This window comes from Brassica napus, unplaced genomic scaffold (assembly GCF_020379485.1).
Source record: "Brassica napus cultivar Da-Ae unplaced genomic scaffold, Da-Ae ScsIHWf_1061;HRSCAF=1500, whole genome shotgun sequence".
NCBI classification, from domain to species: Eukaryota; Viridiplantae; Streptophyta; class Magnoliopsida; order Brassicales; family Brassicaceae; genus Brassica; species Brassica napus.
The window spans coordinates 585-72,673 of NW_026014489.1; the positions used below are offsets into that span (position 1 = coordinate 585).

General features: G+C 44.7%; 4 protein-coding genes across 4 annotated transcripts in view; all 4 read left to right on the forward strand.

Moving 5' to 3' along the window:
* Positions 1-2,990: 2,990 nt before the first annotated feature.
* On the forward strand, positions 2,991-6,199 carry LOC125595427. Its single transcript, XM_048771218.1, has 6 exons — positions 2,991-3,008; positions 3,089-3,139; positions 3,385-4,336; positions 4,457-4,582; positions 4,849-5,180; positions 5,237-6,199. The coding sequence occupies exons 1-6, from the start codon at positions 2,991-2,993 to the stop codon at positions 6,197-6,199; spliced, it is 2,442 nt and encodes an 813-aa protein (XP_048627175.1).
* Positions 6,200-24,027: 17,828 nt separating this feature from the next.
* Positions 24,028-24,768, forward strand: LOC125595428. The gene has a single exon (XM_048771219.1). The coding sequence runs from the start codon at positions 24,028-24,030 to the stop codon at positions 24,766-24,768; it is 741 nt and encodes a 246-aa protein (XP_048627176.1).
* Positions 24,769-37,436: 12,668 nt separating this feature from the next.
* Positions 37,437-39,614, forward strand: LOC111203848. Its single transcript, XM_048771220.1, has 3 exons — positions 37,437-37,935; positions 38,038-38,829; positions 39,022-39,614. The coding sequence occupies exons 1-3, from the start codon at positions 37,437-37,439 to the stop codon at positions 39,612-39,614; spliced, it is 1,884 nt and encodes a 627-aa protein (XP_048627177.1).
* Positions 39,615-71,361: 31,747 nt separating this feature from the next.
* Positions 71,362-72,089, forward strand: part of LOC125595429 — an 807-nt gene continuing 79 nt past the window's right edge. Inside the window, exon 1 of the mRNA XM_048771222.1 lies at positions 71,362-72,089. This exon is cut by the window's right edge and continues 79 nt beyond it. Coding sequence (XP_048627179.1) covers positions 71,362-72,089 — 728 coding nt within the window.

Consider the following 72,089-nt stretch of genomic DNA (forward strand, 5'->3'; position numbering starts at 1 on the left):
GAATGGTGGTGGGGGCGAGCAGCTCCCATAGTGTCTAGAAGAACTTGGTGGAAAAGAATTTGTGTTCCAAATACGTGTTACCCCGTTCAATTTCACCCAAACCACCGCAATTTCACTGTTTGTGGAATAAGTGACCACATTGAACCTGAGGTATTATATATATTATTCCATTAAATTTTACATTAACCGACGCATTATAATACATGTTAATTCGTTAACCGGACTTTCAACACCAACGAAGCTTTAATTGTTGGTGGCGAGAGTGGCGAAACATCTGCGTCCGCCGGTACCTTGGTTGAAGGTGAAGCGTATGATCCAAATCCAACCGGTGGTCAGGTGAAGGATGGTAGCCGCAAACGTCCCCGTGAGTGAAGCTACTAAGCTGTGATCCGTCAACCCAACTCTGCTCCCGTTTTTTAATTATCAGTACCTTTAATTACTATGCATTTCTTTTTTTTTTTTGGACTTTCCAGTATTTTCCAGTTTCGGAATATGTTTCCGTCTGTGTACCTCTTATGAGGAAAGACTTTTTAATTTAATATCTACGATGGGTTGACGTTATATTAAGTTTGATTGTAAGAAAATGCAGAAAATGTTGTTTTGCATACATACCGATATGGAATTATAAATGGAATCTAGGTGACAATATAAAATTAAACAGGTCTTATTTGGGAGAAGACATCATATAAGAGTTAGTTAATTAAATTCTATAAATTAGATCTAACAATTAGACGTTTCAAGCAATGCATAGTAAATACAATTGAAGCAGTGAAGACGTTTAAAAATACGATTCGATCTATACAAGCCTGTTTAAATTTGTATCAGACTAATGGCTATTATATATATGATTTAGCATTTTTAACTATAAAACGGAATGTGTGCCTCAAGTTATTAAAATCCAAGCAATCAACACTTTTAAAAAGTTAAACTTTCATACAAATGTAGTTTACGGATCACAAATTAAATATCATCTACGTTTCATATAAAATAGTTGACAAGTAAAGTTAGTGATTAAAAAAAAACATTCAACTTATATAAGCCATTTTAAAATAATATACACCAAAAAGCATACGAAAATAAATTTTGCGGTTATTAATCTCCATGCAATCAGATTTTTAAAAATACGTAAGTCATTATTTTACTGCTGGGAAATAAATTTATCAGTAACAAATGCATAATATTATGACGGAATAGTCAATCGTTACATGTTACCATAGACGTTGTGACTATTACTAAGTACACGTAGCACATAAGGCAAAAGTGTCTAATTATGAGTTTGGAAATACGTTACTTTGCATTAACAGGAGACAGAAGCCAAACGATCTCCACTCTTCTTCTCTTCCATATAAATAATCATCGAATCGAGAACACCATTATCCTCTCCAGCCGAAAAATAATCTGATATTCAACTTCAACTCACTTACATGAATCCCAAAAAAGCTGATATGATAACCCTTGAGACCATGCCTAATGACATGATCATGGTTATTGTTTCCAAGGTGGGGCCACCTCCTCTCTTGACTACTTCAACACTATCACCTCTTGCAAGTCACTAAATTTTGGTTTTAACAACCACTTTGTCGCCAAAGATCTGAATCTGGCACACTTGATTAAGAGACCCCTGCTGGCTTATGAATACCCGGATCTTATGGAGAGCTGCTTAAAATCCAACAACGTGGATGCAAACTACATCAGGGCCTGCTGGAGTTCTTCCATCGTGAGAATGAAAGCTTGGGTCTCCACCACCTACGCCTATCTTCTAAAGGTGGTCACAAAGAAGCAACATTCATCTACGGTGTTGTCCTCATGGCCTTAGGCATGACTGAAAAAGGTATGAATATCATTAACAAGCTCAATGATAAGGAAGGTCCTATTATTTTGGACAGTTTGTGGACTAACATTCAGAACTCACTGGAGCATATCAATGTCACAATGAAAACGGCGTACGTGACCTCGCTTAAGATGATGAAACCTGTTCTCCCATGCCATCCTCATGACATGAACACGTTTTGCCCCACGTGCTTTTACTTCTTCTTCATGTGCGAGTTCTTTGAGTTCGTCTTGGGTCTCAACTCTATCTAGAACGAAGTTGATGTGAAGCGTTCATTACGTTATGGAGTGGATGTTTTACTTTTTGCTATTACTTCTCTTTTTCGCTTTAAATTTAATAAGTGTGGCATCCTTTGCTTATGTGAAGGGATCAATGTCCCAATTAACTGTTTCCTTTTATGTGTCTGAGTTTATAACTCTCATCTTTGTTTCCTGTTTTCCCTTTCTCAAAATATATATAAAAAAAACATAAAGAGGCAATTTAAATTGCCCAAAAAATAAGTTAATCTTGCTCTGTTTTGAATACAACAAATATTCAATGTACGGATTTCATACAACCGTTCACGTACTCTCCACGGATAACACAATTCTACATTGTAATCTAAAAATCATGAAAAGAAAAATGATTTCAATAAAGCTGGTGGAGGAGGTAAGGATATGATCAGATGTTAAATCGGTCCCATATATAAGTCACCAACCACTGTTACATTGACAATAAGAGCAAATATTATATTATTATTTATGTAAGAACCATCTATCAGACGTCTAATATTATTACTTACGAATAACGCTAATCATATACACATCTGTAACATAATCCACTAACCACTAACCTTAAATCCATTGTGGAGAGAAGTAACAGAACAGACGAAATGGATGATGCTAGAACTTGAACTCTCTAATCCTTTAACGTGCCAATTAAACTTCCTTTACAGCTATTAAACAGTTTTACGTCCGTTTAACAATGTCACGTAAATACGTAACAGCCTCCAAGCCTAGGCCCTCAATCGATGAAAGTTTTTATCTGTATAGATATCAAACATAACTCTGGGTAAAAAACAGATCGGTTTCAAACAGATACACTACTAAGTGAATGAAGGGGAAAATGATCGATCCACATGAAGCTGCCGTGAGTAAACGATTTCCAGGACAAAGTGAACATGACATGCATAACACGGGTTTGTGATCGCATTCGTCTCACTTACAGCAGAATTATGAATTATTTTCCATATAATTAAAACATGATTTCAATTTACAGGGCATCAACCATTCCGGCAAAGTTTTGCATGTTCTGTATGCAAACGTACAGGTATGCTTTTCCTATTACACGCTTAACATTATCTACGTAACATGAACACTATAAAAAAACAACGCTCAACAGGAGAACAGCGGAAAGCTAGACAAATGAGGAAGGCCATTATTATCGCCAGAAGACAAGCGTTCAAGCTAAAGAGTATTCCTCTTCACTTCACAACAATTCCTATGTCTTAGCTTCGCTACCCTATATCAGTAAAACTTCTACTCACTGTATTTTGTTGTATCAATTAAATGCAGATAGAACTGAAGGTCTGCAGGCATCGAGACACAAGAAAAAAAGAAGTAAAGTTAATGACCTTCAAGAATGCCCCTATTGTCGTGCTTTGGTATGGGAACAAGAGAAAAAAAGGCAGTAGAGGCAGCAACAGAACTCCCCTTTTCAGTATATGTTGTCAGCAAGGTCGTGTGAAGCTACCACCCGAACCACATCCTCCTCATTCATTACCATCACTACTCTCCAGTTCTGCCCACTTCCAGCACAACATCCGCACGTACAACTCGATCCTTGCATTCACGTCTATGGGAGCCAAATTAGATTCAAAAGTGATGCACAAGGCTGGACCGTTCACTTTAAGGATACACGGTCAGAATGCCCACAAGATAGGATCATTGGTACCAGAAGCTGGAAAACCACCAAAGTTCAGCCAACTCTACATCTCTGATACAACAAATGAGGTTAAGAATAGGATAGCTACAGTAAAAAAAACAACAAAAGCAGGAGAACTTGATCCTGATATTGTTAAACAGCTGATTGAAACAATGGATGCCAACAATTGTTTGGCCAAAATTTTCAGAAAGGCTAGAGATGCTCACGAACACAGCAACTGCCCAGAGTTCAGAATAAGATTGATAGGTCAACCAAAACGAGGCCGTCAATATGATATGCCTACAACTGATGAGATAGCTGGTTTAATTGTTGGAGACTTTTCAGAGCATATGGGAGATAGGGATATCATTGTTCACCATAAATCAGCTGGACTGCAACATATAAGTGATATGCATCCACTCTACATGACACTGCAGTACCCTCTTTTGTTTCCTTATGGCCAATCAGGGTTTCACGAGAACATCCAAGTTGTCAACATTGATGGATCCACTCGGCAAAGGTCTTACATCACGAAGAGAGAGTACTTCGCTTACCAGCTTCAAACTCGCTTGGAAGAGGGCATGACAATTGTCACCTCAAAGCGTATACTCCATCTATATATATAGTTGACGCCTACACCTCCATTGAGCAAGAAAGGTTGCGCTGGTTCAGACTAAATAAAAAAAATAAGAGCGGACCTTTACAACAATGTCAAGGATGCAGTCATTAAAGGAGACACAGATGCCAAGTCTATAGGGAAAAGAGTTATATTACCTGCTTCTTACACAGGAAGTCCGCGTTACATGGCTGAGAAATACCATGATGCAATGGCTATATGCCGGTGGTATGGTAATCCTCATTTATTTATTACAATGACCACCAATCCAAAGTGGGTTGAAATCTCCAACCATCTACAAATGTATGGGACTGACGAACCAAATGATCGTCCAGACCTTGAATGTAGAGTGTTTAAAATGAAGCTGGACGAGCTGATGTCTGATTTCAAGAAAGGGTTATTTTTTCCTCGCCCAAAAGCAGGTTCTAAATTTTTAAAAATTCTACCTACGTTTCCTCTTAACATAGATATTATTAATAACATAGATCATTCAATGCAGAGGTCTACACCATCGAATTTCAAAAGCGAGGCTTGCCACATGCTCATATACTACTCTGGCTAGAAGGTGATTTTAAGAATCCCACCAGTGCTGATATAGATAACATAATCTCGGCGGAATTGCCAGATAAAGAAACAGATCCGGAAGCTTACTGTTTGGTGGAGCAACACATGATGCATGGTCCATGTGGGAAAGATAGACCAAGTTCTCCTTGCATGGACAATGGTGTGTGTACCAAGAAATTTCCTCGGAGCTACGTTCCTCACACTCAAATCAATGACTCTGGTTACGTTCTGTACCGGTGGAGGCAAACTGATCAAGTGGTCAAAAAGGTAACGTAACCCTCGACAATTCTTATGTTGTTCCCCACAATCTCCAAATCCTGAAGAAATACAAGGCGCATGTTAATGTCGAATGGTGCAATAAGTCAACCGCGATTAAATACCTATTCAAGTACATTACTAAAGGCATGGATAGAGCAACGTTTGTGTTTCAAAAAGATGGAGATCAGATTCCTAGCGACCAAGCAAGCACCTCACAAAAACCAATAAACGAAATAGACAATTACTTGGAAGGTCGGTACTTGTCTGCTTGTGAATCTATGTGGAGAACTTTTAAGTTTGATATTCATCATAACAGCCCAGCAGTTCAGAAGTTTCCTGTCCATTTACCTGATGAACAAACAGCAGTTTACGACGAGGATGAGGACCTAGAAGACGTGGAACGCCGATATACACATGGGAGAACAATGCTTACTGAATGGTTTGAGATGAACAGACTGTACGAAGAGGCCAGACAGTTGAACTACATCCAAATGCTTACCATGTTTGTCTGGGATAACTCAAACAAGCTTTACTCTAAACGGAAGAAAAAAGGAACAATTGGCAGACTTGTGAATATCCATCCCAATGCTGGTGATCGATATTACCTTAGGATCTTGGTGAGCATCGTAAAAGGACCTACAGGCTATGATGATTTATACACTGTTGGTGACACAAAACATGAATCATTCCAAGCTGCCTGCTTAGCCAGGGGATCGCTCGATGTAGACAAAGAATGGCAGGATGCAATGACTGAAGCAAATCAATGGTCTTCACCTAGCTGTCTTTGCCGGCTCTTTGTATTGATTCTGGTTTTCTGTTGCATCTCAGACCCACAAAAGCTTTGGATCAACACATGGCAGTATATGTCCGAAGATGTTTTAAGCCACCAGCGAAGGATCCTCCGATTCCCACAGCTTGAACTCGGTCCACATGAACTCCAGCAGTATACTCTGATCGAAATAGAGTCTCTCCTACAAAACCATGACACATCACTTACTGAGTTCAAGGGAATGCCTCTTCCGAGCTAAACAATACTGGACGATATGAAGAAAAAAAAGATGGCTCAAGAATACCAGTTTGACATAGCAGAAGAAACTAGGATCCATCAACTTATGTTCTTAAAACTCAACGAAGAACAGAGGATTATATATGATGAGGTTATGACATCAGTTTTGGAGAAGCAAGGGAAATTATTTTTCATTTACGGAGCAGGAGGTACAGGGAAAATGTTCCTATACAAAACCATCAACTCTGCTTTGCGATCAAGAAGTAAAAAAGTTATACCTGTTGCTTAATCTGCTATAGCTGCTCTCCTCCTACCTGTAGGTTGCACTGCCCATTCAAGGTTTAAGATTCCTTTGAAGCTATATGAAGATTCTTTCTACGAAGTTATAACCGGCACAATCCTCGCCAACTTCTTAAGCCAGGCGGATCTCATTGTTTGGGATGAGGCTCCAATGGCACATCGCCATGCTATTGAAGCCGTTGATCGCACGCTACGAGATATCTTATCTCTCTCCGATAAAGAGGCTCCACAGAAGCCCTTAGGAGGAATAACTGTCTTGCTAGGCGGTCATTTCAGACAAATTCTTCCAGTCATCCCACAGGGAACACACCAAGAAACAGTCAACGCAGCGGTAAACCGTCCTCACCTCTGGCACCACTGTCATATTCATGTCCTATCCAGAAATATGTGTTTTGAATCAGAGGAAAAAGATTTCGCTCAATGGATTTTACAAGTTGGCAACGGAAATGCACCTCTGATGGCTCATGAAAATATAAACCAAGATGCTGTGGAAGATCAGATTGTCATCAACGAGACACTCCTCCTCGCCGTTACTTCGAACCCTCTTGATATCTTATGTCAATCTGTTTTCACAGATTTCATAAATGACTACAAGAACTTGGATAAAATCAGGGATACCGCTATACTAACTCCAAAGAATGATACAGTCGATGAGATCAACACTTACTTGCTATCAAAAATTCCAGGGAGAGAGAAAGAGTACTTAAGCAGTGACAGTTTTGCTGAGGACGAAAAACACTCGGGCGAGTTTGATTTATCCTATCCATTGGAATATCTCAACTCATTAGAGTTCCCGGGACTGCCAGCACACAGAATATGCCTCAAAGTTGGTGTTCCGATCATGCTCCTGCGCAATATAAACCAAGAAGAGGGGTTGTGCAACGGCACAAGACTTATAGTGACGAACCTGGGAGAAAGAGTTATAAAAGCAGAAGTGCTAACCTCTTCATCGTCGAAGCAAACAGAAGTACTGATTCCTAGGATCATACTATCACCAACAGAGTCCAACCATCCTTTCACCCTCAAAAGACGCCAGTTTACGGTTTGAGTATCGTACGGAATGACGATAAGCAAGAGTCAAGGGCAAACACTGGCGAATGTTGCTCTGTACTTGCCAAAACCAGTTTTCAGCCACGGTCAACTATATGTTGCGCTATCAAGGGTGACCACACCGAAAGGACTAAGATCTTGAACATTACCAGCCCCGGGAGCTTGCGGAACACGATCACAAATATCGTATATAGAGAAGCATTCAATGGTTTGCCAGACACATCAGGTATGTCACACGAACTTCTCTGTTATGTTCAATTAAACAATTATCCAACATGTATACTCACCCAAAAGTGACTTAAAACTCCAGGATATGAGAAAGACAAAGAGATGCAGGGAGAATTCCTTACCCCTCTCATTATGAGCCAGCAAGGTTAGCACTCGATTTCAAAAACATTCCATTCCCTGTAACCAAACACATTAACCATGCAACAGGAGGGGTGCCTTGATTAGAAGCCCGTAGACGGAAAACTCAATGTCGGAAGAGCAGAAAGCTTTAACTATTTTCCTGTCCAAAGAGAAGAAATGTCAATGTCGGAAGAGAAGAACGATACCTGACCCAATTTTCTCAAAACTAAGAATTCAATTTATTTTTACGAGCTTTTTCATATACAATTTATCCCTTATAGGGCCCAACACAATGTCGAATCAGTATTTAGTCTTTTGAACCATAAAACCCATTACGGCCCAAATTAACATCCACTTACGTCTGCGGAATTAGACCTCAAAAAACTGCCGTTTTATACTTTACACAATTAGGAATCTTAGTTCTTCTTCTTCGTCTCCGACTGAGCAAAATCAAATTCAGTTAACAACACCAATGTTCTCTTCTACTACACAAATAAAGACTTTTCGTATCCATCTCTTCGGTTACTTCCGTTTATATTAATCATAAATCCAACCATTACAACTTATTCAATTCGACCATTTCCGTCCACAACAATCCCTCTCACTTCCCACGCGATGAAACCGTTAAGTGAACTCATTTTATATAATTTAGCCAAATCTCAGAGAGGGATGAATCTTCACAGCCTCATGCTATTATTCTCTTTCCTAAAACCTACTCAACTGCTATCGAAATCTCTTCCGAAGTTCCCGTCGGTTCTCACCCACCTCAGCATCACAGAGCCTTCGACTCTCTTCGTTTGGGTAGATCTCCCCAAACAATCCATGCTCAACTACTCCGGTTTTGGGACACCCCAAACATGATTAACTCCAATGAAATCAGGGGAATCACTATGGTTCTCCTTGATGATGAGAAGGTATACTCATTTTTCCCTATACATATTCATAAATAAAGCTCTACTGTATTTACCTAGAAAAATCGCTGTATGTAATCATCAAACAATTTAACTCAGGATTCATTGATCAACGCTTTCATTCCTTCTGAGTGGGAAAAACACTACGAAGTTGCTCACTTTGAAGTTGACAGTTGCCCATATATGTACAAGACAACAGAGCACACTTTTGTGATCCGTTTCATTGCCCAAACAGCTCTTCATCAGGTGATCAATGATGGTCCTGTCATCAACCTCCAATACTTTCTCCACATCCTTGCCAACACAAATCTAGAACTCCCCGGTTCGTTTCCATAATTACAAATAATCTGATTCAGTATTTATTCTCTTTTTGCTTTTAAAATAAGTAACTTTTCATAAACTGGCAGATGTTGTAGGTGTAATAAAATCTGTGAAAGGTTTTGGCCTACTGAGCACAAATATATTTTCACCAATTCTCATCCGGTTCCTCAGTGCTCCTTAAGTACTAAAATTAGACACATTAGCTTAAAAATTTCATCTGCTTACTGTATCCCCTTCACAATAATCTACAGAAACGTCGAAGTGTACTTGTCCTTACTGGACGAAGCTGCTGCTAGGTTTAAGGGTCTTCTAAATTCAGGGGAGAGCACAAACTCTGTCATGGTGGTCACAAGTCTAAACCCACAAAAAAAGGAGGTAACTTAATAACATACTTTTGTAACTTAGATTCCACTAGTGACGACACTATAATTATCCTCTCATCAGATCACATGTACCTACACTCCACCGCTGCCACCAAGTTTTATTTCGGAAACAATCTCGCTGCAATCACAGAGTTCACGACGAGGTACAAGTATTTTAATATAACCAAATTATACAACATTACGCTGTCTGCCGAATAAACTAATCACAGCATTGACTCCAGTCTTAGCGATGCAGTAGGCAAGGACTTACCAAGTCTCAACGCAGAAACAGACTTACCAAGTCTCAACGCAGAAACAGTGATCACTACCAAAGAACTTAGCTCAACGGGAGATCTCAGCAAGTTCCTCTCCAACTCTTCTAGGCAGGTTTGTAATACACTGTCACCAACGTCTTAAATCTCTGAACCTTTTCATATTTTAATAAATGGAGCTTCATATTCACAGTCTCTTATTACACAGGAAGCTTATTTTACTTGCATAGCTCAGATTGTTGAGGTTGTCGCACAAAAGGGCTGGTACTATGTCTCTTGCACTCACTGCGTGAAAGAAGTTGGAAACTCAGCCACATCTCACCCCTGAGACCAGTGTCATGATATCAATGCCACGACTGTTGTGAGGCTAGAAACTAACAATGCCTTTCCATAAAACAGACAGTCTTTTCTAGATTCTGATCATACATATGATCGTCTAATACATGTACAAGGATGAATTGTTGGTCGATGGTGGTGAAAATTATGCCACTTTCTTGGTGCTCGACAACGAGATGATGAAGCTCACTAAACAAGATGCAGCAACCCTGTTGGGGAAAAATACCCCGGTATCATTTCCTACAGCCTCCAGGCAGCACCCAGACCCTCGGGTCCCCGATAAGGGAACGCTCCAGGTCCCCGCTAGAAGGAACCCCGAGCTTGGTCCCTGGAACCGAGCTCCTTTCCAATAAATGGAAAACTTCCGACAAGGAGAACCTTCCATATTTCCGAATATGGAAGAGTTTAACCTAACGAAACCGACTCCTAGACAACTATATAAGAGCTACTAAAACCCTAAAGCAGGGGATCGACTTCTCCAAGGCTTAGAGACTAGAACTAGACGGCTAGAATTAGGGTTCTTACTCAATACCTTGTAATCTTGCTTGTTCTATCTAATAAAAGTCTCCTCAAGCCTATCTCTTTATTATTCCCTCTAAATTCTCACGAAATCCTCACAAAAGATATACAAATCTGCTCGGTTTACCAGCTTGTCCATCGTTATGTGGTACTCTAAAAGAGCATACACAAAAATCCCCTAACAAACTCTACTTGATCATGAGGTTTGCATTTCTTACAATCCACCTTTTCTGCAAACTCTAATACTCGCTAAAACCTATACCGTACTTCAGGTGAATCGTCGTCTACGCAATAGACTCCCAAAATGTATTGCAGAACTTGAAGGCCAAAAATTTATTTATCATGTAAATGTGTAACAGACAACGCCCCTACCTTCACCATCTCTGGAATGAGCGCCGTTCCTAACAAGGAGGTATTATAGTATTAACTAATCTAAACGTTTACATATGTCTCATATTTTTTACACAAACTTATACACCACTCTACAGATTTTAACCATCAATGCAAAAAAAAAAGAAGGAAAAATGGAATATGGGGAATCATCAACTTCCGCTGCTGCCACCTATACGTCAACCAATGAAGCGGACAAAGATGGTCCCAAATACTCAACTGAGTAATGTTTCCAAATGAAAACAATGTGAACCGAACTCTACTTCCGTTTCTTTATATTTCTCAGTTGCTATGCATTGCTTCTTCAAGACATTTCAAGATTTTCTCTATTTCATGTTTTTTTAAAACCGCATTACTCCAATGTACTCCATCTGTTTATAACTGTTTCTCATGTTTAATAGTTACAAAAGGGTTCACCTAATGTCAATGCTACGTTTTCTTCTAAATCAATAAATTTCCCCCATCGAATATTACTCACTTTCCACAATGCACTAAGCATAATAATAGAAAATAAACCAATCCTCTTCTCTTAAAACAACTCCTAACACTTCTACAACCTTTACATCTATGCTCAAACTCTACAAACCATCACCATCAACACTTTGTAATTCCATAATCTCGGTTATGCTAACGTCCCACGCTTGTGCGGGGCTCCGTGTAGCATCCCCGTCCCGCAGTCTGAACTGGATCAGTCCAAGATCGGACTGATCAGACGGGACAGACATGTTGGACATGTCATCTGTGTAGTACTGGTCAGATTAAGATGATACTGTCTGTCCGAACATAGCAGTTGAGCTTGTTGGACTAGACTGATCTGATTCAGACAAGGCAGTTGGACTTGCCATCCGATATCAGTTAGTCTAAGTACGGACTGACTGGTATATGTTCTGACGGGAACGGATACTGAGCTGAACGTTTACTGGAAAGCTAAGGAAACTGATGGGAACGGTTATCCGAGGCGGTTACTAAGCAGTTCCAGAACAGTTACTAGGGTGGTTACCGAGCAGTTGCTGGACGGTTCCTAAGTGATTACTGGATGGTGTAACCGATTGAGACGGTTTATGGACTTGGAACTGTCAAGCAGTTATAGGGCGGTTCTGAGTGGTTGCCGGACCACTTAACTGACTGGGACGGTTTATGGGTTCAGGAACTGCTAAGGGAGTTACGGAGACACCGTCAAGGCAGTTGGCCGAGAGAGAAACCGTCTAGGACGGTTACGGACTGAAAGGGACGCGCGGGGTGGTTATGGAACTGACGGTTGGGGAGGAAACCGCCCAAAACAATCCTTTTATTGGGATTTTCGGGGAACAAAGACGGGACACTTTTTCCCTCACGGGTTCTAGACAGAAAGGAGAAAAGAGCCGAGAGAGAGGGAAACAGATCGGAAACAGATGGCCGGAAGGCTGACCAGAGTCTAAGATATGGCCGCGGGTCTGTCTGTCATACGACTCCGCCTGATCTGAACTTTGATCAGATCGTACTGATGATACCGGAGAGAGACAAAGGGAAACTGACAGGAGAGACGCTGAGTTTTTCGGAGCAGGGCTGGTCTGGTCCTAATCCGATCGTCTGAGATTCGAGTAGTGGTGTGTGCGGCTTAGTTGAATCGTGTAAGGTGGGCTGCGTACTGAACGATGGTTCGCGGTGTGCTTACGATGGTATACGACGCGTGCAGTCTGTCGGACCATGCGCATGCCACGGTAAAGAGACTGTCGGCCTAGTTTGTACTGATGGGAGTTGTGTACTGATGGAGCGCGACGATTGTGGAACGCTCGGCGGTTACGTTCGAGAGGTAATGGTCGCGGGTTCTTGGGACAGCGTATGGAAAGGTTCCTTGTACTGATCGGATCAATTCTGTCTGGATGCGGGGTGCTGGTTCAAGTGGTTTGATGGGTATGATCAGGACTGGCGACGTACTGAAAGGGATAGACTGATGAGGCTTGGTCGGCTGTTTCCGTAGACGGCTTGATGGTTTCTGATGGAAGGCGTCTGTACTGATGATGCGGATCAGACGGCAAGAGTTATCTGGGGTGGTTAACGGATGTATAGTGCTGGAACGTGATACTGGCGGTTAGGACTCGGATCGAGTCTCAGCTTTCTGTACCGGCTATGGTATAGAGTCGAGTGTTGATGGATTGTCATGACTGGACAGAGACTTGTCTTGGATGGAGGCATGGTGTTACTGACTGGTTATGGGGCTGTGGAGCCGACTGTGTACTGACTGATCCGGGTGTGATCAGGGACTGGTTCTGGGGCGCTAAGCATGGCTAGCGTACTATCTTTTCTGGATGGCTGGTTGGAGACCAAGCCGTCTCTCTTTGTTTACTTGGGTCATGTGGGGATGGTTGGCTGAGTGACTAAGTAACAAGGGGATTCGGTTAAGTATCTGAATGAGCTGGCTGGATTAGACGGATGAGAAGCACGGAGACATCAAGGACGGAACGTGGAGGGACCATGAGTCAAACAAGAACCAAGGCAGTAAGGTACATGTTTATTATACTATCAGTCTTAGTGAACTGCTAGGATGCTGGTTAGGCTTAGTGAACACTGAGAACTGATCTGAACCTCTTAGAGGAAAACTGTAATAAAAATCCCAAGTTAGGGAAAAATCGGGTATAGATCACGTTAGATCGAGGGAAGTGAACTGGGGTCGTACTTGCGGTAAGGAAACCGGGTCGGGCCCTACACTCCACCCCTTGTGTATTCAAGGTTACAGCGAGGAAAAAAATAGAAACGGCCCATTTTCTTCTCGGTCGTTATGGTTAGTAAGTCAATTACAAACTCTCTTTTTAATTTTATTTTACACACTCATTTTCGTTATGGATACGGTAAACTTTTCAAGGTTTACACAGATTTCTTAATTGCTTCAGTACGGGTTTGGCTTCTTCTCAAATAACAATTATATTTCATACAATTATTTAAATATATCGAATGTAATCGATTTTTTGGGATATGTGTAACAGATAATTACCATCTTCTTAATACGATAATAGATAATACATATATGTTGGAGGACCATTCGCGAGTTGAGCAGAACAGAAGAAGCCCCGAAAACGCCCATCACGAGAGCGGTAACTGCGACGACGCGTAAGGAACAGGAGCCTACGATACATAGGCTGCACCGACCGCCGATCGTAGACAAAAAGCCTACACAAGTAATAGGGTGATAATGAGCGCCGCACCAACTCCCTGACATACAACAACTGCGAGACGGAAAAGGCTCATACGAATCAATATAAATAGAGGAGAGCATTCAATGAAGAAAAACATCGACGAATAGAGAGAGAGAGCAGAGCTAGAAAGACAGAGAGAGAAAAAGTTATAATCTGAGTTCGTCTTTACGACAACGAGTTTTTCTGTGTACTTTCCTTTTCGGCTTTTGCTAAACACTTTAATAAACGAAACCTTTGGTTCTTTCTTAATCTCTCTTAAACTTTGTTTAGTCTTTAATCCTTGTTATCGGATTTAGGATTCAACAAATGGCGCCCACCGTGGGGCTGAAAGGTTTCTAACGCACGAAGTCAGCAAAACTCCCGAACGTTAAAGCTATGTCATCTACGTCAGGACCCCCGCCCTCGAAATCCGGCGAGAGACAGCCCTCAAGCACAGCAACCGGCGGATCAGCGGAGGTCGGGAAAAGTAGCCAAACGAACCCCGGAAACACGCGCCCACCAACCAACGCCACTATCGACGCCATGCTTTCAGTCGCAAAGAACGCATCCGTGACGACACCTTGTACCACACGAACGAGTCATCCCGCTGAGCAGGCGCAAGACTCAGCGCCCCATACCCAAACGACCGACCGTCCAATGAAAACCCCGACTCTCCACCCGGAAGAAAGAAACATACCTGATACCGATCTGGCGACAATACTCCGGTCTCTAGTCGAGAAAGTAGACGACTGTTGGGGAAAAATATTCGATGAAGAGATTACTCCAGCTTCCGTCTTCCAGGTCCCTGCTCCCAGGGTCCGGGTTCCTGCCTCTGGGTCTCGGGTCCCTGTCCCCGAGTTTGGGACCTTCCTCCGTCTTCCAGGCCAAGTGATTTCTCTTGCCTTAAGATAAATGGAAATCTTCCTCTTATCAGGTAACCAGCTTGGGCAAGAAGGATTCTCCCTAAAACTAAGAGAAAGAGGAAGTATTCCAATACATACGACCTCCCTTAAGAAAATGGAAATATTCTATTATCAAAGGATATAATGAATATTTCCAAATCCTAAGAAGGGAGGCACGACCTCTTCTATAAATATAGGATTCTAAACCTAAAGAAGGAGGGGGAGAGACGTCCATAACCAGAGCTCACGAATTCTAGAGCCGCCAAGCAAGATTTTACACATAGAAGACCTTCTTCTCGGACAAGCCTAGGAGAGGCTGATCCCGGCGGTTACTATCGACCAGGGGGAGATATATGCTCCCTGCAGCACGTCTACAACTCTACTGACTGGCTGAGGTCACGATATCCAGCTCATCAGCCGGGTCCATCCATGTTCACCGAAGCACATCGACGCTCCATGCTCACTGCAGCATATCGACAGGTTTACCATCTGTTCGGGCTATGTGCCCCCTAGAACAGATGACTCCTCAAACTTACAGAGCTACGTGCTCCTAAGGCTACGTGCCCATTAGGCCATGTGCCTGCTAGAGCCCCGTGCTCCCTAGGCCACGTGCCTCCATTAGGCTACGCGCCTCCATCTAGGCTCCGTGCCTCCACATGCATGAACTACGAACGGCTTGATCCCTCACTGAAGGGTACGTAGGCAATCCCCCCTGAAGGATGCAGCTATAAATCCCAAACGTCTTCCTCGGTTCCTCAAGGACCAACCTTGGTAACCGGAACCCTCAACTACAAATCAGGAGCCACCCAGGGACCGACCCTGGAGTCGCGACCATCAATTGCAGACCTAGAAGACCCTACGATCTTCACTACAGACAGGCGGTTCCTGCCTAACAACCGACATTTCTTACTGCTACTAAGGAACTAATGACATATACCAGCCCATACCCGTATGGCACTACCCTCAGAGCAGGATCTCCTGGCTTATCCACGACCGAAGCAGGAGAAAGTACCACGACGAACAGTCTCCCTCTTCCTATCATTCGTTAGTGCTGAGCACGAATCACTTGTACACAAAAATCCCCTAACAGTATGGTGCTAGAAGGAGGGGCAGTCATATACTACTTGATGATGGTGATAGGCGGAAGAGACATCACATCCATTCCTTCAGAATATTTCAACCCAGCCATCTAGGGGCAAGAAACGACGTATTCTCACCAGATCTAAACCTCACACAGCTGGAAACACCTCTTCAAGGGAGGATAACACAACGCTAAACAGAATAACAAGATCCAACACAGGAATTACCAACTGGTTCTGGGTCCTATCCTCAGATCAGACTTCCTGCAGTCCCTGGTTCCTGCTGGTTCCGGGTCCTATCCTCAGATCAGACTTCCTGCAGTCCCTGGTTCCTGCTAGTTCCGGGTCCTATCCTCAGATCAGATTTTCTGCAGTCCCTGGTTCCTGCTGGTTTCGGGTCCTATCCTCAGATCAGACTTTCTGCAGTCCCTGGTTTCTGCTGGTTCCGGGTCCTATCCTCAGATCAGATCCCCGCAGTCTTCGGATCTGCCGGTTCCGGGTCCCAACCCAAAGCCGATGTCTACAATTATTGACTCCTGCTGGTCTTGGATCTTCACTACAAGTCTCAACAACCTTCGGACCAATGGGGGCAGCCATCACCAAGCAAGCCCTAGATGACATCCATACTTCCAGACTCCCAACTCCGCCTCATATGAGAAAGATGCAAGGTTCTCAAGCGGGACACAACATTTTCCGCCCGGGTTTACAACTTGGACGAATTCTAAAGACAGGAGGAGTCAGAAGAAGAGCTCCTGGAAATACCACAGGCGTACCAGGCAACCACAAAGAGGTAACCGGAGAACCACCTTTCTCTTTAGGCTTTAGAATCTAAGTGGTAGTGGAATCCTAGATAAGCCTAATAGCTGGGTGGATAGAACGCCTTTTAGTACTCATCAACTTCCATTGGAGTTGTTCCCCGAAAGGATCCCTGCCCAAGCACCGGGAACACTGCTTCTCTGTGTTCTGCAAAGGAGCCGAAGAAAAACGCGAACTCTACATCAAGACATGCTGGCCTTCTGATTCCTGGGTCCAATTAGAGCAAAGGAGAGTAAAAGAAGCCCAAGAACACACATTCCAGCTACTATTCATCTCTGGGTTCCGGGTTCCAGCTTCCAGGTCCCAGATCCCAGGTCCCGGATCCCAGGTCCTGGATCCAGGTCCCAGGTCTCGGGCTACCCACCTTACATGGAGGTGAAATCCAATGGCTCCACGAAAAAGTAAGCTCCGACCACCTTACTACCGCTTTTTCCCGGCAACGAACCCTGATATACCTCTAAAGGAAATAAAGGCCTTTTACCCCCTACAAACTCCCGGGGAAACTCAGGATCCGTGCCTCTCCAAGTCTCCAAGACTGCACCCCTCGACAAGTTGTAAGAAACGGAAATTCCCAGTGAAGGAGTCAAGAATACGCCAGTCTACAAGGAAGTAGGTCCAAGGCACGTACCTTCCTGAACTTCTACGAAAGAGATAATTGAGAGAAAAGAGGGGGCAAACGAGTTAACACTCAACCCAAGGGGCACACATGCGTCAACAAATCTTGTTGGCTTGCCAACTAAAGGGAGAATTCAAGACAAAGCGACGGGTCATTTAGTGACATCCAAGAAACGCTGAGAGTGGCTCACCTAAGCGGGAACAGAGAGCAGCCAGAAGAAGTTACTAAACGACATCGACAAAAAGAGAATATCTACAGATCCTCATATGCCAGAGCACTAGTTCCAAGGAGCCTCCAGGTTCTCAAGGATAAATCTACTAGTCCTCCAAGAGAAGTAGCCTCCACGCCTCAACAAAGATCTGCATTCCTCCAAGGTCCTGTTACAGGTCTAAGGACCCTGTATCCAGCTGACGAATGTCAAAGCTCACTGAAGCATCAGCAAGTCCATCTCCGTCGAACCCTACATCACTGGGAGAAACCTACATGGGTTACAAGACCAGAAAGCAAATCTTGTCGTCCACTGAAATACAAGATCAAGGTCCCGAATCCTACAAGATCACCTTCGAACAGGTCCGAAACATGGAAGTACTCATCAAGACCCCGGTCTACCATCTGGAAAAATGACTCTCCTCCAGGTTCTAACACGGTCCATGCCTAAGAAGTAATCAGAAAAAGGGAAGCAGCGCTCTGTCCACTATAAGCATGTTGAAATGGAACTACTCCGGTTGGCCAAATTACACATGTTATCTCCCGACTTCACCCATGAAATCGAAAGATAAGGGGCAAACTATTGGGAGTAAATAATTTTGGAATATACTACTCTTGTTTCCGGGCAGGACCCTGGTCTCCATACACCGGCATGAAGAAGTTCCGACTTCGACTACGAAGCTCCGACTCCGACCTCTGCTTCTATCCTTAACACCAGGTAAAAATGAAAGGTAAAAACTTTCCAAAATCTTACGCAAACGCAATGTACTGTATTCAAACTCAGAGTTTGTATAGGGAGCGACAATAACAATGGGTATGAGAGTTAAGGCAGGAATAGGTCTGATCAACCTGAGTATGCTTGTCAAAACTACCTATAACCCCGATTTATGCCTAGAGCCATATCAGGGCCCCATAAGCAAGAGTACTGTGACACCTCCGGGTTAATTCAGGGAGTTTGCATATTGCATAAGTACTGCCACGTGCAGGGAGCAATACATAAATTCCTGCTTCTCCTGACGTGGAAAGCAGAAAAAGCCTGGCACTTGGGTTTCCGAATCTATAACCAGCACCCCTAAGTCTGATAGTGGCTTTCTGCATAGAGCAGCATGCAGCACGGGAACTCGATAGTGACCAGCTTCCGAGCGGTAGAATGCGAAATCCCAACAGGTACCGGTAGTGGCCTCACCTAGGATGGCAGAATACAGTCCCTTAAAATACAAATCAAATACCCCGGGTTATTAAGAACTTTCGGGTCCCCATGCAGTCACCGGGTCCTGAAAAAATTCCTTCAGGACCTGGAAAAGGTAAACCTCCAGGTTCTTTATAACCCCCGGGCCCAACAACGACCTCAGGGTCTGAAGGAACCTCCGGGTTCCCAAACGACCTTCGAGTCAAGAAGCAACCTCCAGGTTCAAAACGACCTCATGGTCCTAAATATGACCTCAGGGTCTAGAGGAACCTCCGGGTTCCCAATCGACCTCCGGGTCCCTAAACAACCTCAGGGTCCTAAATACGACCTCAGGATCTAGAGGAACCTCCGGGTTCCCAATCGACCTCCGGGTCCCTAAACGACCTCCAGGTTCCCAATCGACCTACGGGTTCCCTAAACGACCCAAGGGTCCTAAATACGACCTCATGGTCTAGAGGAACCTCCAGTTCCCCATCGACTTCTGGGTCCTCACTCAACCTTCGGGTTCTAAAGGCGATCTCCGGGTCTAGGGCAGCCTCTGGGCTCCAGAAACGACCTTCAGGTCCCAACAACATCTCCGGATTCTGAAGTAGTACAACGGTTCCGTAGGATCCCAGGATCCTGCCATTAAATACCCGGGTCCCTAAGAGAGACCAGCTATCTATTCGGAAAAATTCACGAGTAACCTATCTACTGAAGGTGGAATGTGAAGCATCCCTATACTCCAGGTTCACGAGTCTAACACATCTTGTTCCGTCTTTAAGACTTCCCAAAGGATAGCTGGGCGGCGCAAAAAATGACACTGCTCCAAAAAAGCCTACCTAGCAATCAACGAGAGTCTACCCGACGAAGACGACTTCAAGTTGAAAAGATATACGGGAAGGTCCCCTTGAAGGTCCACACAACCATCAGGTTCCCGGAAAAAAATCCTTATAACCTAAGGGTTCCTGGACTAAGGTCCATGCAAGCAATGGGTTCCCTGACTAAAGTCCATCCAGCCTCCGGGTTCCTGGATGAAAGTCTATACAACCTCCGAACACATCCTCGAACCTATGGGTTTCAGAAAGATATATCTCTAAACCTCCAGATTTTGGGAGAGCATGCCTAGGATCCTCTGGGTTCCATGAAAGCACGATGCAAGGTCATCCCAACATTGATGGTGGCTTACCTCCGAGGGGCAGATTGCAATACTACATAGTTGAGAGTGGCCAAGGGTCAATGGGAGAGTTCAACCAATGTTTCCACCTTCTTTATTTGGCAAGGAAACTACTGCTCGCGCAAACAACCTGTCCAGGAGATCTACTCCGGTACCAAGAATCAACTAGGTTATCTCCAGGCACCAAGATGAACATGCTGAATGTCCCCTCGGCCAAAAGTCAAGGTACAATCCAGAGACGAGGCAAGAACCTACAGCTACAACATCAACACCAAAGGAGCATCAAGTATGCTAAACGCAGCAAGGAAACCGGCACGAAGACCCTCCTGAAAGTCCATTACAGCCTTTACAAGCTCGAGAGGCACAAGCAAGGCCAGTATAATCAAGCGTGAGGATCCACAGTTTCGGCCTTCGGGTCTTATTCAATCTCTTCGTCCTCCTGATCCTTAGCCTCGCCAAGATTCTCCCTCTCAGAATTCCTGGGTACTGACCCATACACTCCTCCACACGATTCGTGGAACCAGATAGCCCTGCCTGAGCTGAGGCCGAGTATAGCTACAGAAGCCGCACAAGCACCTGGGGTATGATCAGAAGCATCACCCTTTATGCCGATGTTCAGGCTTCTCCATCAAACTTTCGGCCAACTCCGGCATATCCCCACCATGGGGGCAATGTCTCATCTTCATAAAGCAGAAGAAGAAAATCTTACAAGTCATTCGAATCAAAGGTCATACATCTCCAACCAAGCTGCAAATCCTTTTACACCGAGCGCAAGTGCATCTGAGAACGACCGACAAGGCAGCGTGATACTACGGTGAAACTTATAAAGTCCTATGAAGAAAGTCATGTTATTTCCTGCCTTCAAACATGAAGCCAGAAAATAAGGGACAAATTGTTGGGGAAAAATATTCCATGAAGAGATTACTCTAGCTTCCGTCTTCCAGGTTCCTGCCTCTGGGTCCCGGGTCCTTGTCTCCGAGTCTGGGACCTTCCTCCGTCTTCCAGGCCAAGTGATTTCTCCTGCCTTAAGATAAATGGAAATCTTCCATTTATCAGGTAACCAGCTTGGGCAAGAAGGATTCTCCCTAAATCTAAGAGAAAGAGGAAGTATTCCAATACATACGACCTCCCTTAAGAAAATGGAAATATTCGATTATCTAAGGATATAATAAATATTTCCAAATCCTAAGAAGGGAGGCACGACCTCTTTTATAAATATAGGATTCTAAAACTAAAGAAGGAGGGGGAGAGACGTCCATAACCAGACCTCACGAATTCTACAGCCGCCAAGGCAAGATTCTACACATAGAAGACCTTCTTCTCGGACAAGCCTAGGAGAGGCTGATCCTGCCGGTTACTATCGACCAGGGGGAGATATATGCTCCCTGCAGCACGTTTACAACTCTACTGACTGGCTGATGTCACGATATCCAGCTCATCAGCAGGGTCTATCCATGTTCACTGAAGCACATCGACGCTCCATGCTCACTGCAGCATATCGACAGGTTTACCATCTGTTCGGGCTATGTGCTCCCTAGAACAGATGACTCCTCCAACCTACAGATCTACGTGCTCCTAAGGCTACGTGCCCATTAGGCCATGTGCCCGCTAGAGCCCCGTGCTCCCTAGGCCACGTGCCTCCATTAGGCTACGCGCCTCCATCTAGGCTCTGTGCCTCCACATGCATGAACTACGAACGGCTTGATCCCTCACTGAAGGGTACGTAGGCAATCCCCCCTGAAGGATGAAGCTATAAATCTCAAACGTCTTCCTCGGTTCCTCAAGGACCAACCTTAGTAACCGGAACCCTCAACTACAGATCAGGAGGCACCCATGGACCGACCCTGGAGTCGGGACCATCAATTGCAGACCCAGAAGACCCTGCGATCTTCACTACAGACAGGCGGTTCCTGCCTAACAACCGACCTTTCTTACTGCTACTAAGGCACTGACGAGTATACCAGCCCATACCCGTATGGCACTACCCTCAGAGCAGGATCTCCTGGCTTATCCACGACCGAAGCAGGAGAAAGTACCACGACGACCAGTCTCCTTCTTCCTATCATTCCGTAGTGCTGAGCACGAATCATTTGTACACAAAAATCCCCTAACAACGACCTCACCCGCGCAAGAGCAAGAACCAACGACCATGACTCAGACATCGCTCAAGAACAAGAAGAAGAGCAAACAAACCAGCGACACACCAGGCGCATACCCGCGAAACTCGCGGCCCAGATTCAAAAAAACCTCTTCAGAGACTCAGAAACACCAGCACAGAAATAGACGGTGCCGCCCCCTGATCAAGACCAAAATAATCCGAAGGATGCAGACCGAGACAAAGCGATAAAGGAATTACAAGCGACCCTGGAGGACATAAACTCCTGCGTACATCAGGACGCAAGCGCGGCCCCAGAAATAGACCGCATGCTGAAAGAAACTCAATACTCCCCGTTCACCGCCATAATCTACAATTAACCGATAAAGCACGTAGGAAAAATAAAATTCCTGTTGGGGTCAAAATCGGTCACGACGGAATCAATGTCTGAAAGTCCGTTGTTGGGGTCGAAAACGGTTACGACCAAGTTAACGTCCAAATCCCTGCAGAATACAAGTATGTCTTTCCGCAACAAATCATGCTCGGTCAAGAAAACGTTGCAACGTATGTTCCCGAGATAAAGCTTCGTTGGAATTCAATTTAGATCAAACATAACGCAGACCAGCTACGGATAGGTCCGAGTATGACGATCAGAACACGGACGAACCAAGCTCGGTCATTACGCAACTACCACACATGCACGCTGTCCGGTTGTTACGTAGCGACCGAGCGTCCGTTCCGCTCGGTCGTTACGTAGCGACCGAGCTCAAGCCAAGCTCGGTCGCTACGTAGCGACCGTGCGTCTGTCCCGCTCGGTCGCTACGTAGCGACCGTGCGTCTGTCCCGCTCGGTCGCTACGTAGCGACCGAGCTCGAGCCAAGCTCGGTCGCTACTTAGGGACCGAGCGTTCGTCCCGCTTGGTCGCTACGTAGTGACCGATCGTCCGTTCCGCTCGGTCACTACGTAGCGATCGAGCTCTTCCGAAACGTCGATAGACATTAGTCCATGCCTTCTCGTCTACCCTTCGATGCTTTCTCCCGAAAACCGTAGCGAACTCATTTCATGTTTCCCGCCATTCTAAGTCATTGATCAAACTTTACAGTAAAAACCGCGGAAAGTTCGTTCTTTATCGAAAGAAGCCGTAATAAACGCTTCGAGTCAGAAGACGACCCAAAGGGACCTAAGACATGACTCGAGGCCCAACTTACGATTTCTTAACCAACAGCCCGTAAGCCGCATGACGGTTTACGCTTGGTTCGCAAGGAAAGATAAATGTCAAGTTTCCGCGGATAAATACCAAATTTTGAAGATAATTACGAAGATCGGGAAAAATGGAATATCTCCATTTTTATGCTATGACGGCTTAAGGGCAGAAGAGGAAAAGCGTAAACCGACCTAGGAGCCAGTATATAAGTAGTCCTAGGCGAGAGGCATGGGAAGAAACTTTTTCGGAGCAAACTTAGCACTTAGAGCGATTTAGGCATATTTCCGTTTTTGTTATTTCGAGCTGCGACTCAATTAGGTTAAGCCGTCTTAGGGTTGCTAGAACTAGGAATCTCGCCGACAGCTCTCGGTCCCAGGCTTATACCTTATTGTAACGCTCAAACACGGATTCGGAATAAGATCTTTTTTGCTCTCTTTTTACGATTTTTGTACTTTGTCGTTGATTTCTCGTGTTCTGATTGCTTAGCGTGTGGTATTAACAGATCTCCGGGACCTCTGGGAAATTAGGGGTTTCCTAGTTTCCTAATTTAAACGGAAATCGACAGTGCAAATTTCGGTTCCCACAATTCCCGATCTACGACGGAAACTCAGATCCCCGCCAATACATGATCGCGTTCACCATAGTTATGGGACGAACCAACTTCGCCCCGGATGAAAAAGACGCCGGATATTGCCAGCTCTTCGTAGAGAACCTCAGCGGACATGCCCTCAGCTGGTTTTCAAGACTTGAATCGGGCTTAATCGACAGCTACCAGGAACTATCTACGGCCTTCCTCAAAGACTACTCGATAGACATCGAGAACGGGGTGTCGGAAGCAGATCTCTATACCCTCTCCCAAGAACGAACCGAATCCCTCAGGAGCTTCATTGGAAGATTTAAAACGATAGTATCCCGCGTGAAAGTACCAGATAAAATAGCTATCACGGCGCTGATCAACGCTTTATGGTATGAATCAAAGTTGCGCGAAGACGTCAAGACAAACAAAACTCAGACGCTTGAAGACGCACTGCACCGATCCAACCTGTTCATCGAGCTTGAGAAAAATAAGGAGGCCATGGCAAAAAAACACGCAGCCACCAAAACAACCGTAATAAAAGACAAGGCGAAAGAAGAATGCCGCGAGTCGCAACATCGATCGGAAAGCGAACGAAAGAGGGAAGAAGGGAACCGAAAGGCACATAATTTCCATGTCAGCGACGCACAACGACCACCTCTTCCAAGGCAACCTTGGAACAAGTGGTCCCGAGAAGACGACCCAACGAGGTATTGCGAGTTCCACAAAAGAAACAGACACTCAACAATGGAGTGCAGACATTTGCAGGAATACTTACTCAGGAAATACTAGAGGGGTGAAATCAAACCATCAGACAACAACGGAACCAAAACCGAAGGGATAATTACCGAAGGACGTCACCAAAGAGAGAACCACCCCATACGGAGCGTGAAATAAAAAATGAGCGCACGGAGATAAAATCTCTGAAAAGGGAGCGACCAGAGGAATGAAGAGAAGACAACCTCCCCCCTCCGCCAAGAAAACGAGTCAACATAATAATGAGAGGGACCCCTCAACCACCGAGAGTAGCCGCAATTGCCGAAGGACCAGTAGCAGCTAAGAACAATACCACCAACAGCCGAAGCAAGCATCTCCTGGTCATCTTCAATAACCAGGATACCACGGGATTAGACGCCTCGCACAACGACCCACTGGTAATCACACTAACCATCACCGACTGCGAAGTATCTCGAATTCTAGTAGACACCGGAAGCTCCGTCGACGTAATCTTCAGGAAAACACTGATAAAGATGGAAATAGATGAAAGCAGCATAAAACCCGAAAGAAACCCCCTGATCAGCTTCGCAGGAGACACCACTGTATCAGAAGGAATCGTCAAGCTTTCGGTGTATGTGGGGAACACGGGCAAAATGGTGAAATTCACGATAATCGATACACCAACCATTTACAACGCGATCTTCGGAATCCCCTGGATCCACTCCACGAAGGCAATACCATCAACTTACCACCAGTGCGTCAAGATCCCGCTGAAAGATGGAATATGCACATTTAAAGGGAGCCAAAGCGCATCTATTGCCTGCTTCGTAACGAAACGGAAGACCAGGGAACCAAGAGGATGACCAGATGATCATGACAAGAACGTAAAGAAGAAACTCCGACGACGCAAGAAAGCATCCGAAAAAGGAGCCGAAATCAAACACGTCACAATCGGAAAATGAGTCGGCGACCCCCAAAGCGAAATAAAAACCCCAACAGAGAAAGAAGAAAACACCTATCAGACGCCAAGAACCGAAGGACCATCACCACCGCCCAAGAAAGACTCGATGAAAGAAACTCCGAACACCGCCAGCTAAAAATACGCGAAAATAAGCTCGACCCGAGCTCGCGGAATAAGCATCACAAACGAAAACGCTTATCCCCCGAGCTCAAAAAAAAAAATCCGCATGAACTTCGTACGGCTTTATCCCCCGGGGTACGTAAACCCACGAAAAGGGTGCAGCCACAATACCACCTAAAGAAGAAATGCTCTTGGCGAAGGGCCTAAAAACCCCGACCTGACAGCGAACCCGAGGCCAGACTCGCACAGGTACGCGATCGGATAAACCGTGTCGAGCTTGCTCACGCACTTATCTCGGTCCTACCTTATAGGGGGTAAGCCGGGCCAAGTCCCGCCATCCGTCTAAAGAAGAAACGCTATCGGCGAATTGTCTAAAAACCCCGACCCGACAGCAAAGTCGAGGCCAGACTTGCACAAGTCAGCAATCGGATAAGCCTCGTCTAGCTTGCTCACACATTTATCTCGGTCCTACCTTATAGGTGGTAAGCCGGGCCAAGTCCCGCCTTCTGCCTAAAGAAGAAACTTTCTTTGCTAAAGGCCTAAAAACCCCAACCCGACGGCGAAGCCGAGACCAGACTCGCACAGGTCGGCGATCGGATAAGCCGCGTCGAGCTTGCTCACGCACTTATCTCGGTCCTACCTTATAGCGGGTAAGCCAGGCTAAACCCCGCCCTCCGCCTAAAGAAGAAACGCTCTCGGCGAAGGACCTCAAAACCCCGACCCGACAGCGGAGCCGAGGCCAGACTCGCACAGGTTGGCGATCGGATAAGGCGCGTCAAGCTTACTCACGCACTTATCTCGGTCCTACCTTATAGGGGGTAAGCCGGGCCAAGTCCCGCCCTCCGTCTAAAGAAGAAACGCTCTCGGCGAAGGGCCTAAAAACCCTGTCCCGACAGCGAAGCCGAGGCCAAACTCGCAAAGGTCGGCGATCGGATAAGCTGCGTCGAGCTTGCTCACGCACTTATCTCGGTCCTACCTTATAGGGGGTAAGTCGGGAAAAGTCTCACCCTCTTTCTAGAAAGAAGAAAAGCCGAGAACAGACTCGCACGGACCAACTATCGAAAAGGAAGAAAACCATACATCACTCGCAAAATAGAAACAAAACCACATCATGCGAAGAAGGCCGCAGGAACACGTCCCCAAAGAAGAAAAGGATGCGGCCAATAGCAAAGATAAGAAACTTCTTACTCCTTGAACTCTGAACATTTAACATGCGTTAATAAAAGACAAAGAATCAGCAATGGTCAAGAAGAAACGACGACCCAACATAATCACAAGTATGACGACTCAAGGCATAGAATAATCATGCGTTCCTTCAATCAAGTCATACAACCAAAGACACGGAAAATCCAAACAATCCGAAAGCAATCAAAGACAAGAAACTCCTATAGAATTTTCTTTTTAAGTCTTACATATGCTAATTTTCAGGAGAAAAAGGCAACAAAGTTCAATCGATAGTCAAGTCCCCATCAAAAGTAAAAGACGGAAGATCGCTCAGCTCCAAGTCATGCACATCCATCTGATCCAAGGCAGCCGACTGCACCAATAAGGCCTCCTCATTCTCAGACAGCTTCTCCGCGGGAATAGGAATTCCCTCTGCAATGAACAACTTAAGAGAGCTGACAATGCTCGAGAGCTGAGTCTCGGCCAAAACCTGACGGCGAACGACATCTCGATCGGACAAGTACTTCCTCACCTTCTCCACAAAATCACCGAAGCGAGCAGCCATGACCGACTCAACGCGACGCCTTTCCGACTCTATCGACTTCGTACGGGATTTGTTCAGACGCGTTGTGGGAACCGAAATTCGCACTGTCAATTTCCGTTTAAATAGGAAAGTTAGGAAAACCCTAATTTCCCAGAGGTCCCGGATATCTGTTAAACCACACGCCAAGCAATCAGAACACGCAAGTAAAGACGAAAAGAAATAAAAAATCGTAAAAGAGAGCAAAAGGAGTTTTATTCCGAATTCGCGTATGAGCGTTACAACAAGGTAGAAGCCTCGGCTATGAGAGCTGTCGGCGAGATTCCTAGTTCTAACAACCTAAGGCTGCAAAGCCTAGTTGAGTCGCAGCTCGAAATAACAAAAACAAAAAGTTGCCTAATTGCTCTAAGTGTTAAGTTTTTTGTGAAAAAGTCCTCCCCTCATGCCTCTGGCCTAGGACTCTTATATACTGGCTCCAAGGTCGGTTTACGCTTTTCCCCTTCTGCCCTTAAGCCGCCATAGCATAAAAATGGAGATATTCCATTTTTTCCGATCTTCGTAATTATCTTCAAAATCTCGTATTTATCCGCTACGGTCTTCGGGAGATAGCATCGAAGGGTAGACGAGAATGCATGGACTAATGTCGTATCGATGTTTCGGAAGAGCTCGGTCGCTACGTAGCGAGCTCCTGCTCGAGCTCGGTTGCTACGTAGCGACCAAGCGGAACATGTGTTCGGTTGCTGCGTAGCGACCCTCCTCGAGCTCTTGTCCGATGACTCGCGTTTCTTCCGCAAAGCTTTTCATAAAGAAGAATCTATTTCAAAAAAGTGTTTGTCGAAGAAGTTTTCTACGTTTTTCTTCTTCGGGGATTTAGACGTTAACTTCGTCGTAACCGTTTTCGACCCCAGAACGAAATTTACTTCAAGTTCAAACGTAGCGACCGAGCCGTGTGCGTGCTCGGTCGCTACGTTGGTGAGAGCTCAGTCACTACGCGGCAACCTTGTTCGCGTCTTTCTCCGATTTTTCGTGAATGTGTTTTCTCCGTAAGATTCTTCGTAAAAATAAATCTTTTTCTAAGATTTATTTTTCTTAAAAACGTTCATGCCGATTTTTATGGACTTTCAGACATTGATTCCGTCGTGGCCGATTTTGACCCCAACAGTTAGCCCCCCAGCTCGTTAGAACCATGAGCTTCTAGCGTGAGGTTTTAGCGAGTGGCTTTGCAAGTTAGGTGAGTTAGGCGGAATTAATGGTCGAAAAGGTCCGTGGTAAGTGGTCTTCTAGCCCTTCTAAAAGTAGAACGTGATAGGATGGGAGCTGCGCCTTATGACGGCTGCCTACGTACCCTTGTTGAAAAGATCAAGCCTTTCGTAGTTCGTCTTGGAGTTAAGGTTCGTATGACTTGTTTTCCAGCGAGACCTTTACGGTCTGGTTTTTATGTAGAGGTAATCAGGCGTGTTGTTGCTGATGGCATTTTATATGGGTGTAGAAGGAAGACTACAAGTTGTCATCTCGTAATCTAACTCTGTGTGAACTACTATATCCGTGATCTGTTTCGAAAGTTTTCCGCAGTGTGTAAACATGCGGGATTTCTGAAGACGCTCGAATATTGGCAAAGAGACAAATTTTGGGATCTCGTATCAAGGTTTTTGATACTATACCTAGAGATGTTAGAGACCAGTGCGCTGGGTTTAGGGCAAGACCTAGGTTTACTCATGGTTTTAGAGGGTGCGATGATTAATTCGACTTACGTATCCCGTTTCAGTTTCATCTTGATTTCATACCGATTTAAAGTCCGCGATAGGTTCTCGGCTTATATGACTTGTATGGTTGGAACCGAGCATCTCTCCAAGGACAATTTGTAAGCCTCCTGGAAGTGCTGACCAAAAATTTTGGGTTTCTTTTATAGCGCTATTATCCTTGTGTTGGATGTACGAGAGTCATCTCCATGAGATTGCTAAGTCTGTTTAGGACGTTAAGAGTTCGTTGTGATCAGCAACAAACTTAATGGTAAAAAATACCGTTTCAAGTCTTTGCGAAGGATATGTTTTGAGAAGATGTTAGTGCGTATGACTGTCTGGTCTTCCAAGAAAGTGTTTTTATCGAGGAAGGAAATTTCGTCGAAGAACAAATCTTCAGGCGTCTGCGACGTCTCGCGAGGCTGAAGATTTGTTATTCTTTCGTATGCCGCGTTTCGTGCTTAAAATGTTCGCGGGCTTGAAGATGTTTTGCGATGTTGCAAGGGTTTAGTCTTAGCCCTGCGTTTGAGAAACATTCTTTTTTTACTACGGATGCTATCAGCCAAAATTGTTGTTCCTGTTTGGATGCTAATAATTTGATTTGTGATCGAGGAATTAGGACTGAGGTGTCGCGTAAATTTTTCCATGGGAAGAAGCGTTTTCCTTCATAGTGCTTTGTGAAGTGTTGGCTTTCAAAGATCTATTTCGTGCATTTTTGAGGATGTTTCGTATAGCTCTAGAAGCTTTGTTACGAATTTTTCCTTACATGCCGCTTATTATGGGTAAAACGTTGCGGGCTTAAAGTGAATTGTGGAGCGTATTGAACTCGGTCAATTTTCGAAAACTTTAGATCTTCCTTTAACCATTTGGTTGTTAGAACTGAGTTTCGTTACAAAGAATTTATCATATGACTTTCGACTCTAGGCTATACGATAATTATTCTCTTAATAGGTACACGACGTTTTTAGACAAATCGTAGATTGTCGTTTAGCCGTTAAGTGATGGAGCTATGGTTTCTCAAATAGTTTGGCTTGGTGTGAGGGATGTTTTCACTCAGATAGCCAAGGATGTTGTAGGTCAAGGATTAGACCATGGTACTTAAACATTTAAGGTCATGTTAGTTTATGATCGTCCTTAAAGGGGATGGCAAATATTGGTTTGGACCTTTAGTGGAAGGCGTAATTTACCGAGGGCCAAAGAGCGCTTGTCGAGAATGATAGGCCAAGTTTGTCGGGGTTATCCATGCTAATATGGCCGATAGTTGTAGAAAACGATTCTCCGCTCTAGGTTCCAGTTATACGACGAATATTTCGTATAATGTGACCTATAGTCTTATGAAAATCAAATCTTTTTTGCCTAAGGAAGACGAAGCCCAAGAGGTTTGTTACATAACCAGTGTGGAGTCAGTGGCGGGACGACTGCCTTCTCGGATGTGACCGAGGGAAAAGAAAAGCAGAAGCCAGCGAGCCGCATGGTTCTTCATAAAGCCTGTTATGTTAACTTTAGAAAGTTTCTTCGTAAGACTTGGTCTGATTGTACGAAGGATTTTTCGTGTAAGTAACGGGGACCGGTTTTACGAAGGTTGTAGATCGGTGATATGTAAACATATGTTAAAGTAGCGTTGTTTCTGTGGGTTTCACGAGAAACGTTTCTGCTGTAATTTTGATCCTAGGTGAAAGTTGCTCGGAGTGACTCATGGAGTGTTGCCGAAGTTTATTTCATTACGATCTAGTCGCAGAACGTTTTTCATAGGTTTTATGAAAGGATTCTCATGATACATTCGTTTCTGGAACGAATTGGTCAACCAGATGTGGATCTAGCCACCATCGGGAGGAAAGCGTCTCTTTGTGCACGATGCTACATCTATTCTCGAGTCTTCTTCGTCACAAATGTTTTCGATGCTTTTCCGTGACTCACTTGGTACAATGGAAACTGAAAGAAATGCTCTGGTGATTGAAGATTTCTCGTAGAAATTTTTATACGAAACTGGCTTTCTAAAACTGGAAAGGGCTTCAATACTTTGGCTAATCGTCGAGTTTCAGTTTGATATTGGTATATGTTTTCTGTACGCATGATTGTGACAAGAAATGATGTATAGTCTTTGAGATTATGTTCATGATCGTCTGGATATGTTGCTAGCGTTTAGACGAATTTTAGATTGTCGTTTGCCTATTTGAGACGATTTGCTTTGAAAAAATCATTTTCTTGATTTGCAAAAGTTTTTGAAGTTTGGGAGTATACGAGTATAGTATACGTACCTACTCCCCCTTTATTTTTATGAAAGAAAACAGTTGAACCGATACTTTGAAGGGTTGTGTACGTTTCTTCTTCTAAGGTTTGGAATGATCAATAATCCTGGACGATTTAAAGATGACGCTTGGACTGTGATTTGGTTTGTTTCCATTTTGACGACTTGGAATATGTCGGTTCCTAGAAAATTGCTAGAAAAGAATCGGTTTTAAGACAACGTTCATGTCTCTAGTTTTTTTTCTCTCTTTAGGAAGCGAGCTTGATATGCGGAACATGTGTTCGGTTGTTGCGTAGCGACCCTCTTCGAGCTCTTGTCCGATGACTCGTGTTTCTTCCGCAAAGCTTTTCGTAAAGAAGAATCTATTTCGAAAAAGTTTTTGTCGAAGAAGGTTTCTACGTTTTTCTTCTTCGGGGATTTGGACGTTAACTTCGTCGTAACCGTTTTCGACCCCAGAACGAAGTTTACTTCAAGTTCAAACATAGCGACCGAGCTTTGGTGAGAGCTCGGTCGCTACGTAGCGACCAGCTTTTGTGCTGGTTGCTACGCGGCAACCTTGTTCGCGTCTTTCTCCGATTTTTCGTGAATGTGTTTTCTCCGCAAGATTCTTCGTAAAAATAAATCTTTTTCTAAGATTTATTTTTCGAAAAAATGTTCATGCCGATTTTTACAGACTTTCAGACATTGATTCCGTCGTGACCGATTTTGACCCAACACGCGTCACCTCCATCTCCAGAGCTGACTTCGGAGACAACAACTCCTTCTAACGACAATCCCGCTCGACAGCATCCCCTTTGAGTCGCTCGATCTCGACTCTCAGCTCCCAATTCTCAACTTCAAGCATCGCAAAACTCTCTTCTGAAGCCTTCAAAGACGAAGAAGCACAAGACAATTTCTCCTTCTCTTCAGCCAAGAGATGGCTCTCCAAATCGAGATCATCAGAAAAACTCATGCATTTCCGCTCATACAGCCCCATCAGATGATTCCCCCAAATTATCAACTACGAAAGAAAACTCGCGATAAGAAACAAACAAAGAAACAAGGGAAGAAGAAAACAAAAGGAAATACATGAGCCTCGTACGAAGCCCACTCAACATATTCCCGGGAAAAAGCCAAGCCTTCTAGAGACGGCAAAAAGCTAGAGGACAAATGGAAGCTACGAAGAAACCACGCACAATCTTCAGGTGTCACCGAAGAAGCATCAGGATCGTTAAAGGTAAACGTCCCTCCTTCTTTCCTCTTCTTGGAAATACCGGATGCAGCCTGTTCAATAGCACCTGAGTCCCCACCAGCCAGGACATCGAGACAAGAAGAAGCCGCCGGCAGAGACGACGCCGGAACATCAAGGTGAGAAGAATTGCCCACCGGCGTTAGCTCGCGAACGTCCATCGTTTCAACAGAGGCAGGATGAATGACAGAGACAGAATTATCGACAACGGGAGCAGTCGAGACGGCGATGCTCGGGGACGAGATCGAAGGCAAAGAGGGTGCACCCCCTTTGGGATTCACCAAAGAGAGACTGGAGGCCGATCCCTTGATGACAGCAGAATATACGGGAATGTCCCTCTTAACTTTCCCCATCCTCTTACCAGGCGAAGCGTCTCTCTTCCTCTTCGAAGATTCGGCAACCAAAGAAGGACCATGGCCAGCTCCCCGAGAAACTAAAAAAGGAAACTGTTGGGGGAAAATACTCTGGTATCAATTCCTCCAGGCTCCAGGCAGGACCCAGACCCTCGGGTCCCCGATAAGGAAACACTCCAGGTCCCCGCTAGAAGGAACCCTTAGTTCGGTCCCTGGAACAGAGCTCCCTTCCAAGAAATGGAAAACTTCCGATAAGGAGAACCTTTCATATTTCAGAATATGGAAGAGTTTAACCTAAGGAAACCGACTCCTAAACGACTATATAAGGACTACTAAAACCCTAAAGCAAGGGATCGACTTCTCCAAGGCTTAGAGACTAAGGCTAGACGGCTAGAACTAGGGTTCTTATCGAATACTTTGTAACCTCCCTTGTTCTTGTTTCATCTAGTCAATAAAACATCTCTTCAAGCCTATCTCTTCATTATTATCCTGAATCTCTACGAAATACACGCAAACTTACCCGGTTTACCAACTTGTCGAACGTTCCGTAGTACTCACAAAGAGCCTACACAAAAATCCCCTAATAGTTTGGCGCTAGAAGGAGGGGAGTAATCTAACTACGTGATGATGGCGATGGATGAGCACGGTGAACCAACTGAACTGCTCAAACAACAGCTGAGCTTCAGAAGCGAGTGGACGGCTTGCAAAGCCAAATCACCGACATGCACCGAGCTCAGGAGACTACCGAAGAAAACCCCGACCTCTCATCAGAAGTCCAGAGTCTGAAAGAGAAACTTGATGAGCACTCCAAACAGCTGGAGCAAAGCGCCGAGAAGCTAAACCAGCTTCATTCGGAGAACACTGTCCTCCGAGACCAGAACCAAGCCCTCAACGCGACAGGCAACAAGAAGCGTCGTTTCAATACTCGAGTTCGGCCCATGGGAAACCTGAACACTCCCAACTCCGGAGAAGGTACAACCGGTACACCCCTACATCGGGAGTAGCTGGGGAAACTCGGAAAGGGACCAAGAATCCTCAAATTCACGACCTGGAAGAGAGCGATTCCGAGCTGGAACCCGAGAAGGAAGCACCCGAGAGGGCTGCGGCGACCGAATCCTCCATAACCGCCTACCTGGAGCAGATCTTCTCTAAGAATTTCAACGCCATGCAGTCCATGGTAGAACGCCTACCAGGAGTAGCTCCCCCAATCCGGAGGAGTAACCCTGATTCCTATGCGGATACACCTTTTGTGGAAGAGATTGCCACGATTGAGATGCCTAGAAAGTTCTCCTTCCCCAACATCAAGATGTATGACGATACTGGCGACCCCGGCGATCACATCGCACAATACAAGCAAAGGATGCTGGCGGTTGCACTCCATAAGGAATCCCGCGAAGCCACTATGTGCAAAGGGTTCGGTTCCACTCTGATCGGACCTGCCTTGCAATGGTACATCAATCTCCCTACCAGGTCCATATCTTCCTTTGCGGGCCTGAGCGACAAATTCGTGGCGCAATTCGCAAGCAGTAGGAGCCTGGAGAAGACTTCAGATGGCCTCTACGAGATCCTCCAGCATCGAGTGGAACCCCTACGAGACTACATAGCCCGCTTCAACCAGGAGGAAGTGGCGGTGTAGAAACCCATAAATAAAAAAAATGGAATGGTCGAGTATCTCTTGGGTGGTCGAGTCACGGACTATCAGATTGTTTTTGTCTGAACCATGAGTCAAGTATCCCACTACACAATGGTTAGACAATGTGGTATATTTACTCAAAGGACGTTTGAAGCATGACACTTTTGGAAGGACAACAGGAAGACCGGAAATTGGGCGAAAAACCCTAATTTCAATATTATGGAATTTTTCGAAGAAGCCGGAAACTCGGGAAATATTTTCCATCAAGTCAGGATTCATTTGGATTTATTAAAAATAATCAGATCATCAGAACGGGCGTCGAAAAATATTGGGATTGGTCGCGGGACGAAAAATTCACCGGAATGGCCAAAATTGGACGAATGGACCGAGAAGCTCGAGGTGGCTCGATCTATGAGATCAGGACGTGGTGGCAACTGCCTGGCATGGTATGTGGCAAGAGAAGCATGAGGTGTTGCAGTAAAAATGATCACAGCATGCGGAGTGACACATAGAAGCACGAGGTGGAATGGCCAAGCACGAGGTGTTGCGATGCATGCGACCGGGCCATGCGGCCAGACATGTGGAGGACATGGTGTCACCTTGCATGTGAGCAGGCCATGCATCCAGACAGGTAGAGGGCGTGGTGTCATCCTGCATGAGACTGAGACATGCAGCCAGCCATGTGGAGCACGAGGTGTCGCCGCGCATGCGTCCGGAGCCATGCGAAGCGACACACGGGCTGCCACACGGCTTGTTCCTGATTGGTTGCTGTTTCCTATAAATATCCCACGACCCCCTCTCATTTGAAAACATTCAGAACACTTGAAAGTCAGTTCAAAACGTGAGAGAGAAAGCAAAGAAAGAAAGATCGAGTTTCGATAGTTTTCGAACGATTTAGGAAGTTTTCGAGAACTATTATTCTGCCGATTTTGAGTCAGCACCTGGAGAAGGTTCTGTTCAAGTGAAGGGAGATCAGATATAGTGGAGACAAGTTCAAGACCAGTCTGGACGTGGGACTACTTGAGAAGGTCGAGAAAGGGTTCGGATCGCAGAAGTCGGGTTTGGGGTCAAGGCCACGGTCAACCAAAAACTGTGAGTTGTAATCGATTGATTGCTGAGTTGTTTTCATGCAGGGTCCCGTTACTTGGAAGTTGGATCATGGCAGGTGTCCGGGTCTAACTGAGCAACGGTTTGAATAATTGAGGTTATGTTGATTGAGTTGATGGCATGCTTGTTATTGTTTGAGAACCGTAGTAGCATGCTAATGGTTAGGTTGATTGGTTAGTTAGCGAATGCGGAATGCTTAGATGATATCGCTAAGTTGTGGATAGTTAGGTATTCTGGAATTAGTCTTTATGCTAGATTCTGGAGTATGATTGATTGTGTTAATTTGCGATTAATACTAGGAACCTTGTGTTATTTTTACCGGGTTTAGTATTAATCATATTTTGGCCATATAGCATTTGTGTAACCCACAATGCTAGGCATGTTTGAGGTGGAATGTGTTGATTGTGTGATGATTAATACTAGGAACCTTGTGTTAGTTTTACCGAGTTTAGTATTAATCGTATATTGGCCGACCCCGTTTGTGTAACCCACAATGCTAGGCATATTGGGGTGAGTTAGTGTTCCTTCAGCCCTTGTACCCAGCGGGTTCAAGGAAACCCCTTATTCGCTGGATCGGGAAGACTCAGACAAACGGGGTCATGTCCTATGGCTGAGTATTACACGACGGTGTAATGTGGCAATAACCCGAAGGACTGTGGGCTGTCGCGCGGTGACCCGAAGGACTGTGGGCCGCGGTCGGTTGAAAGTTCATTCTTCCGGCCTTTGTGGTAGGGAGATAGGATATTGCCGATAGTGAAGGAGGAACATAACGTCACCAGGGCCCGAGTTTGTTATATATATAAAATCGTGTTTTGGGTTGTTAAACCCTAATTTATTTCGAAATTGAGTTCGGTGGTGAGCTAGCATATTGCTAGTTATCTTACTATCTTTTTCCTGCTGCGTATTTCTGATATTGCTTATTGTTATTGAGTTGTGTTGTTAGGTGAACCTCTCGCTTTAGATTGTTTGGGGTGGCATAGCGAGGGGTTGTATTTGTTAGTTGGGGATTGTAACTCGCTGAGTAATGCTAGATTACTCACTCCTCACTCGTTGTTGTTTCAGGTGACCAGTAGCGAGCTTGTAGAGGTCGCGGGAGGCTAGGCTGGCTGGTGTAGATTTGCATCTTTTTGCTTAAGATGCTTTCAGACTATAAGTATGTATTTTCGCTTTCTTGGCATGCCACTACTTGTGTAATATTTTGTTTGTTGAAAACCAGATATTATATAAGATAAATAAAGCGATGTTTTGTGTAAATGCCTTGTTGTTTCTGATATTAGCTTGTCCAAGCTAACACAACGTCAGATTGGGGTACGGGTTGAGAAGCCTTAGGCTTTGGTCTGACGGGACGCATTAGCGGGCGGACTGGCCTAGTCGCGAATTGCACTTTTCGTTACCTTGGCCGGATCGGCTGTTAACCCGTCATGTAGCGCTCCCGATCCTTGGTAGACGGTCGGCCAGTCGGTCATGTTCTTGTTTGATTATTGGCCGGTGGTTCGACCTATGCCTAGAACGGTTCGGGGGTGTTACAGAGGTGGTATCAGAGCCAGTGTTTCGTCCATGCGTGACACAAGTGCTTTTTAACGATTTTATCGAGTCAAAGGAGTCGCAAAAAGATGATTAGGAAACCAGCCGCTTCCCGTAGTAGGAATATGACTTACCATTTTGATTGTGTGCAGATGGCTAATCGCGGGACATGTGATGATGGACGAGGTCGGATATGGGGAGAGGGTATGGATTGGACAGGCGGAGGATTGGGTTACAGATCAGATCAGGAGGATGGAAATGGCATCAGTGAGATGTTTGGACACGATAGGACCCCTCTGCAGAGAACAAGATCTTTTCCTGTGTACGGTAACAGGACTAGAGTGAGGGAAGTGGCGAGTATTGGCCCAAGTCGTAATTGGGACCGGAGACATCAACATGATCAATCCGTTCAATTACACCCAAGGCCAGATCAAAACAGTTCCACTGAAGGACCACAAGATCAAGGGGCGGAAAACACCTTGAAGCTTTTACATGACGTGATGACCGAGGCACTTGGTAACCAAGGCAGGCGTACTCAACCCCCTGAAGTTTCCAAGCTATTATCTACCATGAAGAAAATTGGATCCTACAAGTTCAAAGGAGGATCCGATCCTATTGAAACCGGCAAGTAGATTACTATGATGGAGAAGAACTTTGAGGCTATGGAGTGTCCGGAGGAGTGTTAGAAGAAGATCGCGGTGTACTATTTGGAAGACGACGCAACAGGATGGTGGGAAAGTATAGACAGGCAGCGTGGACGCACCATCACATCATGGGAATCGTTCAAGGGGGAGTTTGAGAGGAAGTATTTTCCTCCAGAAGCGAAGCATCGGTTGGAGCGCCAATTCTTGAACCTTGTTCAAGGAGATAGGCCACTGAGGAGTTACGAATCTGAGTTCACAAGGTTGAGACGACATGTCTTTGATGGGCGCAAAGATGAAGCAACTATGATCCGTAACTTTATGTACGGATTAAAGCCGGAGCTTGGAAGTCGTTTAGCTGGAAGCAACTTTAGCAGCTTATCGGATATGTTGGAAAAAGCTGTTAATGTTGAGACTGTATTGGAGGCTAAAAGGAAGACCATACCGCATTCTGGTGGACATACCAAGTTTAGCCAAGGAGGAAGACCAAATTATAACAAGGGTCCATGGTTTAACAGAGGCAAAGGGCAAAAATTTGGAGGCCAAACCAATTATCGCAGTAACACCGGAGTATGTTACATATGTGATCAACCGGGATACATTTCCAAGTTTTGTCCCAACAGTCAACGGAGTAACCAGCAAGGTTATTCATCGCTGAGGATGGAAGATGTCACTTGTTTCTTCTGTGGAAGGAAGTGCCATTATGCATTGTCATGTCCAAACAAGCCAATCCCTGCGACCCCTCTCGCGATCCGAGCTCCTCCTAGCCGTCCAGCTATTGAGCCAGCACCAAAGAAGCAAAACCTAGGAGGTAGAGTTTATGCCTTAGGGGTAGAAAACCCAGAAAATGCAGGACCATCAAGCGGTCCCATCACAGGTATTGGGTGCTTAACCTCCTCTGTTTATTGAATGGAATTTAGTTGTTGGAACCTAGTTAGTATGCTGGTTAAGTATAGATTGCTTGATCGCTAGGTTGCGCGTTTAGAAATTTTGGATTGATGATTGATGGTTGTGCGAATTTTGATTAATTTTTGTGATTGAGATATTGTTGATTTGGTTACTGTGGCAGGAACCATACATGTTGCTGGTAAACCCACACATGTATTGTTCGACTCGGGGGCAACACATAGTTTTGTGACCCCTGAAGTAGCTGCCCGGTTTTGGGATTGTTTTGTGGTTGACAGGATAAACGTGGCCATCTTGACCCCCGGAGACCGAACCCTTCAAGCAGATCAGTGTATCAAGAATGTTCCATTGGTCATTCAAGAGAAAGAATTTGTGGCAGATCTGTTAGTCGTGCCTTTGAAAGGGTACGAAGTAATCCTTGGAATGGATTGGTTATCGAGCTACAGAGTTCAGATCGACTGTGGAAAAGGAAGGTTGTTGTTTGGCAGAGGTAAACGACCAGAGATGGTGTACTATGGAATCAGTCCTAGTATGACCGTGTCTTTGGTAGCAGCAATGAGAGTACAAGATTTGTTTCAAGATGGGGAAGTATATTTGGTGACCTTATCGGTTAGTGGAGGACCCACTAATGATGAAGTTAAGGTCGAAGACATAGAAGTGGTCCAAGAGTTTGATGATATCTTTGCACCACTAAAGGAATTGCCTCCACCTCGGAGTAATCCCTTTACCGTTACTTTGGAGCCTGAAGCAAGCTAAGGCACCATATCAGATGGCACCTGCGGAGTTGGCTGAATTAAAGAAGCAATTGGAAGTTCTATTGGAAAAGGGATTCATTCGGTCGAGCTCTTCACCTTGGGGAGCTCCTGTGCTATTTGTGAAGAAGAAGGACGGAAGCATGAGATTGTGTATTGATTATCGTGGTATCAACAACATCACGATAAAAGATAAGTATCCTCTTCCGAGGATAGACGAGATGTTAGACCAACTAAAGGGAGCTAGTTGGTTTTCGAAGATTGATTTGGCATCAGGGTATCACCAAATTCCTATTGCCAAGTCAGACATTATGAAGACGGCGTTTCAGACGAGATATGGGCAGTATGAGTTTGTCGTTATGCCCTTTGGTCTAACCAACGCACCTGCGGCTTTCATGCGTTTGATGAATGAAGTGTTTCACGACTACCTTGATAAGTTCGTGATAATTTTCATTGACGACATCCTGGTGTATTCGAGAAGTAAGGAGGAGCACAAAGAGCATCTGAGACTGGTTATGGAGAGGTTACGGAATCAGAAGCTATTTGCCAAGTTCAGCAAGTGCTCATTCTGGAAGAGAGAGATAGGATTTCTGGGGCACATAGTATCAGGAGAGGGCGTGGCTGCTGATCCAGAAAAGGTCCAAGCCATACGGGAATGCCCTCGACCTACCACTGTGACGGAAGTAAGGAGTTTTCTCGGACTTGCGGGCTATTATCGGAAGTTTGTTAAGGACTTTTCCTCCATTGCAAAGCCTTTAACTAAACTTACCGGTAAAGGAGTTCCTTTCTTATGGGTGGAAGAAACCGAGAAGGCTTTCAAGAAGTTGAAGGAAGCTCTCACGACCGCACCTGTGTTAGCTTTGCCCGAGCAAGGTAAAACTTACACGGTTTACACGGATGCTTCACGAGTTGGGTTAGGTTGTGTTCTTATGCAAGATGGACGAGTCATAGCATATGCTTCACGACAACTACGGAAGCATGAGGATAACTACAGTACACATGACTTGGAGTTAGCGGCTGTGGTGTTCGCTTTGCGAATTTGGAGATCGTACTTGTATGGAGAAGAAGTGGAGGTATACACGGACCACCAAAGTCTTAAATACCTCTTCACTCAGCCAGATCTCAACATGCGCCAGCGTAGGTGGATGGAGTTTGTGGCAGACTACGATATAAGGATTCGCTACCATCCTGGTAATGCAAATGTTGTTGCGGATGCCTTAAGTCGAAGAATGTTGGACGCAGATTTAGAGAAAGAAGTGGAGCTGTTGAACCAAGAATTGAAACAAGTAAAGTTGGTCGTTTTGGAAGGGCAACCGAGCGAGCCATTGGGACTTCAAGCGGTGAATCAGGCCAGCTTGATTCAGAGAATTCGAGAAGAACAACTTAAGGATGAGAAGCTACTGAAGATTGCTGAAGAACTCAAAGGACAAGCCGGGCCAAATAATGTTGGATACTACTTGGCGGAGGATGGAACCTTGCTAATTAATGGGAGGATCGCGGTTCCTAAAGGACAAGGGCTGAGAGATGAGATACTAAGGATTGCTCATCATTCTTTACTTAGTATCCATCCTGGAAGTTCGAAGATGTACCGAGACGTGAGAAGATACTATCATTGGCCGGGAATGAAGAGATCAGTAGCACAATGGGTCGCGCAGTGTGCAACTTGTCAACAAGTTAAGGTCGAACATCAAGTTCCAGGAGGATTATTGCAGAGTCTTCCGATACCTCAATGGAAATGGGACTCTATTTCCATGGATTTCATCACTGGATTACCCACTGCTCCAGGTAGATCGAACAACTCGATATGGGTGATTGTGGATAGGTTAACAAAGGTCACACACTTGTTGCCTATGCGGGACACTGATAAAGTTGAAGTTTTAGCCGAGCTGTACATCGACCAAATTGTGAAGTTACATGGACCCTCAGACATCGTCTCAGATCGCGATCCAAGGTTCACAACATCATTCTGGGAAGCACTGCAAGAAGCCTTGGGAACTAAACTATTCAGAGGCACGGCGTTCCATCCAGAAACAAATGGACTAACGGAGAGAACCATTCGGACCATCGAGGACATGCTTCGGATGTGTATTCTCGATTGGGTAGGAACTTGGGAGAAGCATTTACCGTTGGTCGAGTTCTCGTATAACAACAGTTATCATTCGAGCATAGGGATGTCACCTTATGAAGCGTTATATGGAAGGCCATGCAAAACGCCTATGTGTTGGACGGAAGTGGGCGAAAGAAGAATGTTTGGGTCACCTATCGTTCAGGAGACCATGATTAAGCTGGAGACGATTCAGGCCAACATGAAGAAGGCTCAGGACCCCAGAAGAAGTACGCAGACCAGTCAAGAAGAGAGGTAACTTTTGAGATAGGAGATTTGGTCTATTTGAAAGTTACTGCACAGAAAGGGAAGGACAGATTTGGCAAGGTCGGGAAACTTGCGGTCAGGTTCATTGGTCCGTACAAGATCATCGGGAAAGTTGGTGAGGTAGCTTACCGTTTGGAACTGCCAGCGGATATGCATCTACATCCTGTATTTCATGTTTCCATGCTTCGGAAACGTATACGGGATCCAAGTACTGTTGAACCCGAGAGACTAGAGGAGTTGAGGACAAACCTTACGTATCCGGAAGGACCAATCAGATTGGGAGAACGGCATATTCGGAAGCTGAAGAATCGTGAGATTGCTCAAGTACAAGTGTTCTGGGGAAGACAAAACAGGATTCATGTTACTTGGGAAGATGAAGCGCGATTTAAAACCGATCACCCTGAGTTCTTCCGAGAGGATGCTGTAATGGAAGAAGGAGGCCCATCAGAACCATAGAATTCGAGGACGAATTCTGTTAAGGGGGGGGGGAGAATGTAGAAACCCATAAATAAATAAAAAATGGAATGGTCGAGTATCTTTTGGGTGGTCGAGTCGTGGACGATCAGATTGTTTTTGTCTGAACCATGAGTCAAGTATCCCACTACACAATGGTTAGACAATGTGGTATATTTACTCAAAGGACATTTGAAGCATGACACTTTTGGAAGCACAACAGGAAGACCGGAAATTGGGCGAAAAACCCAAATTTCGGTATTATGGAATTTTTCAAAGAAGCCGGAAACTCGGGAAATATTTTCCATCAAGTCAGGATTCATTTGGAGTTTATTAAAAATAATCAGATCATCAGAATGTGCGTCGAAAAATATTGGGATTGATCGCGGGACGAAAAATTCACCGGAATCGCCAAAATTGGACGAATGGACCGAGAAGCTCGAGGTGGCTCGATCTATGAGATCAGGACGTGGTGGCAACTGCCTGGCATGGTATGAGGCAAGAGAAGCATGAGGTGTTGCAGTAAAAATGATCACAGCATGCGGAGTGACACATAGAAGCACGAGGTGGAATGGCCAAGCACGAGGTGTTGCGATGCATGCGACCGGGCCATGCGGCCAGACATGTGGAGGACATGGTGTCACCTTGCATGTGAGCAGGCCATGCATCCAGACAGGTAGAGGGCGTGGTGTCATCCTGCATGAGACTGAGACATGCAGCCAGCCATGTGGAGCACGAGGTGTCGCCGCGCATGCGTCCGGAGCCATGCGAAGCGACACACGGGCTGCCACACGGCTTGTTCCTGATTGGTTGCTGTTTCCTATAAATATCCCACGACCCCCTCTCATTTGAACACATTCAGAACACTTTAAAGTCATTTCAAAACGTGAGAGAGAAAGCAAAGAAAGAAAGATCGAGTTTCGATAGTTTTCGAGCGATTTAGGAAGTTTTCGAGAACTATTATTCTGCCGATTTTGAGTCAGCACCTGGAGAAGGTTCTGTTCAAGTGAAGGGAGATCAGATATAGTGGAGACAAGTTCAAGACCAGTCTGGACGTGGGTCTACTTGAGAAGGTCGAGAAAGGGTTTGGATCGCAGAAGTCGGGTTTGGGGTCAAGGCCACGGTCAACCAAAAACTGTGAGTTGTAATCGATTGATTGCTGAGTTGTTTTCATGCAGGGTCCCATTACTTGGAAGTTGGATCATGGCAGGTGGCCAGGTCTAACTGAGTAACGGTTTGAATAATTGAGGTTATGTTGATTGAGTTGATGGCATGCTTGTTATTGTTTGAGAACCGTAGTAGCATGCTAATGGTTAGGTAGATTGGTTAGTTAGCGAATGCGGAATGCTTAGATGATATCGCTAAGTTGTGGATAGTTAGGTATTCTGGAATTAGTCTTTATGCTAGATTATGGAATATAATTGATTGTGTTAATTTGCGATTAATACTAGGAACCTTGTGTTATTTTTACCGGGTTTAGTATTAATCATATTTTGGCGATATAGCATTTGTGTAACCCACAATGCTAGGCATGTTTGAGGTGGAATGTGTTGATTGTGTGATGATTAATACTAGGAACCTTGTGTTATTTTTACCGGGTTTAGTATTAATCATATATTGGCCGACAGCATTTGTGTAACCCACAATGCTAGGCATATTGGGGTGAGTTAGTGTTCCTTCAGCCCTCGTACCCAGCGGGTTCAAGGAAACCCCTTATTCGCTGGATCGAGAAGACTCAGACGAACGGTGTCATGTCCTATGGCTGAGTATTACACGACGGTGTAATGTGGCAGTGACCCGAAGGACTGTGGGCTGTCGCGCGGTGACCCGAAGGACTGTGGGCCGCGGTCGGTTGAAAGTTCCTTCTTCCGACCTTTGTGGTAGGGAGATAGGATATTGCCGAAAGTCAAGGAGGAACATAACGTCACCAGGGCCCGAGTTTGTTATATATATAAAATCGTGTTTTGGGTTGTTAAACCCTAATTTATTTTGAAATTGAGTTCGGTGGTGAGCTAGCATAATGCTAGTTATCTTACTATCTTTTTTCTGCTGCGTATTTCTGATATTGCTTATTGTTATTGAGTTGTGTTGTTAAGTGAACCTCTCGCTTTAGATTGTTTGGGGTGGGATAGCGAGGGGTTGTATTTGTTAGTTGGGGATTGTAACTCGCTGAGTAATGCTAGATTACTCACTCCTCACTCGTTGTTGTTTCAGGTGACCAGTAGCGAGCTTGTAGAGGTCGCGGGAAGCTAGGCTGGCTGGTGTAGATTTGCATCTTTTTGCTTAAGACGCTTTCAGACTATAAGCATGTATTTTCGCTTTCTTGGCATGCCACTACTTGTGTAATATTTTGTGTGTTGAAAACCAGATATTATATAAGATAAATAAAGCGATGTTTTGTGTAAATGCCTTGTTGTTTCTGATATTAGCTTGTCCAAGCTAACACAACGTCAGATTGGGGTACGGGTTGAGAAGCCTTAGGCTTTGGTCTGACGGGACGCGTTAGCGGGCGGACTGGCCTAGTCGCGAATTGCACTTTTCGTGACCTTGGCCGGATTGGCCGTTAACCCGTCATGTAGCGCTCCCGATCCTTGGTAGACGGTCGGTCCGTCGGTCATGTTCTTGTTTGATTGTTGGCCGGTGGTTCGACCTATGCCTAGAACGGTTCGGGGGTGTTACAGGCGGTCCCTGAATGTAGCATCCCTACTGCGATCTCTGCCTTCACGAGAGGTCTACTTCCAGATGGGGGGCTATACAAAGAGCTGACCATGTATCCTTTCAAGACCATGGAAGATGTGTTGCCCAGAGCCTGGGCGCAGGTGAGGTAAGAGGAAGATGTCGGTAGCCGGGCCAAAGGTCAGCCCGATTAGATCGAGGGGACCGAGATGAAAGATCCTCCCAAAAAGGATCCAAAGACTCTGGTAGTAGGAACAGGGGCAGGTTTCAGTACTGGCCTCAGGAGAAGCAAGAAGGGATGTCGGTATCTACCTGGCCCGATATCTCCCATCTCTCAATATCAACACCAGAGCTAGTCAACACACTGAGACAGATGGGCCAACAGGTTAAGTGGCCTCCGAATATGAAAGCACCTGACTCGTTCCGGAACCCGGAACTTTGGTGTGACTTCCATCGTGATCATGTCCACAAAGCCGAAGATTGCATCGCCCTGAAGATCGATGTCAACGAACTACTCCAAAAGGGGCATGTCCGAAAATTCCTCTCAGAGAGAGCCAAGGCCCACCTCAGTGAAGAGACAGCAAGGAAATCTAAAGGAGTTGCACCAGCCTCACCACCTCGCCAAGACCGGGTGATCCATGTCATATCCGGAGGTTCAGAAGTTAGCGGAGTGAGCCACGCAGCCGCAAAGAAAAGTACCTGTAACGCTAAGCATGGTCAGGAAACAACCCAACCAAAGCGCCTACTTCTAGGCACCGACGAGATAAGCTTCGCAGCTAAGGAGCAAGAGAAGATCCTAGCTCCCCACCATGATGCGCTAGTTATCTCTCTCACTGTAGCAAATTGCTTGGTGAAGAGAATATTAGTAGACAACGGCAGCTCCAGCAACATTATCTTCCAGATGGCGTATCAAGATCTAAGGTTGGAGGAGAGCATCCTGACGCGCAAGGTAACCCAACTCATCGGATTCAGTGGCGAGGTCAAGCAAACCGCCGGAGAGGTTATCCTCCCAATGTACGCTGAAGGAGTCAACATGTCCACCAAATTCCTGGTTGTAGATTGCTAATCGGCATATAACGTGATCTTAGGACGACCCTGGATTTACGACATGGGAGCAGTCCCTTCAACCCTTCATCAGATGGTGAAGTTTCCTACACCCTAGGTCATCAGAATAATTAAGGGAGATCAGGAGAACTCTCGATCCTGCTACCAGACCACCCTGAAGGGGAAGACCAAGGTCTTATAGCAATTACAGAGATGACCTCGGACCCCGCGAGCCCAGGGATCAGAGGTCAACGATGTTGGACCCAATTTTGGTCAATACTGAAATATGCCACGATCAAAGGAATGTGCCGAAACAGGTCAAGGCCCACAACAAGAATCGAGCTCGAAGAAGGAGTCGCAGAGTCGCTTAACGAGAAGCTGAGATCGCGGAAGCTACTACGGAGATCCCGGAGTCGACTAGCTATAAAGGAAGGAGGAGAAACATGGAAGAGGACACATTGAAAACCCTAGAGAGAGCTACACATTTACATCGATCTTATTGTCTTCCCACTTTTAGAATATTTTTCCATCGAACTTGTTTGTATCGTTCGATCTAGTTCAACTCATTGTATTCGATCCCAGTTATCAATAAAGTCTATTTTCTCCCACCGGAAACTATTTAACATCGTTGTGTTCTAAAGATATCATTGCCCACATCATTTGTCTTCCCTAGATCAACCCCGATCACTATCAAACACTTTGTGTAGAATTTAGGTTCTACAAACGATACATGTAATTGGGGATCATTCTGGAGAAGGCGGACCCTGAGTCAGTCCAAGAACCCGAGGGATCCCCAGAGAACCTATGTCGACCGCTCCGCATGGTCTCCTCCGAAGCTCTTCAAAGTTCCATCCGCTTTCAAGACCTGGTCCTCGCAAGACCCTCATCCCCCGCCTCACATAGACAATATCACCAAGAACCTTAGCAGGCATCAGTCAGTGGTCTCGCGGATAAGCAAGTGGGGCACGAGCACTTCAAGGAGACCTCCTCAGAGAATACATAGGGCGGATCCAGAGCAAAGGACACCTCGCAGACGCAGGATGGAGACACTTAGCCAGATAGGAGACCTCCGAACCTGGTCGCTCCAGTGGATGAATGTGACTACATGTTTTGATGTGCCCCGGTCCATGGACCACACTGATCAGAACGCTCCAGACGTCCCAGTTGAGGTTCATCCTTCCGATCAGATCAGACAGACCAATCGGGCCGTGTACCGCCTCAACCCACTTACATCCGGAATGAAGCTTCGACCAAGTCCACGTCCTGAAGACTGATCTGACCAAACCAGTACGCGACCCTCCCAGCCATCTCGACAAGCCAAAGCCAACAGCCGAGCCAGACTTGACTTGGATCATGCCAGACTTGACTTGGATCATGCCAGACTTGACAAGGATCATGCCAGACTTGACTTGGATCATGCCAGACTTGACTTGGATCATGAGGTTTCACAAAATGATCGAGACTTCTCTCTTTTGGCTCGATTGGTTCGTACCGCATGTACCGACGACCGTGCTGATGATCTCTCTACCTTGTTCGATCTGATCATGGACTTTTCCTTTGGAAATTTCTCTAAGGCAAGGATCCTTAAGCTATCAGAAGACTTGGGCTTTGTTGGAACGCAACTTTTCCGATCAGAACGTCCCGCGGCCCTTGCTGGTCGTCCCACCTATGTGCTGATCCTTACCGCTTTGGACTTAGCCAGTTCGGATGCATCTGGACGGAAGCCGATCGGTCCCTTTTTAGTCTTCTCTTTATTCCCGTGCCTTGACCAGATCTTGTAAATTTTATTTAATGTTTTGCCTTGTTTTCCTACATTTCTATTTAATGTCTAGATCTACAAAACTCTATAAGTATGTAAACTCTTCTAAGGAATAAATCAATCCATTTTGTCTAATGTTTTGAGTGAAACTGTTTGTTCTTCGTTTAAAGAACTTGTTCTTAGTTTCTTGGTGAGTCATATCCAAGCAAACACCTTCTCTAAGTCGTTAGTCTTGTGAGTCATATCAAGCAACGGTTCGAGATTCTTCTTTTTTTGGACTTGTGAGTCATATCAAGCACCATCTGAAGTTAGGAATATCGAAGGCCAATCCGCATCCTTCGTGAGACCCTTTGATCCATCTGGAGTTCATATCCAAATCTGATCCATTCGAGTGAGCCGATCTTAGGGTCTTCATAAACACTTCTTCTTCTATCTATCTTGAATCCGGGCCCCTCATTACCATCTTCTATCTATAAAAAAAAAGATCTATCTATATAAAAAAAGGAAATTCGAAAAGTTTTCATTTGGGGATTGGTGGTGGAAGATAAAGCCTGCTGGCTGAGGAGAAATCCAGCCTTTGAGGTGGTTAAAACGGATTCCCAAAATCAAAAATCTTTTATCTTTCTCTCTTTAAAAATTTCCTTGTGTTTGCTTGGATTTTGTCCATTGAGTTTCTTTGATTTGTTCTTCTTAGAACTTTGAGTGAAAACTTGTTGTGTGACCATCCAAATTCTAAGAGAAACACGTGTGTGGGTGATGATCAAACACTTGAGAGAGTGAGGATTTTTTATCTAACGTTTTGTGTTTAAGAAATTTTAGGAACCATGAGTAGTGATGATGAACGGAACCGTCCTGGAAACTCAGTTGCTGGGTTGTCTAACCTTCAAATGCGTGCCTTGAATGATTTTATGTCTAACATGTTGAACGCAGGTTTAGATCAGATCCACCAGAGGCTTGATGAGATTCAGGCCATCCAAGCTCCTTCAAGATCCGGAGCAAGAAGAGACCGTCCACGTAGGAACACTCGGTTCGACGATGAGATCCAAGAGGAGGATGATCAAGAGGACGAGGCCAGATCAGCATACCGTCCAAGAAGAGGTCCTAGAACCCGAGATCCAGGTGATGTCAATCCTTTTGCTAGAAATGAACGTACTAATGATAGCTTAAGTGGATTGAAACTAAAAATCCCACCTTTTGAGGGTAAAAATGATCCTGATGTTTTTCCTGAATGGGAAAGAAAAATTGAACATGTCTTTGATTTTCAAAACTTTTCTGAACTTAAGAAAGTTAGGCTAGCTGTTACTGAATTCTCTGGCTATGCTATTAATTGGTATGATCAAGTTGTGATCCACAGGAGGAGAACAGGTGAGAGACCGATTGAGACATGGGATGAATTTTTCATGCTGATGAGGAGACGATTTGTTCCTGCTCATTATCACCGAGACCTCCACCAGAAACTCAGACGCTTGCTTCAAGGCACTAAGTCCGTGGAAGACTACCACCAGGAGATGGAAACTTTGATGATCAAGGTCGATGTAGACGAGCCCATGGACGCCACTCTGGCTAGGTTCCTCTCTGGCCTTAACCGAGACATCCAAGACCGTATGGAGCTTCAAGAGTATGGTAGTGTGGAACAGATGCTACACAAGACCATCTTGATCGAGCAACAAGTTAAGAGGAAGAGTTTCTCAAAGCCGGCCATTACCTCTAAACCGGCCTACTCTCCTAAACCGGCTTTTGCTCCTAAGCCAAGCTACCAAGACAAAGGTAAGTCTTCTTCCACTACACATAATGCTTTTAAAACTGATGTCCCTGCTCGCACTACAGGAAATGTGGGTATTAATAGCGTCGTAGCATAGCGTTTTTTGCTTCTCTGCTATTGTATATAAACACGGGCCTTTATAATAGCGTTTTTGAAATGTATAAGCTATCTTTGTAGTCGCGAGAAAATAAAATAATTCAGCCGCGTTAATTTGGTAAGTGGAGGCACCTTACCATTGCAAATCAAAAACTAAATGCTATCGTATATGAAAAAATATATTAAAAATAACTTAAGTATTAATCGAAACCGAGACGTCATTCTCTTCACTTCACTCTCTTCACATTCCTCAAAATCAAAACCGACTCATCGAAGTTCTTTAGAGTTCTCTCGAGTCGAAGCTTCAATTGGTATGAGTTTCGATTTGATTATGAGTTTAGAATAGAGACTGGTTCTCTCGAGTCGAATCTCTTTGATTTTGGGTTTCTCTTTGATTCAAATCTCTTTTCACATGCATGTCCGCATTAACACATGATTCGATTTTGATTGTGGGTTTCGATTAGGTTTCGATTAGGTTTTGAATATGATTGTGGGTTTCGATTAGGTTTTGAATATGATTGTGGGTTTCAGTTTGATTTTGAATATGATTGAAGGTTTCGATTTGATTTTGGGTTTAGAATTTTTGATCGAATGGCTTGATTTGATTTTGGATTTGTTTATCAGTTTCAGAAATGGCAAAGACAAGAGGACAAGTTGGTTCTCGTCGGAGTAGACGTAATCAAGGCTTGGAGGTAGTAGATCAAGAGGACAAGGCACCGCAACTAAAAGTGAAGAAAAGAACAGCAAAGAAAACGGCTTCCCCTAAAAAGAATTTAGTTTTAACGCCAACGAGAAGAAGTAGTAGAATCAAGAAAGTGGCTGCTGAAGATGATTACATAGAAGATGTAACACCATCTGACGATGATGAGGTAGAAGATGTTACACCTCCTAAGGATGATGAAGTACAAGATGTAACACCTGCTCAGGATGATGAAGTAGAAGATGTAACACCCGAAGATAAGGATGATCAGGCTGAGAAGTCAATGTCTGAAGAAGATAAAGACGATGAAGAGGATGTCAATGGGAAAGAGGATGAAGAAGGTGGAGATCTCAATGGGAAAGAGAATGAAGAAGAACCGGCCAATATGGAAGATGATGGAGTTCTTAATGAGAAAGGGAACGAAGAGGAAGCTTGCGAAAAAGAAGCTCGCGATATGGAAGAAGATGGCACTGCGGAAGATGATGAGATTCCTAGTACTGAAGGAGTTGAGCTAGCAGGGGAGGAAGTTCAAAAAAAAAAAAGAGGACCTACAAAGTTGCGTAGAGTGGCTGAAAATCCCAATGATAAGATTATGGTCACATTCAATGACATTGGTGAGCATGTTGGACCTGGTTCAGTAACACTATCGTCGTTTCTTGGTCCTCTTGTGAGGGAACATGTTCCGGTTACACTTGCCGATTGGAGAAAACTTGATGCAACGACTAAAGCAACAATGTGGGAAGAAATTCAGGTTTGTATATATATTAGTATGTTTTGTTTAACCGCAAGATGAAATTATAAACATGTTTAACTTGATTATTGTGATGCAGGGGATGTTTAACTTGCAAGAAGAGTGGCAGAAAGCTGTTATTTTCAAGCAGCTGGGAAATGTGTGGAGGGCTGGGAAGTCGAGGCTGGTGTCACAAGTACGTGTGGCGAAGACTGCAGCTGAGAGAATAGCTTTAAAACCGAGCAACATCCCATCCCTTCAACTGTGGAACACTTGGGTTAAGAGTAAGACTACCAAATCTTTCACAGTGAGTTATCTACAACTAAGTAAGTTTCATCCTTAAAGGTCATGTCTGATGGATATAATCAGTGTCATATTTATATTGTAGGAAACGAGTAACAAGTACAGAGCGATGAGAAGAAATCAGATTCCTCACACCACCAGCCGCAAAGGAATGCTTCGTTTAGCTGATGATATGGTAAAAGAGTAGTCAAACATCTACATATTGTACATCAGCTTGTTAGATTAAAATGGTAGTGAGATATGTTTGTTTTCATATAGAAAAAAAAAAGAGTAAAGACCCAAGTAAGGTGAGTAGATCCAAGGTTTGGATTGCAGGACACACTTATGCTGATGGCAGACCTGTGAAGCCCCAGTTTGCTGAGACTATTGTAAGCATTATGGAAGTTGTATATTGTGTATAGTTAATAGACTATGGCAATGAATGATTTTGTGTTTAAATGATTGTATCAGGAACAAATACAGTCACTTGACAGTCAGATGGACTCCACATCAGCTGCTGATAACATAAGGGAAGATGCTGTGAGCAAGGTTTTGGGAAAAGACAAACCTGGACGAGTAAGGGGCTTTGGTAGAGGGATTACAGCTAATAAGCTAGCATATCTGCAATTTAGAGACCCTAAGATTGCAGAAATGAAAAGTGAGATTGAAGAGTTAAAGGGGATGGTGCAAGAATTAGCTAAGAAGAAGGTAATCCTTTTCATTACCTTTGGTCAATTAGTTTTAAGACATTTACGATTTCCGTTGCCTTTTCTCAGGAAAGTAATGTTGATGCTGAAACATCTGAGAGTAGTGGTGGATTCAAAGAAGGAGTCAGAGTACAAATACTGGATTGGATTGAATCAGAGGATGTTGTTGTTGGTGAAGGAGAATTCTGCTCTGCTGAACCGAAGTACAAAATTGGTCGTATACCAGTTGGTCCTAATGCAGTGGCTATCGTAGTTAAGTATGCACTAAGCGCATCAGCTTCACTCTGTAGGCCTACTACGGATGTGTTAACTCTTGATGAAGCTGTGGGATACAAGATATCTTGGCCAATGGATAAAGTGATTTTGGATAAGGATCCAAACTGTTCTGAAGATTTATCTATGGTAAATTTTCAAATCTTGTTTTCTTCTTACAACAATTGAGTCATCTCTAATCATTACTAAAATTTATAATTTCAAATCTTGTTTTAGCAAAGCAAGGAAGGTGAATATCGAAGATGCAAGATATATGATTAGACCAATGATGAGGACGAGGTCATTGCTGAAGGTCTCGTGTGCTCTTCAAAATCCAAAGACATGGTTAACAACATACCTCTGGGTCCCAATGCTGTTAGTGTCGAAGTAGTGAAGGTGTTCAATGATCAAGCATATTTGTGGAGGCCAACCGCTGATATGTTCTTGATTGGTGATGCGTCCTTGATTGATGATTGATGTTGCGTCCTTGATTGATGTTGGAACTTGCTTCTGTCATCTTTTTTGAGTTGTAGAGTCCAGGCAGCACTAGTTCGACCAGAAGTCCGAAGCAGAAGTGCACTCTCTTGGATTGCAACAACTCTGGACGTAAGGTAGCTGAAGGAAGGATAGCTGCAACGGATCCGAATGAGTTGTGCCACTTTGTAGCCCTAGGTCCAAATGCAAGCAAGGTGTGGATTGATGTGGCTAATATCGGTGATGCAAAAGTCTGGAGGCCAAATTTAGAGATTGAATACATATCTGATGCAATGGGTTCGGTTGTGGCATGGCCAAATGACAAAATCAAGTTTGTCTAAAATTGTCGTCTGAAACATTTTTCAAGTTGGTTCTCATCGGCTATGTATTTCTAGTGTGTGATCGAATGTTTTGGTCATCGACTATCATATGTTCAAAGTGCCACTCTTTAGATGCAACTGGGCGAACACATCGAACGGTGTGAAGGAAGAAGATGGCTTCACTCTTGTTAATCTTCATATGAACCAAGCAGCCTATTTGAAAGATCCATTCATTCTACCTTCTCAAGCGAAACAGGTTTTCTACTCTAGGGAGGATGATGCTTCAAATTGGTATGTTGTTATGAGAGCACCACCTAGAGGTTATCATGAGTTGGAAACAGAAGAGGATTTAGGTGGTGCTCCTTTACCTGTCCAAGAAGTTGATGATATGGGTGATGATATGGATGATGATAGTGTATATGTTAGGGATGATTGTGAAGGTTTATTAGTGGTAGATTGATGATATGTTGTATGCTTGTGTGATGGTTTGTATGAATGTGATAATGTTGTGTTATGGGATTTGAATAATTATATTGATTTTTGGAATTTTAATAATTTATATTGTTTTTATTTCATATTTTCGAATTAATTATTTAAAAATCAATTCAATAATTATTATTAATTAATTTTGGGATAATTATAAAACTAATTAATAACACAAAACATTTGCTATCTTTACTACTAGGAAAAATCAAATTATTTGGTTCTAATAACATTTATTAAACGTTATTATAAATACTAACAATTGCAAACACAAAAGCGCTATTGTTATACACTTAGTAATAGCACAGAGGAAAATCGCTATTAAAAGGGTTGGACTTTTTATAACGGGTGATGTCAGAGCGTCCAAGGAAATGCTATTAAACCAAAATGATAGCGCTTTTCATCCGCTATTACTAATCACATTTCCTGTAGTGTCGTGATGACAAAGGAAAGGCAGTTGATACTTCTGGCCGAGCAGGAGACATTAGGTGTTTCAAATGTCAAGGTCTAGGACATTTTGCAAAAAATTGTCCCAACCAACGAGTGATGATTCTCATGGAGAATGGAGAAGTTGAATCTGAGGATGAACAGGACGACAAAGAGGATCTTGGACCGATCTTTGATGATGAGGACGAGTCCCTTGGATATCCGCATCAAGGGCCACTACTTGTAGCTAGGAAAGGCATGATCGAGTTTATCTTCGATGAGACGGACGGCCGCTTAGTCGATGGTTCCGATCCAGCCTTTGATGATGAGTCTGATCCGATCTATGATGAGGAGGCTTGCTTCGACTATCCATCTCATGGTCCGCTACTTGTCACAAGAAGATCTCTGAGTGTCCAACCCAAAACCAATGAAAAAGAACAAAGGGAGAATCTCTTTCATTCTCGTTGTTTAGTTTCTGAAAATGTTTGTTCTTTGATTATTGATGGTGGGAGTTGTTCTAATGTTGCTAGTGACACTCTTGTCAGGAAACTAGGACTTGCTACTCGGCCTCTCTCTCGTCCTTTCAGGTTGGAATGGCTAAACGAGGCTGGAGAACAGTATGTGAAAGAGCAAGTCACTGTCCCTATTACCATTGGCCGATATGAGGACGAGGACGTTTGCAACGTTCTTCTTATGGACGCATGCCACATTCTCTTGGGCCTGCCATGGCAATTTGATAAGAGAGCCGTGCATGATGGCTTCACAAACCGACACTCCTTTCATCATAAAGGAAAGACGATCACGCTTGTTCCTTTGACACCTTTGGAGGTTCATCAAGATCAGATCCAGCTCAAGAGGAGCCGTGACAAAGAACCTAAGCCAGATGAACCTGAATCATCCCAACGGAACTCCAACTTCTATATCAAGCAAAGTCAGATCAAGAGATCTCTTTACTCTCAAAAGTCATTTCTTTTACTTGTGTACAAAGAATCTCTTATGGCTTCTTCTTCTGACCTTGCACCGGAGATCACGAGTGAGCTTTTAGATGTTTTGCAGGATTTTTCTGATGTATTTCTAGATGATATTCCTAAGGGATTGCCACCAATATGAGGCATTGAACATCAGATAGACCTTGTTCCAGGTGCGTCTCTACCAAACCGGCCAGCTTACCGTACCAATCCGGTGGAGACCAAGGAACTTCAGAAGCAGATTAGTGACCTCCTTGAGAAAGGTTACATCCGGGAAAGCCTCAGTCCTTGTGCCGTTCCTGTCCTTCTCGTGCCCAAAAAGGATGGCTCTTGGCGCATGTGTGTGGACTGCCGTGCCATCAACAACATCACGGTAAAGTATAGGCATCCCATCCCTAGGCTAGACGACATGCTTGATGAGTTGTATGGATCATGTGTCTTTTCTAAAATTGATTTGAAAAGTGGCTATCACCAGATTAGGATGAAAGAAGGTGATGAGTAGAAAACCGCATTTAAAACCAAGTTAGGATTGTATGAATGGCTTGTTATGCCATTTGGTCTTACTAATGAACCTAGCACTTTCATGCGTTTGATGAATCATGTCTTGAGGTCATTCATAGGTCATTTTGTTGTTGTCTACTTTGATGACATTCTTGTCTATAGAAAAAACCTTGAAGATCAAAAGATGCATCTAAAATCTGTTTTGAAGTTCTTAGAAAAGAAAAACTCTTTGCCTATCTTGGTAAATGCTCTTTTGGAACAGATCACGTGGTGTTCTTAGGTTTTGTTGTAGGTGCTGATGGACTTAGAGTGGACGAGCAGAAAATCAAAGCCATCCGAGACTGGCCGAGTCCTTCGACTGTGGGCGAGGTAAGAAGCTTTCATGGTCTGGACGGTTTCTATAGACGGTTTGTTCCAGAATTCAGTTCCATTGCTGCTCTGCTGACAGAAGTGATCAAGAAGAACGTCGGATTCAAATGGGAACAAGCCCAAGAAGAAGCTTTTCAGATGTTAAAAAGGAAGTTGACTCATGCTCCTTTACTTGTACTTCCTGATTTTTCTAAAACTTTTGAGATTGAATGTGATGCTTCCGGAGTTGGGATTGGTGCTGTCTTGATGCAGGATAGGAAACCCATTGCTTACTTCAGTGTGAAGCTTGGAGACGCCACACTCAACTACCCCACCTACGACCAGGAGCTATATGCTTTGGTGAGAGCTCTCCAAACGTGGCAACACTATCTTTGGCCTAAGGAGTTTGTTATCCACACAGACCACCAGTCCTTGAGACATCTTAAGGGTCAACAGAAGCTGAACAAGAGACACGCACGTTGGGTTGAGTTCATTGAGACATTTCCTTATGTTATAAAGTACAAGCAAGGTAAGGAAAATGTTGTGGCTGATGCCCTGTCCCGAAGGTACACTCTTCTTTCAGCCCTTGAAACGAAACTACTTGGTTTTGAATTTATCAAAGACTTGTATGAGACTGATCCGGATTTCAAAGAAATATTTCAGAAGTGTTCCAAAGTGGCTTACGGAAAGTACTTTCAAAATTCTGGATTTTTATTCTTTGATAACCGTTTGTGTGTGCCCCAATGTTCTTTGAGGGAGTTGTTTCTCAGGGAATCTCATGAAGGAGGCCTTATGGGACATTTTGGAGTCAAGAAGACATACAAGACGGTTTATGATCACTTCTACTGGCCAAGCTTGATGAAGGACGTTGAGAGGATTTGTGGCCGATGTGTGGTCTGCAAGAAATCCAAAACCAAGGCATCTAATCACGGTTTGTATTCGGCTCTACCCATTCCTTCTCATCCTTGGGTAGATATTTCTATGGATTTTGTTCTTGGTTTGCCTAGGACTAAAACTGGTCGAGACTCCATCTTTGTGGTTGTTGATAGGTTTTCGAAAATGGCTCATTTCATTCCATGTCATAGAACTGATGATGATGTGCAAGTTGCTGAATTGTTCTTTAGGGAAATTGTTAGATTGCATGGAATGCCTAATACCATTGTCTCTGATCGTGATGCTAAGTTCCTTAGCTATTTCTGGAAAACTTTGTGGTCTAAATTAGGAATCAGATTGATGTTCTCTACAACTTGTCACCCACAAACTGATGGCCAAACTGAAGTAGCAAATAGAACTTTGTCCACTTTCCTTAGATCATTGGTTAAGAAAAACATTAAGCTTTGGGAAGAATGTTTGCCTCATGTTGAGTTTGCTTATAACCATGTTATGAATTCTGCTACTAAGTTCTCACCTTTTGAAGTCGTTTATGGCTTTAATCCTTTATCCCCACTTGATCTTTTGCCTTTTCCTTTAAGTGAAAGAGTTAGCACAGATGGCAAGAGGAAAGCAGACACTATCAAGAAGCTACATGAGCAGGTTCGTGCAAACATTGAAGCCAAAACCGAAGGATACAAAAGATATGCCAACAAGAAGAGAAAGGAGGTGATCTTTAAAGAGGGTGATCTTGTTTGGGTTCACTTGAGGAAAGAACGGTTTCCAGAAGAAAGAAAGTCGAAACTTATGCCTCAGGTTGATGGTCCATTCCAGATTCTTAGGAAGATTAATGACAATGCTTATCATCTTGACTTACAAGGTAAGTATGATATTTCTTCGAGTTTTAATGTGTCTGATATTTCTCCTTTTCTTGTAGATGATCCAGATTTGTGGCCAAACCCTTTTAAAGAAGAAGGGAATGATGTGCCCCAGTCCATGGACCAGACTGATCAGAACCCTCCAGACGTCCCAGTTGAGGTTCATCCTTCCGATCAGATCAGACAGACCAATCGGGCCGTGTACCGCCTCGACCCACTTACATCCGGAATGAAGTTTCGACCAAGTCCACGTCCTGAAGACCGATCTGACCAAACCATTACGCGACCTTCCCAGCCATCTCGACAAGACAAAGCCAACAGCCGAGCCAGACTTGACTTGGATCATGCCAGACTTGACTTGGATCATGCCAGACTTGACAAGGATCATGCCAGACTTGACTTGGATCATGCCAGACATGACTTGGATCATGAGGTTTCACAAAATAATCGAGACTTCTCTCTTTTGGCTCGATTGGCTCGTACCGCATGTACCGACGACCGTGCTGATGATCTCTCTACCTTGTTCCCGATCATGGACTTTTCCTTTGGAAATTTCTCAAAGGCAAGGATCCTTAAGCTATCAGAAGACTTGGGCTTTGTTGGAACGCAACTTGTCTGATCAGAACGTCCTGCGGCCCTTGCTGATCGTTCCACCAATGTGCTGATCCTTACCGCTTTGGACTTAGCCAGTTCAGATGCATCTGGACGGAAGCCGATCGGTCCCTTTGATTAGTCTTCTCTTTATTTCTGTGCCTTGACCAGATTTAGTCAAGTTTATTTAATGTTCTGCCTTGTTTTCCTACATTTCTATTTAATGTCTAGATCTACAAAACTCTATAAGTATGTAAACTCTTCTAAGGAATAAATCAATCGATTTTGTCTAAAGTTTTGAGTGAAACTCTTTGTTCTTCGTTTAAAGAACTTGTTCTTAGTTTCTTGGTGAGTCATATCCAAGCAAACACCTTCTCTAAATCATTGGTCTTCTGAGTCATATCAAGCAACGGTTCGAGATTCTTCTTTTGGTGGACTTGTGAGTCATATCAAGCATCAATCCGCATCCTTCGTGACACCCCCCGATCTATCTAGTTCTCCATCTGGAGTTCATATCTAAATCTGATCTATTCGAGTGAGCCGATCTTAGGGTCCTTCACGTTTCATGAAGGTGCTTAAAATCTTCATCAGCAGGAAACGGTGGTCCCCAAACACTAAAGGCCGGGGCATGAAACGAGTCCCGACCACGGTCCCTAGATCCAAGAAAGAGGCAGAATTCTGCTGAAGAAAGAGGAACCCTCCAGCAAGGACGCTCGTCCCAAAACTAAGTCAAACCCTGCAGATCACCTAGGAAAAAGAGGTAAAAAATGGCCTAACCACCGGGGTACCTCGCAAGCTGATATCTTGTACGGTCTCCGGACCATGATTACTATTAATTATTTTATCTATTATTTAAGCATTATGTTTTCCTACTCCTATGTACGCTGAAACGTCTCCGGACAAAGCTTATATAAAAAATAGTTCCGACTATAAAAGAGTAGTAGGTGTTGGGAAAAAATACTCCGGTATCATTTCCTCCAGCCTCCAGGTAGGACCCAGATCCTCGGGTCCCTGATAAGGGAACGCTCCAGGTCCCCGCTATAAGGAACCTCAAGCTCGGTCCCTGGAACCGAGCTCCCTTCCAAGAAATGGAAAACTTCCGATAAGGAGAACCTTCCATATTTCCGAATATAGAAGAGTTTAACCTAAGGAAACCGACTCCTAGAGAGCTATATAAGGACTACTAAAACCCTAAAAGCAGGGGATCGACTTCTCCAAAGCTTAGAGACTAAGGCTAGACGGCTAGAACTAGGGTTCTTATCGAATACTTTGTAACCTCTCTTGTTCTTATTTCATCTACTCAATAAAACATCTCTTCAAGCCTATCACTTCATTATTATCCTAAATCTCTATGAAATACACGCAAACTTACCCAGTTTACCAACATGTCCAGCGTTCCGTAGTACTCACAAAGAGCCTACACAAAAATCCCCTAACAGTTTGGCGCTAGAAGGAGGGGAGTAATCTAACTACGTGATGATGGCGATGGATGAGCAGGACGAACCAACTGAAGCCGCTCAAACAACAGCTCAGCTTAAGAAGCGAGTAGACGGCTTGCAAAGCCAAATCAACCGACATGCACCGAGCTCATGAGACTACCGAAGAAAACCCCGACCTCTCTTCAGAAGTTCAGAGTCTGAAGGAGAAACTTGATGAGCACTCCAAACAGCTGGAGCAAAGCGCCGAGAAGCTAAACCAGCTTCATTCGAAGAACACTGTCCTCCGAGACCAGAACCAAGCCCTCAACGCGACAGGCAACAAGAAGCGTCGTTTCAATACTCGAGTTCGGCCCATGTGAAACCTGAACACTCCCAACTCAGAAGAAGGTACAACCGGTACACTTCGTACATCGGGAGTAAGTGGGGTAACTCGGGAAGGGACCAAGAATCCTCAAATTCACGACCTGGAAGAGAGCGATTCCGAGCCGGAGCCCGAGAAAGAAGCACTCGAGAGGGCTGCAGCGACAGAATCCTCCATAACTGCCCAGTTGGAGTAGATCTTCTCTAAGAAATTCGACGCCATGCAGTCCATGGTAGAACGCCTACCAGGAGTAGCTCCCCCAATCCGGAGGAGTAACCCTGATTCCTATGCGGATACACCTTTTGTGGAAGAGATTGCCACGGTTGAGATGCCTAGAAAGTTCTCCTTCCCCAACATCAAGATGTATGACGATACTGGCGACCCCGGCGATCACATCGCACAATACAAGCAAAGGATGCTGGCGGTTGCACTCCATAAGGAATCCCGCGAAGACACTATGTGCAAAGGGTTCGGTTCCTCTCTGATCGGACCTGCCTTGCAATGGTACATCAATCTCCCTACCAGGTCCATATCTTCCTTTGCAGGCCTGAGCGACAAATTCGTGGAGCAATTCACAAGCAGTAGGAGCCTGGAGAAGACTTCAGATGGCCTCTACGAGATCCTCCAGCATCGAGTGGAATCCCTGCGAGACTACATAGCCCTCTTCAACCAAGAGAAAGTGACGGTCCCTGAATGCAGCATCCCTACTGCGTTCTCTGCCTTCAAGAGAGGTCTACTTCCAGATGGGGGCTATACAAAGAGCTGACCATGTATCCTTGCAAGACCATGGAAGACGTGTTGTCTCGAGCCTGGGCGCAGGTGAAGTGGGAGGAAGATGTCGCTAACCATGCCAAGTCTCAGCCAAAGCAGGACCAAAGGTCAGCCCTATTAGATCGAGGAGACCGAGATGAAAGATCTTCCCAAAAAGGATCCAAAGACTCTGGTAGTAGGAACAGGGGCAGGTTCCAGTATCGGCCGCAGGAGAAGGAAGAAGGGATGTCGGTATCTACCTGGCCCGATATCTCCCATCTCTCAATATCAACACCAGAGCTAGTCAACACATTGAGACAGATGGGCCAACAGGTTAAGTTGCCTCCAAAGATAAAAGCACCTGACTCGTTCCGGAACCCGGAACTTTGGTGCGACTTCCATTGTGATCATGGCCACAAAACCGAAGATTGCATCGCCTGAAGATCGAGGTAAACGAACTACTCCAAATGAGGCATCCCCGAGAATTCCTCTCAGAGAAAGCCAAGGCCCACCTCAGCAAAGAGATAGCAGGGAAATCTAAAGGATTTGCACCAGCTTCACCACCTCGCCAAGACCGGGTGATCCATGTCATATCCGAAGGTTCGGAAGTAAGTGGAGTGAGCCACGCAGCCGCAAAGAAAAGCACCCGTAACGCTAAGCATGGTCAGGAAACAACCCAACCAAAGCGCCTACTTCTAGGCACCGACGAGATAAGCGTCACAGATAAGGAGCAAGAGAAGATCCTAGCTCCCCACCATGATGCCCTAGTTATCTCTCTCACTGTAGTAAACTTCTTGGTGAAAAGAATACTAGTAGACAACGGCAGCTCCAGCAACATTATATTCCAGATGGCGTAGCAAGATCTAGGGCTGGAAGAGAGCATCCAGACGCGCAAGGTAACCCCACTCATCGGATTCAGTGGCGAGGTCAAGCAAACCGCCGGAGAGGTAATCCTCCCAGTGTATGCTGAAGGAGTCAACATATCCACCAAATTCCTAGTTGTAGATTGCCAATCGGCATATAATGTGATCTTAGGACGACCCTGGATTCACGACATGGGAGCAGTCCCTTCAACCCTTCATCAGATGGTGAAGTTCCCTACACCCTGGAGCATCAGAATAATTAAGGGAGATCAGGAGAGCTCTTGATCTTGCTACCAGACCACCCTGAAGGGGAAGACCAAGGTCTTATAGCAATTACAGAGAAGACCTCGGACCCCGTAAACCCAGGGATCAGAGGTCAACGATACAGGTAATTGGGGACCCTGAGTCAGTCTAAGAACCCGAGGGATCCCCAGAGAACCTATGTCGACCGCTCCGCATGGTCTCCTCCGAAGCCCTTCAAAGTTGCATCCGCTTGCAGGACCTGGTCCTCGCCGGATCCTAGTCCCCCGCCTCACATAGACAAGATCACCAAGAACCTTAACAGGCATCAGCCAGTGGTCTCGCGGATAAGCAAGTGGGGCACGAGCACTTCAAGGAGACCTCCTCAGAGAATACATCGGACGGATCCAGAGCAAAGGACACCTCGCAGGCGCAGGATGGAGACACTTAGCCAGACAGGAGACCTCCAAACCTGGTCGCTCCAATGGATGAATGTGACTACACGTTTCATGGAGGTGCTTAAAACCTTCATCAGCAGGAAACGGTGGTCCCCGAACACTAAAGGCCGGTGTTGGACCCAATTTTGGTCAAGACCGAAATGGGCCCCGATCAAAGACATGGGCTGAGACACGCAGAGGCCCACAACCAGAGTCGAGCTCGAAGGAGAAGTCGCAGAGGCCCACAACCAGAATCGAGCTCGAAGAAGAAGTCGCAATGATCGCGCAACAAGAAGCTGAGATCGCGGAACTGACATGGAGAGCTCAAAGTCGACTCGATATAAAGGAAGGAGAAGAAACAAGGAAGAGGACACATTGAAAACCCTAGAGAGAGAGCCCTACATTCACATCGATCTTATTGTCTTCCCATTTTTAAATTCCTTCTTTATCGAACTCGTGTGTATCATCTCGATCTAGTTCAACTCATTGTATTCGATTCCAGTTATCAATAAAGTCTATTTTGCCTACCGGAAACTATTTAACATCATTGTGTTCTAAAGATATCGTTGCCCACATCATTTATCTTCCCTAGATTAACCCCGATCACTATCAAATACTTTGGGTAGAATTTAGGTTCTACATTTTGGCGCCGACTGTGGGGAAGATAAACGAAAAAACGTCTTTGCTAAGAAACCGATCTAAGTTTCCTAAGCGGGACTATGGATCCCAACCAGACGACGGGAACCACTCCTTCGGGAATCAACGACATCGACCCTGTCGGGTCCAACTCGCCGGCCAGAGTAACCCCGGTTGGATCAACAGGAACCACTGGTGCCACCAGAACAGCCCCGACGCAACGAATCCCTCTGATCGGAATTTCGAGTCAAGATCAATCTACTCCGATCAACCAGACGACAATTTCGGAGCTAATTGGAGCTCGGCGGGGGTTAAAGGGAACCACTGGTGCGACCAGAACAGCCCCGACGCAACGAATCCCTCCGATCGGAACTTCGAGTTAAGATCGATCTACTCCGATCAACCAGACGACAATTCCGGAGCAAACTGGAGTTCGGGTTTGGTACCGTCCCGGAAACAGATCACCCTCCGATGATCAAACTCGATCTCAATCCAGACCGATTTCGCCAACTCATCTAGCCCAAACCCGAGGGGATCTGACCGAACTCCGAGGAATGATGACAACCCTAATCGACGAGATTCGAGGTCAAAGGACAACCAACCAAGTCCTTGCTAATAGGCTAGATCAAGCTGAAAAGTAACTCGGAGAATATCGAGCCGTGAATGCTCGAAAAAGAAACAGAGCACCCCAAGACCCATTAAGGGCGACGTCCAACGTACAGAGTACCAGACTGTTCGGCACTCCAGAAATCCCAAGCGTCCGATCCGGACGATACACGGGAGAGAATTTGGAACGGTCCCAACAGCAGGGCATCGCCCACCGAAGTTTAACCTAAAGTGGGTTGGACGAAATCGAAACCGAACTCCAACGACCACGAAGCACCCCGATCCAATTCCATAACAGATCAACAGAAAGGCAAGGAGAGCCAAGGACGCGGGCTTCACATCTGAACAATTCTGTCCCCGAAAATCGAACTCCATCTGCGATGAGGACCTTCCATCAGGCAGGGCTCGACAACCTAGCGGAACAAGTGATACGCCTTAAAAGGAACACTCGACCGGATTTGTGAAAAAATATGAACTCCAAGAGGAGAACTGATGGAATGAGGGGTCGCACAAAGGTTGCGGAATGGCCTTTGATATTCCCAAACCAGATTGTTGCCGGATGTGACTCACCGGTCCAACAAAGAGGCAATCTTAAGCCGTTGCTTGATATGACTCACAAGACCAACGGACAAGGGCGTTTGCTTGGAGCTAACCACACCAAGAAAACTAGAAAAGTTCTAAACAAAGAACAAAGAGTAAAGTTTTAAAAAGTTGAAAGAAAATGGAATGATTTTACTGATAGAACTGTTTGCATATTTATACTACTTGAGGAATAGAAAGAGACATATGAATGTATTAAAGATAGACTTAGTAAATCGAATCTGACTAGAATTTTGAAAGACAATGTATTAAACTCTTAAATTCCAGGTCTGGTCAAAGATGACTCTTCGGCTAACGTCCAGGTTCGTCTGAACCAAGTGGTTCCTTCGCGGTAAGGAGCAGGACGGGCGTGGTGCGTTCCGGACGGTCAGCCGGGTAAGGCTCATGCGCCAACTTGGTTCCAGCACGACCCAAGTCCTTGGACAGTTGTAGAATCCGTGCCTTAGAGAAATTTTGATCATAAAAGTTCAAGAACTGATCATACTGGCCGGCTGATCCATCAGTACGCTCATCGGGACACTTGGCTCGGATCAGACGGACCAAAAGGGAAAGACTATGGTCTGTCTCGATTTCCACTCGACCCAAGTGAGTTCTGGCTCGACCATCAGTCTTGGCTTGGCGAGTTGGTCGGGAAGGACGGGCTCCGGTACAGTCGGTTTGGTCATCTGGACGTGGTTCTAGCCTTAGTTCCTTTCCGGCTGCATGCGGGTCGATCCGGTACACGGCTCGGTGTGTCTGTCTGGAACGGTCGTCTGCCTGAACCTCTGTTGGAATGATCTGATCGTCCTGAACTCCATCCTGGCCTGGTTCCATGTACTGATCCATGTACTGAGGCGCATCATTCCCTCCCTCTTGAAAAGGATTTGTCCACAAATCTGGATCATCTGCAAGAAAAGGAGATAAATCAGAAACATTAAAGCTTGAGGAAATGTCAAACTTACCTTGCAAGTCAAGCTGATAAGCATTGTCATGGATTTTCTTAAGAATCTGAAAAGGACCATCGACCCTTGGCATGAGTTTGGACTTTCTTTCTTCCGGGAATCGTTCCTTCCTAAGATGAACCCAAACAAGATCACCCTCCTCAAAAATGACCTTCTTTTTCTTCTTGTTTGCCTTCCTTGTGTACACCTCGGTCTTGGCTTCAATGTTTGCACGAACTGTCTCATGAAACTTCTTGATTGTATCAGCTTTCCTCTTGCCATCTGTACTAACTCTTTCACTCAAAGGCAAAGGCAAAAGATCAAGTGGAGATAAGGGATTGAAACCATAAACAACCTTAAAAGGAGAGAATTTAGTAGAAGAATGCAATGAATGATTGTAAGCGAATTCAACATGAGGCAAACATTCTTCCCAAAGTCTAAGATTTTTCTTAACCAATGACCTAAGCAATGCAGACAAGGTCCGGTTCACAACTTCAGTTTGTCCATCAGTTTGAGGATGACAAGTGGTGGAAAACATCAATCTAGTTCCTGGCTTAGACCATAACGTTTTCCAGAAATAACTAAGGAACTTAGCATCACGATCAGAAAAAATAGTCTTAGGCATTCCGTGCAATCTAACAATTTCCCTAAAGAATAGATCAGCAACTTGCACAGCATCATCAGTCTTATGAAAAGGTATGAAATGAGCCATTTTAGAGAATCTATCGACCACAACAAAGATAGAGTCTCGACCAGATTTAGACCTAGGCAATCCAAGCACAAAGTCCATAGATATGTCTACCCAAGGATGAGAAGGAATGGGAAGAGCAGAATACAAACCTTGGTTTTTGGATTTAAACTTGGCTTTCTTGCAAACCACACATCGGCCACAGATCCGTTCCACATCCTTCATCAAGCTTGGCCAATAGAAGTGCTCATTCACCACCTTGTGCGTTTTCTTGACTCCAAAGTGTCCCATAAGGCCTCCTCCATGAGCTTCCCTGAGAAACAACTCCCTCAAAGAACATTGGGGCACACACAAACGGTTATCAAAGAATAAAAATCCAGAAGCTTGATAGTACTTTCCATAGGCCGTTTTGGAACACTTTATGAACACTTCTTTGAAATCCAAATCAGTTGCATACAGATTTTTGATAAATTCGAAACCAAGCAACTTTGTTTCAAGAGCTGAAAGAAGAACATACCTCCTGGACAAGGCATCAGCCACCACATTGTCCTTACCTTGTTTGTATTTGATCACATAAGGAAAGGTCTCAATGAACTCGACCCAACGGGCATGTCTCTTGTTCAGCTTCTGCTGGCCCTTAAGGTGTTTCAAGGAATGATGATCCGTGTGGATCACAAACTCTTTTGGCCAAAGATAATGCTGCCATGTCTGAAGAGCCCTCACCAAAGCATACAACTCCTGGTCATAAGTGGGGTAGTTGAGCGTGGCTCCTCCAAGTTTCTCACTGAAGTAAGCAATGGGTTTCCTATCCTGCATGAGAACAGCACCAATACCAATACCCGAAGCATCACATTCGATCTCAAAAGTCTTAGAGAAATCAGGGAGTGTAAGCAAAGGAGCATGAGTTAACTTCCCTTTTAGAATCTGGAATGCCTCTTCTTGGGCTTGTTCCCACTTGAACCCCACGTTCTTCTTGATCACCTCAGTAAGCGGAGCGGCTATGGTACTGAAATCCTGGACGAACCGTCTGTAGAAGCCGGCTAGGCCATGGAAACTTCTTACTTCGCCCACGGTCGTTGGACTCGGCCAATCTCGGATGGCTTTGATCTTTTCCTCATCTACTCTAAGTCCATCAGCACCTACAACAAAGCCTAAGAACACCACGTGATCTGTTCCAAAAGAGCATTTTTCAAGATTTGCAAAAAGTTTTTCTTTCCGTAGAACATCAAGAACAGATTTCAAGTGTATTTTATGATCATCAAGATTCTTGCTGTATATGAGAATATCATCAAAGTAAACAACCACGAAATGACCAATGAAAGACCTCAAGATATGATTCATCAAACGCATAAAAGTGCTAGGTGCATTAGTAAGACCAAATGGCATGACAAGCCACTCATACAATCCTAGTTTCGTTTTAAATGCAGTTTTCCACTCATCACCTTCTTTCATTCTAATTTGGTGATAGCCACTTTTTAAATCAATCTTAGAGAAAACTGATGAACCATGCAACTCATCTAGCATGTCATCAAGCCTAGGAATGGGATGCCTATACTTTACCGTAATGTTGTTGATGGCACGACAGTCCACACACATGCGCCAAGATCCGTCCTTTTTGGGCACTAGGAGGACAGGCACGGCACAAGGGCTAAGGCTCTCCCTGATGTGTCCTTTCTCCAGAAGATCACTAATCTGCTTCTGAAGTTCCTTGGTCTCAACTGGGTTGGTTCGATAGGCTAGCCGGTTCGGTAGAGAGGCTCCCGGGACAAAATCGATCTGATGTTCTATGCCTCGAACTGGTGGCAATCCCTTAGGATTCTCAACTGGAAAAACATCAGAAAAGTCCTGCAAAATATCTAGCAACTCACTCGGAATCTCCGGTGCAAGGTCAGAAGAAGGTGAAGCCATAATAGATTCATTATACACAAGTAAAAGAAATGGCTTTTGGGATTAAAGAGACCTCTTAACCTGACTTTGTTTTATGAAGAAGTTGGAGTTTCGTTGAGATTACTTAGGCTCATCCGGCTTAGGCTCCTGGTCACGGTTCTTCTTGAGTTGGACCTGATCTTGGTGAACCTCTAATGGAGACAAGGGCACCAGCGTGATATTCTTTCCTTTGTGGTCAAAGGAGTGTCAGTTTGTGAAGCCATCATGCACGGCTCTCTTATCAAACTGCCATGGACGGCCTAGAAGGATGTGACAAGCGTCCATAGGAAGAACGTTGCAAATAACCTCATCCTCATATCGTCCAATGGTAAGAGGGATCGTGACTTGTTCCTTGGCATACTGTTCACCGGTTTCATTGAGCCATTCCAACCTGAAAGGACATGAAAGAGGTCGAGTAGCTAGCCCTAGCTTCCTGACAAGAGTATCACTAGCAACATTAGTACAACTCCCACCATCAATGATCAAAGAACAAACTTTTTCAGAGATTAAACAACGAGAATGAAAGAGATTCTCCCTTTGTTCTTTTTCATTGGTTTTGGGCTGAACACTCAAGGAACGTCTAGTGACCAGTAGTGGTCCGTGAGCTGGATAGTCAAAGCAATCCTTCTCATCAAAGATCGGCTCAGAATCAATGTCGAAGACCGGGCCAAGGTCATCGTCCGTGTGGCCGTTCGCATGACCGTCCGTCTCATCGAAGATGGGATCGTTCCAAGCCTTCCTCGCAACAAGCAATTGTCCATGATGTGGGTAGTCAAAGGACTCCTCTTCCTCATCAAAGATAGGACCAAGATCCTCCTTGTTCTCTTGCTCGTCCTCGGACTCAACCTCTCCATTCTCCATGAGAATCATTAATCTTTGGTTCGGACATTTGTTGGCATAGTGTCCTAGGCCTTGACACTTGAAGCATCTGATGTCTCTTGCACGGCTAGGATTCTCAATAGTTTTTCCTTTGTCAAGACGAGCAGGAGCATCAGTCTTTAAATCTGTATTTGTTGTGGCAGATGACTTACCTTTGTCTTGATAACTTGGCTTAGGATTAAAAGATGGTTTAGGAGCAAAGACCGGCTTTGAGTAGCTCTTTCTTTTGACCTGTTGTTCGATTAGGATGGCTTTGTGCAACATTTGCTCCACGGTTCAATACTCTTGAAGCTCCATGCGATCTTGGATGTCTCGGTTAAGGCCAGAAAGGAACCTAGCCATAGTGGCGTCCATGGGCTCGTCTACATCGGCCTTGATCATCAAAGTTTCCATCTCCTGGTGGTAGTCTTCCACGGACTTAATGCCTTGAAGTAAGCGTCGGAGTTTCTGGTGGAGGTCTCGGTGATAATGAGCATGAACAAATCGTCTCCTCATCAGCATAAAAAACTCATCCCATGTCTCAATCGGTCTCTCACCTGTTCTCCTCATGTGGGTCACAACTTGATCATACCAATTAATAGCATAGCCAGAAAATTCAGTAACAGCTAGTCTAACTTTCTTAAGTTCAGAAAAGTTTTGACAATCAAAGACATGTTCAATTTTTCTTTCCCATTCAAGAAAAACATCAGGATCATTTTTACCCTCAAAAGGTGGGATTTTTAGTTTCAATCCACTTAAGCTATCATTAGCACGTTCATTTCTAGCAAAAGGATTGGCATCACCTGGTTCCTGGTTTCTGTGACCCCTCCTAGGTCGGTTTATGGATCGGTCCTCGTCCTCATGAGAGTCCTCCTCTCGGATCTCATCATCAGACCGGTTTGGCCTCCTTGGGCGATCTCTTCTGGCTCTGGTTCGAGGACGCGGCTGTTGACTGTTCTGGATCTCATCTAGCCTTAGATGGATCTGCTCAAGACCTGCATTCATAAGATTAGTAAAAGAATCATTCAAGGCTCGCATCAGCAAGTTAGATAAACCGGCCACTGAGTTTCCAGGTCGGCTCCTTTCGTCTTCACTTCCCATGGTTCCTGAAACTTCTTAAACACAAAACTTTAGATAAAAATTCCTCACTCTCTCAAGTGTTTGATCTCACCCACACACGTGTTTCTCTCAGATTTTTGTTGATCACTCACAAGCCTTATACTCAAGTTTCTAAGAGATCTAATCAAGGAATTCCAAGGGACAAACTTCAAGCAAACAAGAAAATATTTTTTTTTGTAAAGAGAGAAAGATAAGAGATTTAGCTTTTGGAATCCGTTTTAACCACCTCAAAGGCAGGATTTCTCCTCAGCCAGCAGGCTTTCTCTACCACCACCAATCCACAAATCGAACTTGAAACTTTTTTTTATAAATCGTAGATCTTTTTTTTTTTTTAAATGGATGGTAATGAGGGGCTCGGATTCAAGATAGATAGAAGAAGAATTTTTTTTTTTATAAAGAAAATGGTAGATGTGAAAGATGAAATGAAAAGAGATACCGGAAGAGTGGCTCTGATACCACTTTGATACGCCTTAAAAGGATCACTCGACCGGATTTGTGAAAAGATATGAACTCCAAGAGGAGAACTGATGGAATGAGCGGTCGCACAAAGGTTACGGAATGGCCTTTGATATTCCCGAACCAGATTGTTGCCGGATGTGACTCACCGGTCCAACAAAGAGGCAATCTTGAGCCGTTGCTTGATATGACTCACAAGACCAACGGACAAGGGCGTTTGCTTGGAGCTAACCACACCAAGAAAACTAGAAAAGTTCTAAACAAAGAACAAAGAGTAAAGACTCAAAAAGTTGAAAGAAAATGGAATGATTTTATTGATAGAAGTGTTTGCATATTTATACTACTTGAGGAATAGAAAGAGACATATGAATGTATTAAAGATAGACCTAGTAAATTGAATCTGACTAGAATTTTGAAAGACAATGTATTAAACTCTTAAATTCCAGATCAGGTCAAAGATGACTCTTCGGCTAACGTCCAGCTTCGTCTGAACCAAGTGGTTCCTTCGCGGTAAGGAGCAGGACGGGCGTGGCGCGTTCCGGACGGTCAGCCGGGTAAGGCTCATGCGCGAACTTGGTTCCAGCACGACCCAAGTCCTTGGACAGTTGTAGAATACGTGCCTTAGAGAAATTTTGATCATCAAAGTTCAAGAACTGATCATACTGGCCGGCTGATCAGTACGCTCGTCGGGACACTCGGCTCGGATCAGACGGACCAAAAGGGAAAGACTATGGTCTGTCTCGATTTCCACTCGACCCAAGTGAGTTTTGGCTCGACCATCAGTCTTGGCTTGGCGAGTTAGTCGGGAAGGACGGGCTCCGGTACGGTCGGTTTGGTCATCTGGACGTGGTTCTAGCCTTAGTTCCTTTCCGGCTGCATGCGGGTCGATCCGGTACACGGCTCGGTGTGTCTGTCTGGAACGGTCGTCTGCCTGAACCTCGGTTGGAATGATCTGATCGTCCTGAACTCCATCCTGGCCTGGTTCCATGTACTGATCCATGTACTGAGTTGCATCAACAAACCCGAAGACACGATCCCCGCGATCCCATCAATGTGGATCCTCAAAGGGAAGATTTGGGGACCCCAAGCGAAAACGGAACCTTCCAAAACTATATTAAAAAGAACGACGCCGAGCTCAAAAGAATACACGTGATCGTGCACATGGCAATGAGCTCCGCCCCGGACATCGATATGGTCATTGAAGAAACAAGAAGGACCGCGTTCACAAACAGAATCGCCTGCCTAAGACTACATCACGTGGGAAAATTAAAATTCCCCGAGTACGCCGGAAACACAGACCCAAAAGCCCATGTGCGAGCCTTCCGCCTAGCGATATCGAGAGCACACCTCACTGACGACGAGAAAGAAGCTGGATACTGCCGTTTCTTCGCCGAAAATCTCACTGGAGCCGCGCTAGAATGGTTCGCCGGACTAGAACAAAATTCTATTGACAACTTCACCCAGTTGGTGTCAACATTACTGAAACAATGCTCAGTCTTCATAGAGACCAAAGTTACCGAGGCAGACCTTTGGAATCTCAAACAAGCACCTTTCAAACCTTTAAGAGCATACATAAACAAGTTCCGAGAAATCAAAGCCAAGATTTCGCACCCAAACGAGATCGTCGCCCTAGCAGCATTGAAGAATGGAGTTTGGTTCTCATTCAAATTCAGGGAAGAACTGGCAGTTCGAACACCTGTATCACTGGACGATGCCTTACACAGAGCCTCGTACTTCGCCAACCACGAAGAGGAGGTCGCAGCATTAAAGGAACAATACAGTGCGAACAAGAACAACGCAATCAAAAAGCCGGCGACCCCCAAAGAACCAACCACCAAGGGACAATACTCCTACTCAATAAATAACTCGCCGCAGAAATCGTCGATGTA

Excerpts from the sequence above, each read along its gene's own strand:
- LOC125595427 (XM_048771218.1), top strand. Across the intron at positions 3,140-3,384 it reads TTCTGTATGCAAACGTACAG|ATAGAACTGAAGGTCTGCAG; the intron begins GTATGCTTTTCC and ends AATTAAATGCAG. Across the intron at positions 5,181-5,236 it reads CTGATCAAGTGGTCAAAAAG|AAATACAAGGCGCATGTTAA; the intron begins GTAACGTAACCC and ends CAAATCCTGAAG.
- LOC125595428 (XM_048771219.1), top strand. The coding sequence starts at position 24,028 with ATGATCGCGTTCACCATAGTTATGGGACGAACCAACTTCGCCCCGGAT.
- LOC111203848 (XM_048771220.1), top strand. The coding sequence starts at position 37,437 with ATGACTTACCATTTTGATTGTGTGCAGATGGCTAATCGCGGGACATGT. Across the intron at positions 37,936-38,037 it reads ATCCGATCCTATTGAAACCG|GATGGTGGGAAAGTATAGAC; the intron begins GCAAGTAGATTA and ends ACGACGCAACAG. Across the intron at positions 38,830-39,021 it reads ATCAAGCGGTCCCATCACAG|GAACCATACATGTTGCTGGT; the intron begins GTATTGGGTGCT and ends TTACTGTGGCAG.